The sequence below is a fragment of the Equus caballus genome, chromosome 22 (genome assembly GCF_041296265.1).
Source record: "Equus caballus isolate H_3958 breed thoroughbred chromosome 22, TB-T2T, whole genome shotgun sequence".
Taxonomy (NCBI): Eukaryota; Metazoa; Chordata; class Mammalia; order Perissodactyla; family Equidae; genus Equus; species Equus caballus.
Window position 1 is genome coordinate 4,240,975 of NC_091705.1, and position 72,089 is coordinate 4,313,063.

A 72,089-nucleotide genomic window follows, 5' to 3' on the forward strand; every position below is an offset into this window, starting at 1 on the left:
CTTGATGGTGTGTGAGCTACACATGTGCCTGCATCTGTCAAGTTGCTGGAAGTGAACACTTAACATATGTGCATTGCATTGTATGTAAACGACACCTCAATAAAAAAGCACTATTTTAAAAACAACAAAAGAGGAATGCGTATTAGGTTTTGCTATGCAAAAGCTAAAAAACATTCAAAATAAAAAGTAAAACTCTATATGGCTATTGTCATTTCTCCTACTTAGCAACTTAATGTTAGTAATTAAACATCAATAATTAAAATAATAACTGTGGAAAAAACCTTGTCGTTTTACACCCTCCGTCCGCCTTGTTTCTATAAGGTGTACAAGGCCAGTCTTGTCCTCTAAATTTTACAAGATTCAGAGATGGTGAGCCAGCTCCTCAGGACTTTCTGACCTGCTCCGTACTTCGCCCTCGTGTATTGATCTACACCAATTCCATGTGCCAGGTGTTGATTCCAGCAGCATCAGGCTGGGAGGGAGAATTAGTGGCCTTGCATATTGCAAGCACTTGGTTACCCCAAAAGGTTACCACCTTCAGTAAACTCTCGTCAAGAGTTATGACCTGGTCTCAGCTGAGCCCTGAGGATGTAGGGAGACATGTGTGCAATGCCTGGCCTGAAGGGGCACCTGGGCAAGCAGCGGCCCTGGACCCACAGGTTATCCGACCTCAGCAGCAGCATCCCTCCATGGCCTGCCCAGCTCACTCTGCAGGCAGATGTCCCAGTCTGACTCCAAGGGCCATATCTGAGCTCCTGCTCCCCCAGAGGGAAAGAGAACAGATGGGATCAAGTTACAGAAACATGTAGGCACCCCTTCAGATCCATGAGGCCTGTGACGTGACATTTGCACATAAATGTCATGCCAAAGGAGTGAAGAAGATAGTTCTTGCTCAAAGTACTGAAATTCTTTTCCGCTACATTACAAACACTGTTAGGTGTCCGGAGAAATAACCACCAAAAGGCACTGTGTAAATAAAGGCATTTGTATGGATCTCTGCTCCTCTGAAAACCCTTGTATTCACCCCTGTAGTTGTGCTACTCTCACCCTCTCAGCTCTCACCTTCCCTGCCAGCTGCTGGTTCCTGTTGCACACACCTGCAGCTTTGGCCTGAAGGCCTTCTTAGGCCACAGCAGCATGCCCCCTCCAAACACACACACACACACACACACACACACACACACACACAGCAGGCCAGAGTGATGGGCAATTAACACCCCCAAGAGCAGGCCCCACCAATGAATGATGGGAGTTGGTGGATAAATACCCCAAATCCTCTGGTTTAGTGAAACAACTCTGAGAAATGTTCTCCCAACATCCCAGAGCCCCTCAGCAGGACTGAGCTCCAGCTGCCCACAGTGGTCACCTATTCACTATCATACCTGAGTAGCTGGCTCCCCACCCTCCCCGCATCCCCTCCTCACTCTGCTGCTGATGCTCCCAGGCTCACTTCCCAAATCAATGACTGCGTGAAAAGCCTCATCTCAGAGGCTACCTCTCGGGAACACAAACTTAGACAGCCTTAAATTGTCAAAGTTCATTACAGTTCCAAAAAGCAACCTCTCTCAGTTCTAAACACAATATGGTACTTAATTCAATAAAGTTGTTAAAGAGAGAAAGCAGAGTGAAGGAAAAATGAGAGTAGGGTGGTTCAATGAAGTCCAAGGTGAAATCGGTTCCCAGTTTTTCTGTGCAAATGCTAATGGTGGACGGGCCACAGACTTGGAGCTAAGCTTTATAGGCAGACAAATGCTTCTATGACATTCCTGGTAGCCACGGTGTTTAAAAAAAAAATTTGCAGCTCAGAAGAAAAACACTTTTTTCTGCCAGGAACTCCTACAAGGAGTTTCTCTTGCTGTGGCCCATAAAAGGGTGTCTGTGTGAACAGTACACAGGATCTTCATCAACACACGCGAGCACGGCTGTGTCCCCCAGCAGTCCTCAGCAAAGCCAGATGAAACGCAGTGCGGGGCACGGGGGCCCAAAGCAAGGAGGTCTCAGCATGTGACTGTCTGATGATGGCCCAGTGTAGGGGTAGATTTTAGTCTATCGGGACTGATGGTTTTCAAACTGGGTTCCATTTGGCCACTTGGGGAGGCTGTGGTGTGTCCGACACTCAGAACCTTTTTTCCCAGCAGCTCTGCCTAAATCTGTTTTTATTTTAGGTTTGATAAAATGTCGCATTTGAAGAAAGAATTGCGTCAGTTAAAAAAGTGGCAACATGACAAATGAGAGGAAGGCCTCCTCACCCTTCCCAGCCCCGTTTTGGGTGAAGTTAGGCAGCACAGTCTGAGGTTATGCTTTCCGGCAGGCACCTGGAGAAACTGCCTCAGAACACAGAGAACCAGCTCTGGCCATTCCCCTGGGGCATGTTAGCCAGTGGCCTTAAACCAGAGCCCCACCTCAGGGACCTGCCAGAGAGTCTAGCTACCTCCAGCCACCTGGGTGCTGCTGTTTCCAACACGTACTAAGATTCCTGGATCTGTCCTTGGAGTCACCCGGAAACATGCTCGGAAGATGATTCCTTCTGAAAAGCCCCCAGTACTCTGAAGGACACCAGGGACAAACTTTATGAGAAGCCACGAGGCCAGCAGAACCCACCCCGGGTCACATGCCTGTACTGCTCAGTCACAATGCAGACAGAAACCTCTCCAGGCACCTGTGTCCCCTGGCACTCTGAGCTTCTTCTCATCCCCACATGTTGCTTCTCTTCTTCCACCCAAACTTCCCTGAGCCCCCTGGAACCTCCTTTCCAAGACAAACATCTCTTACTGCAGCCCCTTACCGAGGGTATCCTCCTGCCCTAGCTGGAACCTGGCTCTCCCTTGCAGGTGAACTTCTTCCTGGAGCCCTCCTGAGGGTCATCTGCTATGTCCCCATGTGCTTCCTCTATCTCAGAGCCAGGAGGTGAGAGCAGCCACCTCTTTGTTCACAGTGTCACTTCCAGGTCCTGACATTTCTCCCTTGCCCAAAACTGCTCCTTCCAGACTCACTCCACAAAACTGAAGCCCCTGGCAGTGCCTCACCTGTGTGCACTCAGCCTACAGCGGCAGTTTTCATACAGGCTGAAGCCTTCCTACCTCTTTTCCAAGGATGTTCTCTTATCAGTGGAGCATCTTGACCATATGCAGGACAGGTGCTGACAAGTAGCGGCCCCAGAGCAACTCAGAGGCAATAATGAGTGAGAGCTGGGGGCTCCTCGCCCCTCAATGAGCCCGTTCTGAGGTGTGTTGCACACAGTCTCAGGAGGTCTGCTGTGGGACTGAGCCCCAGTTGCCCTCAGAACAGCCCATTCATTAGTGAGCCCTTCACTGTCTCTCCTCCCTTCTCTCCCTGCTCCCTTCCTGAGCTCCAAGGATCATCTCCCAAATAAACCACCTGCACCCAGATCCTTGTTTCAAGGTCTGCTTCTGAGAATCCAAAAAAAGGCACAGCTCCCCACCATTCGCCTAGCCCTACACTGTTACTCTTGCTGTCACTCACCTCTCCCCCCCAAGAAGAACTTCATACTGAACCCTCTGTCCTTCCTTCTGCCCATCACTGGCCTCTTCTTGGAGGCGCTGCATCTCTGGGACCTCTCACCTTCAGGTCCTGGTTCACCCACCTCCAGTGACCTCCCTCTCCATCCCACCATGGCAACACTTTCCCTTGGCTTCACCCTGGATCTTGTCCTCCTTAGAACCACTAAAGTTTACATTCATACTTGCAATCTCACCAGAACCCTTTTTTCTTGCTTGGTTACAGCCACTTCACTTTTCTTCCTCCTCACTGAGATTTCAACTTCCTTAACCTCAGCAGGTCTTCCCCAGTCCCATAGAGACCACACAGTCTGGCCCTTCAACTCCACTCCTGTCGCTCCTGAACATCCCACCTATGGATCAAAGAAAAAATTGAAAGAGAAATCAAAAATATCTTGAGACAAACAAAAATGGAAACATAATGTACCAAAACGTATGGGATGCAGCAAAAGTAGTTCCAAGAGGGCAGTTCGTAGTGATAAATACATACATCAAGAAAAAAGATAGATCTCAAATAAACAATCTAACTTTACCCCTCAAAGAACTAGAAAAACAAGGACAAACTAAGCCCAAAGTTAGCAGAAGGAAGGAAATGAAGACTATGGCAGAAATAAATGAAATAAAGAACAGGAAAGCAATAGAAAAGAATAACAAAACTATAGTTGATTCTTTGAAATAGTACACAAAATTGATAATCCTTTAGCTAGACTAACCAAGAAAAAAGAGAGAAGATTTAAATAAATAAAATTATAAATGAAAGAGGACACATTACAACTGAAATACCACAGAAATACAAAGGATCATAAGAAACTATTATGAATGCCAATAAATTGGACAACCCAGAAGAAATGGATAAGTTCCTAGAAACATACAACCTGTCAAGACTGAATCATGAAGAAACAGAAAATCTGAATGGACCAATAAGTAGTAAGGAGATTGAATCAGTATTCAAAAACCTCCCAGGAAAGAAAAGCCCAGGACCAGATAGCTTCACTGGTGAGTTCTAACAAACATTTAAAGAAGAACTAATATCTATTCTTTTCAAACTCTTTTAAAAAACTGAAGAGAAAGGAACACTCTCAAACTCCATTTCTGTCAATCACATCAACTCCCTGGCCTCGCTTTCGTTGTAAGTACTCAGTAAAACTCCAACGCTAATCAATCCAACTTCTGCCATCTGGATCCAAACCCAGGATAACAGCCCTGTGGGCGAAGTCATACCACCTAGCAGGCTGGAATCACTATTTGTTTACAGCATCCAACCTCAATCCAGCCCTTGATACTGTCCAGGGATCTCCTTATCCTTCTTTACTTGACTCGCTTCCTTTAAATAGTTGACAAGTTCAGAAGTTCTCCTCTCTGCTCAAGCCTAAAACACCACCACCCACTCCTCCTCCTCAGGAGATAACAATTCCTTCAGGGAAAGAAAACCTTCTGATGCAAACCTGTCAACTTCTTTTCCCAATCCAAGTATGTCCGCAACATCCCCTCCCATCCCATGCATTTCACAAATATCTATTGAGTACCTGTTAGGAACCAGGTAATGTGCCAGTCACTGTGTTTCCCAGAGCTCCGTGTCCAGGCCAGCTCTCCCTCCTGACGGCCACAGCACCACCTACTGGACAGCTCCACCCAGATGGCCCACAGGCACCTCCACCTCGGCAGACACAAAGTGAACTGATTATCTTTCCATCCGAACTTGCTTCTATCTGCCCCAGGGCCAAAATCAGAAACTCAGGAGTCATCCTTGGCCTCATTCACCTTCGCTTTCCCAACCCACCCAGCCAACACCAAGTCCTGCCGATTGTACTTCCTAAAGAGTCTCGAATCCGTTCCCGTCTCCATCACGCACCACCTGTATCACCTCTTCAGTCTCCCAACTTGATCCCTTCCAATCCATCCCCCTCAGGCCACTTGGAATGATTTTTCTAAAACAAAGGAACCTGGTAAAGGGAGGGACTAGCAGAATTTCCTCTAAAATGCCCTGTGTGGGGAAAGGTGCGTACTGAAGCAGAAAAGAGGGAGACGGAGGATGAATTCCCTTCTGATCACCACACCGGGAAAGTGTGTCCCCAAGTTCTAAGCCACAAAGCAGAATTCTCCTGCAAGACTTTCAAAGCAGTCTCCACGCATTGCCCACTATCACCATAAAGCCTTATGAATAATTTGCTACTGAGTGTTCCGAAAGCATTCATTAAATGGCAGAGATGCGGCTATGGTATAATAAGGGGAAACACCATAGGCATTTAGACTAAGGTACACTGTAGTTCAAATCTCACGTGTGCACCTTATTTGCTGAGCCTGATTCCCCAGCTGAACGAAAACGCTCTCGCGCAGCATCAGATGAGACAATATGAGAGCAGTGCCTCACACAGACCTGCCATAAACTCTACATATCAATAAATACCGTTGCCCTTCCTCTGCCCTCTGTGACGCTGTTAAAACAACGTAGATTATATTGATAACCCATTTGACTGCTCTTCCATATGTTTTCCTATGGTTTTATTCACTCACAAAGTCCTTCAATAAAACCAAAGGATACAAATGCAACTGTTCGCATTTTAAAGGGGTATGTAGTATATGCTTGTACACATATCTGATCATATGAATATACATCTGGTTTCTTGATATTTCTGATATTCCAGATGTGACACATATGCTGCCACATACACACATACACATAAAAAATTTAACACATTCATATTCAAGTATCACAAAAGGAATATGTCACCATCTGGAACTAGGGAGTCAAATAATTTCCTAAACCCATGTGCCATGAATGTGTTATGGATGCATCGTCTGCCAAACAGTGGAAATGTGTGCTGAAGACACACATCGTTATATTTACAAACCAAGTGGCAAATATCTCCCAATTGGACTAGCAGGAATGTCAATGATATTCATAATTTAACGAGAGGGTCTATGTAGGGTCCTCATTTTTCTCCCATTTCCCCACCTGGACCAGCAGAAGACTGAAATACTGGTTCAAGGCTGGGCATGAGGTATGGTGGCACTGATCTAATGATGGTTAATTTTATGTCTCAGCCTCGTTAGGCCATGGCATCCAGTTGCTTGGTCAAACACCAGTCTGGATGCTGTGAAGATGTTTTTGGATGAGACTGGCATTTAATCAGTAGACTATGAGCAGATTACCCACCATAATGTGAATGGACCTAATCTAATCAGTTGAAGGCCTTAGAGAAGACTGGGTTCCCCCTAGAAAAGGAAGGAGTTTGCCTCTGTTCAGACTCCAGCCTGCCAGCCTCCGCTGCAAACTTCAGATGCTAGCCTCTACAATTGTATGAGCTGGTCTTTAAATAAATGTCTCTTCTCTCTCTCTCTTCATTTAAGTATATATATGATATATAGAGACATCTACATATTATATTATAGATAATGTCATTGAATATCTGAAGAATATATATGTATGTGTATATATGTATATGTATGTGTAAATATATGTATTTGTAAATACATAGAGAGAGGTTGGCGTTTGAAATGACTGTAGATAGACGGATAGATGGATAGATAGATAGGTAGATAGACAGACAGACAGATAGATAGACAGACAGACAGATAGATAGATAGATAGATAGACAGATATCCAAGGACACAACACCAGGGAAATCAAGCCACTGTTTCCCTTCATGCACATATTTCTCTTCTTTAGACTAAAACAATAGATGAACAAGCAGGGAATAGTGACTCTCTAAATTGACTCAGCCAAGTAGGAATATTCAAAATAAAACCACCCTCCTTCTCCACACTTTCTTTTAGAATCCCTCTTCCCTCCCAAAGATGTGTGGTCCTAGACCGGGAGACACGGGGAGGTTTGGTGTTTGCACTGAGCAGTGTTTAGGTTTGCTAAAGTGCAGCGAGGAGGAGCTGGAGGGGGGAGGGTGGAAGAGACAAGACTGAAGGAGGGACTTGGAGGCTGGAACAAGAGAGAAGGGTCATTTTGTGGAGTGTCTGGGATGCCAGCTCAGAAGGTACTGGGGAGTCACTGAAGGCCTGAGAGCAAGGGAGTAGCAGGAACCAAACGTGCATCCATACGTGGACTGAGCTGCTGTCAGAGAGAGCCCCAAGTGGGGAGACCAATTAGAAAACTGTTGCATTTCTATCAGGGCACTCAAGACCTGAAACCAGACTTGTGATGGTGAGAATGAAAATACGAGTGTGACAGGAGACTGGCAGAGGTCGGATCACTAGGAAGCTGATTGGATATGAAGGAAATGAGAAGGAAAGAGAAGGGAGAAGAGAAAGGTGACCGGAGGTACCCAGCCTGCGGTGAGGCAGCTTCCCGACAGAAACAGGGAGAGCGGTTGGAGGAATTGGTATGGGGAGGGCGGGAAGGAAGATAAAATCCCCACAGCTTCTAAATCTACAAATCCCCTACGATCCAGGAAATCTGCCTCTGGGGGGTACCCAGAAAAATTCCCACCCAAGTCTGTGGAGTGCTGTGTGCTCGGCTGTTCACTCCAGCACTGTTTGCAGAGTGGGATGGTGTAAACAGTTTCCCACCTAAGAGCTGGAGAGCTACAGTGGTGAACGACAGTCAGGACACCAGGAGGGGGTTAAAGCAGCAGACTGACGTGCAGAGGGAAGGAGGACAAATCTTAGAACCACAGTGCTGAGTGAATGAGAGCAAGAAGCACGGTGGCATCTGTATTACACATTTATGGAAAATAAAAGTACTCTGCAGGTTTAACAAGAAGACACGGATAAAAGGATAAACACCAAACATCTGAGGATCTTGCCTAGAGGGGAGGAGAGTTAAAAAGAAGTGGGAACAGGAGACAGGAGTGGCGCGCTCCAGGGACAGTCACGAGCAGCCCTCTGCACCTCTGTGGGTTTCCTGCCCCACATCCACCCTACTCCCCGCCTTAGCATTAGTTATATTTGCATCCACCAAAATTCACTTTTATATGTAGGCCAATAACTTTTTAAGTTGTTTTCATAGGCAATTGTGTTGTTTCTCCTTCCTTATAGCATGCCTCATCATTGAACCTTGTTGTTACATTCACTGACGGGCCTAGGATGAAGCCAAAAGTCATTGAATATCTGAAGAACATTCTCTTTCTTTCTAAACACACAAAAAGATTACAAAATATATGCCAAAATACTGCCCAAGGCTTTTGTTTGAGACAATCTGATAGAACCATGCTGTGCTTACAGGGGTCTTGTTATCCCTTTTGAAGAATGAACTCCCCATGCGTACGTCTAGCCTCTGCCTTCAGCTCTCACCCTGGACTATTCCTGAAGGCACCACCAACACTGTTCCTGGAGAACTGAGTCACACTGAAGGACATGGGGAGAAACCCCAAAAGTGAGGCTCAGGATGGTTGACTCTACACTTGTGTTTTGGTCTTTGACCCTGACATACTTTTAGCACCAAGATTCTTAGAAGAATGGCCTGTAATGCAACCCCCAGGTGCACGCACTTGCGCACACACGTTACCCATCAACCTCAGTTTCTAAGCGTCTCTCAATGAATGCCCGAAATCATCAGGTGGTATCCTCAGGATCACAGGGCAGCTTTCCTGTGATAACACTAATTGCTTCTGCAGTCACTCACACAGCACTGTGTCACCTGGTATAATACTCCACTAATCAATAATGTCCTAGTGTCCTCAGGTAAGGTCATGACCTTAGGGGAAGTTCATATTGTTTTATTAGAGGACCTGCCCATCCTCACTATCTCCAGCAATTCAAAAGCCTCCTTCTGAACTCATTTTCGCTTTTCATCCCCATCTCCATAGATGTATTAGCTAGGGTCCTGCTGCAATAATGCAATAATCTCATTTGTTTACTAGAGCAAACACTTACTCTACACACCACGTCTGCAGATCAGCTGCAGTTTAGCCAATCTCAACTGGACTCCAGGCTTTGTTTATGGTTCCAGACCACTCCACGTGTCTTGTTCCAGGGGAGAGGCTGAAGGAGCAATGGCTGCATGAGGCATGCATTTCTCACAGTGGAGGATGAAGCCCAAAAGGCCAAGCCAAACCATGCAAGCACATTTAAACCCTCTGGTTAGACATGGCTCTCCAATCTGCCCTTGTTTCACTGGACAAAGGAAGTTCCATGAGGGAACTTGTGTTAGCGGGTGGGGATGTCCCTTCTGCCTGCCTTAGTGGGAGGCACCGCTAAGTCTCCAGGCAAGGAGCTTGGGTGGAGAACCCTATTACAAAGAAGAAAGGAGAATCTGGAACAGTAATCAATCTACCACAAGGAGAGGTTGTTACTGAAACTTGGTTTTTTTGAGGGCTTTTTTTTTTTTGGACATTAGTTGCTATATCCTTCTCTGTGAGGACGCACAGGAGAAATTTCTCTGCAGTCTCAGGTCCTGGATGGTTATACTTCTGGTAAATGACTGCTTTCATTTTTCAGACCCTCTGCACTCTTTACATTGGTGCTAGGAATTTCCAGCCCACCTCTAGCAACTGTGCATGATGCAGGCTTTCCTCTGGACTCGCCTTAATGTTTCTGCCTTTATTTTCCCTTCAGCCTAATTTATCACTTTCTTATTCAGTTTGATCTCTGTATTTTTATAGGCCATTTCCTTTTCTTTTTTTATTTTTGTTGAATTTATAGTCATTTATGCATCCAACAAATATACTTTTAAAATTTCTTTCTGTGACTAAGTAATATAGGCACGTGTTTGGGAAACTTAATGCAAGAGGCATGCAGAGAATAAGTGAGTTTCTCTCTTACCCCTGTCTTCGCCCATACAATTCCCCACCCCAGAGGTAGTCACTGTACCATATTCAAATTGTGTGAACATGAGTCTTATCTGTTAGAATTCCAGAGAAACTTCTGGGACAAGGAAATCTACGCATTTTAAATTTTGAAAGGTATTGGCCAATTGCTTTCCCCAAAAGTGTATGCTAGTTTGCTCGCCAGTTAGCGTTGTATGAGAGCGGCTGCTTTCCCACAGCCGCACCAGCACTGTGTGTTATCACAGATTAACCACGACCTGTTTTCAAAGTTTTGATCTCTGCCCAGTTGATAAGTAAAAATCTTTTTAAAACATTAGTATGTCTTTTTCTGTTCATATCTTTTGGGAACATCTTTTTCTTATTGGTTTATAAGAGCTCTTTGTATATTAAAGAAATTAGAAAGATAGCATATCACTGTTGCAGTTTCAAAGCCTTTTTGAAATGGGATGAATAGATAGATACATGCATAGATAAATGAAATAAACAGATAATAACCACTTAAAATGCATACTTGGAAAAGCATTGACTAGTCCTTGGGTCCTAGCAAGAAATCGTGATTTTCTCAAGCTTCTGACCCCCTCCTCACTCCTCACTTTGAAGCCATACGTTTGGATTTTATGATTCCTCCCAGACAAGACAGAGCTCCTTATTCAGTAAGTGGAAATGGGGTTAGTGAGCTCTCCATGGGAGAAGCCCGCTGCTTAGACAGCTGTCTGGCATAATATACATTTCTGAGCATTTGTCAAATATCCTGGGTAAATGTTGCATTTTTCTAAATCAGAGCCTAAGTATACAGACCTCGCATTAAGCCAAACAGCATGCTTTCAGGTAATATACGTCTGCAATCAGTTTTGTGTTCTCCAGCAAGGCCAGCCTCAGTGTGCTACCAAGAGAAAGGAGAAAAGTTTGTGAATGTGGGCATGCAAACGCCAAGCTCACATCTGCCCGCAGTCACAGCTCCAGTCACATCCAAGTGTTGGTGTGGTCACGGCCAATTCACTTGAAAGCCAATGTGGTTCCAAGCTCACATTAGTAAGAAAACAAGGTTTCTGGTCCTTCGTAGTTTCAGTTTGGAGGGGTTTTGCTGCTATTGTTCAAAAAGAGCAAGTCTTGCACTGATTTGGCTTAAAGACCACAGCTGTCCTGAGGCTGGTCCTCCCCGTAGTGGTTTGCATTTGTGCGGGTTTAGAAATCTTCACGCCTCCTCTGTTCTTCCAAAAATCTAAATCATCCTTGATGCTTTAAAACGAAGCAATATCTGCAGAACTAAAAAAGAGCATTCTTGCAATTTTTCTGGTCTTTTTAACCATTTGCAAATAAGTTATGTTTGTTTAAAACAGAATGAAAGCATCTACAACTTCAAATATTTGTGCAAATTATGTATGGACTATTAACAGCATGAAACCCCACATGCAAATCAGTTTCAGTGGACTGAGTTTAGGGGGCTTGTTTCTGCTGTATAAACAACTGAGTGTTTCTGAAAAACTGTGCTAATGCCAAATAACCATATCTCCCACTTTCCAGCCATTCATTTTGCCTTACATTATTCCTTTATTTACTTATTTACACACATCTTCCTCAAGAAAAAATTTAAGGTTGGCGTTGTAGAATGTCCATAATCAGGATTAAAGGCTCTTGCTAGAGCATCACCCAACAAGGTTTCCTGGTTGCTTTTTAATTAATGAAATAATCTACTTCTTTTGTTCCTAGAACAATAAGAAATTATCTTAGTAAAGTAAAACTTAACAAATGTCAAATGGCACCTCACGGTATCTGAATGGAGTTCAGCCAACATGACGAGAGGAGAGACATCCTGAGCCATCTAGCCTGTCCTTAAGTGGGTGCAAGTGGCTCCCTCTTCCCGCAGGTGCGGCATCTACATGGAATTGGGGCTGGAAAAGCAATGTGTCATCCCCTTCATTTCGTTTTTTAATCAATAGAAAAACTGAAATTTCAGTTTCTACCTTCTTACCTCAAAGAGACATCAAGAAAATAACATAGAAAGTGTCTAAATGGTTTCAGATGGCTAGGAAACTATGAAAGCAAAATTACTGTCTCCTCTTTGCGATTCTGAAAAAAATCACTTAAATCATTTTTTTGGCAATGTTCTCAGTACTTTCAAAGTCAAATACAGAGCCATTCATAAAATTCATAAGATTAAATTCAAAAAATATAATTCATTCATGAAATCATATATATATATTAAATATATATATATTCAAAGGCAAACTCTCCTTTATATACCAATTATCTATTGGTAACAACAACATTTTTTCCCTTAACTAAGATTTAAAATTAGATTTTACCTGTTGGAAATTCAATGGCACGTGTAACAAGTTTACGGAAAGCCATTAATGTTGGTTGGTTTTGAAACAAATTCATTAACATTAAGTTAAACTCAGAAGTCGATTGCTATGGATAAGAAATAGCTGTTCTAGCATCGCTACTGCTCTGGGCATCTGACCATTAGAATTTGAGTTGAAAGGGGCTTTAGGCGTCATCCTGAACAACACTTTCCTGATGGTGAACCAGTCTATATTTGAAAATTCCATGTTTTAAAAAAAGAAATTAGGGCTAGCCAGTGGCGTTGTGGTTTAGTTTGCACACTCCCCTTCAGAGACTGGGTTCACCAGTTCAGATCCTGAGCAAGGACCTAGGCACCACTTATCAAGCCATGCTGTGGGAGGTGTCCCACATACAAAATAGAGGAAGACGGGGACAGATGTTAGCTCAGGGCCAAGCCTCCTCAGCAAAAAAAAAAAAAAGTTAACGTTCAGTTGTTAAAACCCTACATTCAGAAAGACCTTAGGGGCCGGCTCCGTGGCCGAGGGGTTAAGTTCTTGTGCTCCGCTGTGGCGGCCCAGGGTTTGGATCCTGGGTGCGGACATGGCACCACTCATCAGGCCACATTGAGGCAGGGTCCCACATCCCACAACTAGAAGGACCTGCAACTAAGATATACAACTGTGTACAGAGGGAGTTTGGGGAGATAAAGCAGAAAAAAGAAAAAAAGATTGGCAACAGTTGTTAGCCCAGGTGCCAATCTTTAAAAAAAGAAAAAAGAAAGACCTGAGACTCCAGTTACTGCAGCAGTGACCCACAGGTCAGATACCACAAATCACCTGCTGGTCTCCAAGTGTCCCAGAAAATCTAAGCAAGACTGGCCCCAGAGCCACTCCCTCCTCCCCTGACACCTCCACTCCCATTTCCTCTGCTCCCTCTCTCTCTGCTGCTGCCCGTTTGACCCCAGGCTCATGGTGTTTCTCCATGAATCTCTTCAGTATCGGATACTAGCCACACGCCTGTGACCACAGCCACTGTACAAGCTCTGGGGGTCGCTGACATACCCCCGCTGCCTGCTATTCCACCCCACCATTTGCTCAAGCCTGAACTTGGGGCTTTCCCTGGCTGTCTCCTCCTCCCTCAGCAACCTCCCCACATGCACATGCACTCACACCCTCATTCAATCCACGAGTCTCGATAGCTCCAAAATGTCCCCCAATTCCATCTTCCCTCCTCCCCACTGCGGCTGCTGGTGACTCAGCCACTGCGGTCCTATGCCTGCCTGTCGCCTGAATGTCCCTTCTGTGCCTCACTTTCAGTCCTGCCTTCCTTCCACCTGTTATACCTCCCCAGCAGCCAGAACCATCTCTTTACGACAAACGTCACTGTGCAGCAGTTCCACCTTCACCCTCCAACTGCCCCGTGCTGAAGATGTGAAACCCCAGCCCCTGTGCGGGGCCTCAAAGCCCTGCACAATCCAGGCCCCTCTGGCGTCTCCAGACCTGTGACTCCCTTTTGCAGCCCATCCCTCCACGGGGCAGTTGGTGGTCTCCGGAAGACCCTGAGCACTGTGCCTGAAGAGCCCTATGCCCGCTGGCTGCAGTGAGGCGCTGAAGGGAGACGAGAAATAAAACAGGCTGAATTGTCATCTGCTGGCTGCTGTGACGAAGCACCATGGGTGGCGTGGCTTTAAACAACCGAGGCTTCTGTTCTCTGGGTTCTCGCTCTCCCTGGTCAGTTCCAGATCCCCAGAGACCAGTTGCTTGTTGGAGTCTGTGGTGTACTGACCACGTGGACTCTGCTCCCATTTCTTCTCAGAAGACCTAGCCCCTGCATGCTGCCAGGCTGCCTGCAGCCTCGCTGTCTCCATGCCTCCCTGGGATGGCCAGCCCGGGTCTCCTTTCATAAATCCTATTCTACTTACGGATGGATCTGTAAGGTCCTTGTGAGGAATTTTGTTCTTTTGAATGTGAAGTTCTATAAATATTATCAATGATAAAGAAATCCTTGGATATGGTAAATAATAATAATAATAAATAAATAAACCGGGTGGCTTTAAACAACAGATAATTGTTTTCTCCATTCCGGAGGCTGGACGTCCGAGAGCAGGATGCCAGCACGGTCGGCTCCCGGTGAGGCCCTCGTCGTCACTTGCAGACAGCCAGTTTCTCCTCGTGTCCTCACAGGGCACAGAGAGCTCTGGTGTCTTCCTCTTCCTATAATGATGGGGCCTCCACTCTCAGGACCTCATCCAAACCTATCCTCCAAAATCCTCGTCTCCAAATGCTGTCGCTTTCGGGGGTAGGGTTTCAACACACGAATTTGGAGGGACACAATTCAGTCCATAGCAGCTGGGAAAGATGAAGCTAGAGGATCTTTTGCGCGTGGGAGATGTGAACAAAATCTGCATGAAGCAGTCTGGGTCGCTCTATCACTACTGCCCCCAGCTTCACTCCCCTGCAGCTTCTGAGTGATCTTTTCAAGCCAAAGTCAGAGAATGTCAGGCTTCTGCTTCCTCCATCACTCAGGTAAGAGTGAGGGTTCTCACAAGCCCCCGAGGCTAATGGGCCACCTCTGGCACTCTGGCCTCGCCTCCCTGCCCAGTGCCATCCCTGGCTCTCAGCTTGGTCTCTGGTTCTTCGGTTTTTCTGTTTCCTCTGACTGGGCCCCTCTGTCGCCAGCCGTCTGCATGGTTCTCTCTAGCCTTCCTTCCACCCCACTGGGTCTGGTCTCAAAGGCATTTTATCTGATGGGCTCCCCTGTCCACCATCTGAACAAAAACTCCGCTCCTAAATTTCTCCAATTTCCATCTGCTCTCCCTGCCTCACTTGCCTCCCTAACGTTTCTCACTCCTGACACAGTGTTCATTTAGTTATTTATTTGTTTGCTCTCTGTCTTTTCTCACCAAAAGGGAAGCTCCGTGAGAGTAGGATTTTATCCGTTTTGGTCACTGTGTGTCTGCTGCACTGGAGCACGACAGGCTTTCAACAGAGATTTGTCGATTCAGTGAATGAATTCCATTAACCAACTGAAAAACGGATGAAAGAAACTGGAAATTGAGTTCAGTCCTTTCCTCTGTTATTATTGAGATGGGAATTTTCAGTTATTAGGGATGCATCACTGAGGCAAATTCTCTATGTCAGGAAACTTCCCTCAGTGCCCAGAAGCCTGGAATCTGCCTGAATTCTCTTTGGCGGTAGTCCGTCCAGTCAGCCCTGGGTGTCATTTCCATGAGCTGAACTCCCTCTCGTGGGCGCCGGGCCTTGTCCATCCCCAGGGAACTGACTCTGCCAGCTGCTATTCTCTTGCTTGAGAAGGCGCATCAGAATCCAAGTGAGAATGACATTGTGACAGCAAGACATCACTGGGGTGACATGGATTTACTCTACTGATATAAAAGTAAATAATGTGAACCACATACTTTTATCTATTTACCAGCAAGGCTACGCATTAACAATACCGGTGTTTTGCAACGTTCCGGGTGAAACCACCACACCAGGTGAGACTAGGCGGTTATCATGAAGATACACGTTGTGGTTCTGCGACAACTTTCACTTTGTCTACACAGAGTCATTGTATGTGTCTACAAGGCACAAATCTCATGCAGATCCGGCAGGCAAATGTGTGGCAGGCAGACCTCGTGTTCCCCTCACCTCCAGCACCGTCGTGAGGAAGCACCGCCCACCTCGCAGCCTCAGCACCGCATTTCTCAGCCTCGGGGGCTTCCTGAGCCTTGTCCACCATAAGGCAGGCCAGACATGCCTTTTAGGAAGAGCCCTCAACTGTGACCAGCGGGACTTGGTGTGTAAATACCCCAGCTCCCTCACCCCAAGGCGTGTTCACCCTGTATTCCAGGGTTCTCCAGATGACTTAAGTTTGGGTGGCCCACAGGGACAAATGGATGGATGATACACCCATTATGGACTGCCTTCTCTTCCTGTCTTGTTTCTCCACACCCTAACAGTGTTCCTTGAGATCACTTCCCAAATTAATGTTTCGGTTCTGCTTCCGGGTGAACCCAAACCAAGACAGAGTAATAGAATTATTGGAACTTGGGAGAAATGGAGAGGCGAGCGATTCCCACCTTATTTTACAAGTGAGGAAAGTGAGGCTCAAGAAGTAACTGATTTCCCAAGAATGCAATAAGTGGTTGGGTTTACAAGCCAGGTTTCCAGATTCCAAGGTCAGGATTCTTTTCAGCACACCCTTTCTCTCCAGATTTAACCTGAGACTGAGGTGATCAAATATCTTCTTAGTATTTCGTATCCTGGAATCTGTCACCTTCTGATTAGAGTGTTATGATAACAAGTAAGTATTTTATATTCACAGAAACATATATTTAAAATAATTTCTATGCATTGATATATGTGAAATTCTTAGAAGTGATTTCATCATTATAACAAATGCCAATTTCACACTTTTCAGTAAACTCAACACACTTTTTTTTTGAGATTTAGGAGTAAATTCAAAACCTGAACTGAAGTACACAAAATAAAATAGAAAGAGTTTTAGAAGTATAAGCATATTTCTAGGTTGACAGGCTCCGGATTTATGGAAGAAAGGCACTAAGGGGGCCCCACACAAGCCTGGCCCCCAGCCCCTCCCGGGTGGAGAAGGAGCAGGCTGGAGGGGACTGCTGAAACTCTGATTCCAGAATCCCTGTCTCCAGCAGTCACGTGCAACACAAAACTCATTTCAGTCAGAGGCCTAAATAGTAATATTGCTGCCACCAGAAATGAGCTGTAGAGAGAGAACTCTTTGGTGGCCTGTCATCAATGGGAAGGCACTGCCAGCAGGCAGCTCCAGTGACTTTGGAGCGGTTGAAAACGCTTCCTTAGTGTTCTCATTTATGGTCGCTATATAGGCTGGGACGCTCTCTACTAATGGCTTCCTTCTGTGTGTGGCATTCTCTGTGACTTCAAAGGGTGACCACTGGGTGGAAGGAGAAGGTTAGGTTTAATCTCAGACACAGAGATTAAATGGAAAGTGGGACTTAAGAAAAGGTCAATGAAGTCTTTAAATAGAAAAGGGAAAGGGAAGGAAGGGAGGAACGTATTTCTTGTGAGCAGTGAAGTGACTGGGTACCTGCCTTGCTTCTAATGTGATTTTGATGCTAATGTTCCCACTTGATCCTTCATTCCTTGAGGGTCTCTGTTCAAGAAGAGAATATCAATGTGGGTAATCCCGAGACCCTCCAAAAACAAAGCAGCAATCTTCTCAAGCACAAGCCTATTTGGCTTTGAATTGCAGAGTATATTTTTTGTTTCTGTGTTAGCATTTCTTTTTTTAAATCATTAGTGATTTTTTTTTAGTATCTACTATTATCTAGACAATGTCAATTGCTTCAGGGGGTTAAAATTCTTATAAGACACAGTTCCTGCCCAAATGGAGATGGCAAAGAAACTAACACATGAGTTTGAAATCTGTTATGTGAGAGGGCACTGCTGAAGATGAGATTTTGGAGGTAACCCATTCCCCGAATAGGATGCTCCATTCTCCATAAGCCATGTGGTGGGAAGGGCTAAGACTTGGGGATCAAATTCTGATCTGAGCTGGAATTCTGACTCAGCTGTCAACTTGCTGTGAGCCCTTCCTCAAGTTACTAGGACCCACCGAGTCTCAATATTCTCATCTGTAAAAAGGGATTACCACCTACCTTTAAGAGATGTTTGGAAGAGTCAATCAAGGGACTCACAGACAAAGTGTCTACAGAACTTTGCCACATTCTTTTGAAATTATTTCTTTACACCTCAGTATATTCCACTAGATCGAAGCTTCCCAAGGACGGAAACCTCTTGTTTCTCTGTGTCTCCAATGCCTGGCCGAGTAAGTGCTCAAATGACATGCATGTTCTTACTGATCTCTCACTGCGCTCTAATGAAGATGCGTGAGGAAGCTGAAGCAGTAGCTTGCCAACAAGCCAAAGCCACCTGGATGATCGTGGCACCCAAGCCTGGACCCCAGCTCATAGGACCTGCAGTCAGGTGCCGTGTCCACAGCTGCAGAGTCGTCAGCAGTTGATTAGCCACTGAGCAACCTGGGGGTTGTCAATAACTGTCACTCTGGGAGGAAATCTTTATAAAGAAAGTCTGTGAAGAAAAACCAAGAAGTTTATATCTAAATCCATAATATCATTGCGTTGTTGGTACATCAAAGAGACACGGTGAGAGAGGAGAAACTGCCTTCAGCATGGAGTGAGAAGTCCAGCTGCCAGCCCTGCTCACGCCGTGTGGAATCTCTCTAGGTGTCTCCTGCTCTCCTGTCAGAATATTTGCTCCAGCTGATGCAGGAAGGGGCGTGAAGTTTGGATATGTTAGACTTGTTTTTAAATTCTTAAGTGCTATGCAAATGCAAGTCATTATTGTTTCCTTATAACTCTAAGGAATCCAAGAGTAATTTCTTCCAACAGGCTGTGTTTTCAGGTACATACAATTCCCAAATCCCCACCTTGGAAAATTCTCAATGTGCCATATTATCTTGTAGTCAACGAAATATAGTAGATTTGCATGCCATAAAAATGCCTAGTTAGGGGCCAGCCCAGTGGCGTAGTGGTTAAGTTCACGCACTCTGCTTTTGGCAGCCTGGGGTGCACAGGTTCAGATCCCCGGGCGAAGACCTACACATCACTCATCAAGCCATTCTATGTCAGTGTCCTACCTACAAAATAGAGGAAGATGGGCACAGATGTTAGCTCAGTGACAATCTTCATCAAGCAAAAAGAGGAAGCTTGGCAACAGATGTTAGGTCAGGGTCAATCTTCCTTACCAAAAAAAACGAAAAGAAAAAAATGACGAGTTGGGAGCCATCCTCATGGCATGGTGGTGAAGTTTGGCACACTCCACTTCAGCAGCCCAGGTTTGAAGGTTCAGATCCCAGGTGTGGACCCACACCACTCATCAGCCATGCTGTGGCTGCCATCCACATATAAAGTGGAGGAAGATTGGCACAGATGTTAGCTCAAGTCTAATCTTCCTCAGCAAAAAGCAAAATGCTAGCATGTTTTTATACCTTGGGATGGGAGACAGCAACAAGAGCCATAGAATTTCCTGAGGAAGTTTTTCAGAATCCACAAGCCTGAGTTGCACCTCAGGCTGCTTCAATTGTAATTCTTAATACATAACTTCAGCTGTAGGTCCCTTGGCTAGACTGAGAAATGCCAGTTGAGTTGCCAAGAAGGTAAGATAGACTTTGACCCTTTTGCACTGACATTGTTTGAGTTACCCTGAGTGATGAACTATAGTCTCTGCTCACAACTTTTGCCTCCTTCCCACCCTTGCCATGAGTCACTGTGGATGGACTTTACTTCCTCACCCAATTAATGTTGGGCCCGGCCATATGACGTGCTTGGCCAATGAAATGGGGCAGAAGTGACAATGTGCCAGTTCGGAGCCCGGACCTTAAGAAACATTACGTGCTCCTTCTCACCCTTCTTGAGCTTCTGCAACAACCACAAAAAGACTATGTCCTGGATCATCATTGATCCCAGGATGAGAGACAGATGTAAGAAACCTAAACCCTCTGGCAGCCTGAAGCCAGGCTCAAGTTATCCACAGTCCCACGATTAAGATAAAATTAGTAATTGTTATTTTTGTTGCTGAGATTTTGATAGCGTTTATTGCACAGCATTATTGCAGCTGGGATCTGACTCATACACCCTGCAGAGCTGAGAACTAGGTGAATCCGCTTGGTCTCTGATATAGTGATTCTTGTATCCTCAGCTCCACCAGGAATCTTATCAATTTATTTGACTTGATGTTTTCTAAGAACAAAAGGATTTTGCAGGAATACTGTCAGCATTTGAAGAGAAATTGTTCCATATCTCTCAGGTCTAAGAATCTACTGGTGAGTAGATGACAGTTTGGCCAACTTATAAGTGAATGTGAAAAAAAAGGGGAGAATTATTCTTTGTCACTATCCAGTCCTGGTTGAAAGACCTGGATATTTCTCCATTATGGCCCCTATAGCTCCAAGATTTGGGACTCAAGTATGCTTCACCTCCCCCCAACAAGACTTCATGGGAAATAAAGACATCAGGCTTATACTGTGTTTTTATAACTCTGTGTGAAACCCAAATCGTCTTAACAGCTTTTGGATAAACTGTCCCAGCGGCTGGATGTAAATCTAGACAATCTGGGCCAGAGAGAAATCTGGAAATGGGCCTGATGCCTCTTGCCTCTTCCACTTTGGTGTGGACTCAAGTGTGGTTTCTGAAAAGCTCTTCTCTTCTCTCACATATGCCATGAAAGCCTCTTTGGTCAGAGCCAGAATCACAAGTAAAGCTTTTGAGAGTTGAATGGATATCTTGGTGTGTTGTTTCTTTGGGGTCATACTTAGTGACCTGATTAAAGAAATTGCTTGCAGGCAGCTTTTTGGCAGAAAATGGCCTGGGGCAACAGAGAGAAGAGCTTTGGAAAAGACCATCTTTGAGGCTCAAGGGAGTTTGGCAAGATCATGTCCCAGCAGGAGCCTCATTGCTTCCGCAAAATACTTGGAGAACATACAATGTTGTTGGCTCCTGCAGATGTTTATATAGTGCTGACTTAAGATATAAATGCCTCCCCACTTTCCTAAATGATCCTATGTGATTTTATGACATGCTTGTTGCCATTTTCAATCTTCTTCCCACGTTTCAAAGTAAAGAAAGAGGAGATTAAGACTTTGCAGACATAAAAAATGAGAATAAAGCATACTTATTGAGCACTTACTAGATGTACCTGGACAATAAAAAATTGATCCATTCAGAACCAACTGTGTTTGTAGGATAAAGTGGAGATAATGTCAATTTCTTTATATAATTTTGATTATGGAATCATAATATGGTTTTCTCATAATTATCAGAAAATTTAATGTCATTGGGCTCTGCACCAAGGAAGTTCTACCCAGGCACCAAACAAAGTAACCTAACACCCCAGACCCTCCTCAAATTAGGATGACATCCTAATTCCAAGAAAGGAGTGGGATGTATGAGCCCAATTTGGGCCCAGAAATAGGCAACTGTGTTACAACCCAGGGGATGGCACACATCTCTCAAAGAGAGCTTCTATGTGGCGTCAAAACGGGAACAAAGAAAGGAAGGGCTTAGAATTTTCTCATAAATAAATACAAGCTTATGTTTGAAAATACTGAGGCAGCGGGCACTTCTGATAGCTCTGGTCTGATGGAAGTGGGACATCCACCTTGCCTGCCCCTGAACAGGTGACTGTCCCTGCAAGGGGGAAGGCAAAGATGCAGGAAAGGCAGAGGCTGCTCCCCAGGTGCCCCAAGCCAGGAGCAGAAAAGGGAGCAGAAATGTCATCTGGCTGGGGGAATAAAATAAATAATGTAAAACTCCAACAAATAACACAAAGTCAGATAGGACACACACAAAATGGCATAGAGGAAATGCTCCCATTTGCTTAAATTCAGGGAGGAAATGAGGAAGGAACATCAATGAACTCCAACTGGTGACCTTGGGGAAGGTATCACACAAAAAAGAGCAGTAAAGAGGGGTCTTGACCAGCATGAAGTCTTGCAATCATTGGAAATGGGGAAGAGAAGAGCTTTCCAGGCTCAGGGAGCTGCATACACAAAGGTCCAGAGGCATCAAAATGAAGATATCCCTCAAGAAATAAAGATTATATCAGTGTGCTAGGTTAAGGACATGTGGAGAAAACCCAGAAGTTGGTACTTTGTTCTGTAGACAACAGGGATGGAGATCTCATCAAGATGGCAGCATAGGCAGACTCTGAACTCACCTCCTCCCACAAACACAGCCAGGTCACAACTATTATTAGAAAAATTACCCTGGAGACAGAACTGAAAACTGGATAAAAAGAACCCCCACAACAAGGGACAGTCCTGACTGAGGAGGAAGAGGCAGAAATTCCTTCTGGAGAGAAAAAAGCCACCTTCACCAGCCATGGAGCTTCACAGCCAGTGAGGCAGGAGCCACCCTAAGGTACAAAGCCCTCCCTGAAGGAGTGGGGACACAAGTCGGGGCATGTCACCTCTGTAAGCATCCTTCAGACTCAGCACAACTGAGATGAATATCCTATTATCTGGCTTTGCTGGCTATTAACCGCAACAGGGGATACCCCCAGAAAAGCTATCAACATAAGCAGAATAAAGCCAGCTCTTAAAGGGCCCATCGCAAATTCACCCATCTCAGCGAGCAACCTAAAATCACCAGAAAGAAAGGTGCACAGTTCTTTGGTGAAAAATGACTCACCTGGTGGGCTCTGGGTATATCCTGGTAAGAGGTGAGGTCTCTCCAGAGACTGAGACATTGGTGGCAGCCATTGTTGAGACCTAGTACAGGCATGCTGACACAGACCGTGGCAGATGCCATTGGAGTTCTTCCCCCAGCCTGTTAGCCCAGGGGTCTGCCACAACCACTAGAGCACAGATTCGATCCAGTTCAGCCAGGGCAGGCAGCCGGCCCTAGGGATCAGCCCCACCCAACAGCAAACCCTCAGGCTACTTGTCAGCCTGCAATGACTGGGTGCCTTGATCCTCTACAGGCAGGCAAGTGTGTCCGCTTCTGTGGGGCAGGGCCTGTGTGAGGACCAGGTGAACTGTGGAGGACGTTGGTGGAGAGGTGGGGGCCTCTGCAGTGGGGCAATGGGGTACAATCCAGGGAGTTGGGAAGGGTGCACAAGCCAGGACTGTGTTGATGGTGTGTGTGGTCCTGCAGGGGGTGGGGCTTATCAGTGGCAGAAGACCTGTACTTCACAAACAGCCACAAAGGGGATTGGCTCCACCTTCCAAAGCATGAAACAATTGGGTGCTCCCATGCCTAGGGCCTGCCCCACACAGCTGCGATCCTAAGAGAGCTGACAACAGCCTTGCAGTCCTGAGGCCTACAACAACTGTAAGCCCCTGAGCCTAGCAACCAGCTACACTGGGTGTCTACTCATTTAACAGGAAAACTGCAACAGAAGTGTGCTGTTAGACCTTGTAGCCAACAGTGCTGGGGCTCCCCAAACCCAATTTACGAACAGCCAGCCAGGGAGGGAAAGACTAGACTCTGGATACCTTCAGTAAGAGCAACCCTGCCACAGCAGAAGAACACAAGCAGCCCATATTGAGGTCACTCCTGGATCATTTGGACTTGTGACAGGAGGGAAGCACACTGCTGTGCCTCAAAAGGAGTCTCTTACATAAGGTCACTTCTCCAAGGACAAGAGACATAGCTGACTCACTTAATACATAGATATGAGCACAGAGAAAGAGGCATAACGAGGAGGCAAAGGAATACATTCCAAACAAGGGAACAGGACAAAACCCCAGAAAAAGAACTAAATGAAACAGAAATAAGCAATCTACCTGAAAAGAGTTCAAACAAAAACTCATAAGGATGCTCACTGATATTGGGAGAAGACTGCATGAACACAGTGAAAACATCAACAAAGAATTGGAAAATATAAAAAAGAACCAATCAGAAATGAAGAATCCAATACTGGAAATGAAAAACTCACTAGAGGGACTCAATAGCAAAGTAGATGATGTAGGCAATAGGGAGCCACTGAAATGACCTGTATTTCAGGAAGGTGATGCTGGGAATGGTGTGAGATCAAGTGGAAAGGAGAGATATACTGGAAGCACATGGCCTGAGTCAGTGAGAGTCTGAAGGGAAAAAGAATTGAGAGACTTTGATAGATGCATCTGAGATTCTAGGACAGGCCGGCCACTGGGATGGGTCCAAAAGGAAGGACTGCTGACAGGGAAGGATAGAGATCTACTTATGCAGACCTTTATCTTCAGCAGCCCCCTCCTATGTGCTTCTCCCTGGTGGGAGGCAGCCCTGATTTAAGGGGCTCTGCAGAAACTCCTGGTCCTAACCCCACTTGCTCTCCTACTAAGGTTCATCGTGTCCAGGACATACACACTTGAAAAGCCCCAGGACCAACCTTCAAAACAGACTCCCCCATCCACCAGGAGTTGATTATGTCTCTGAGTTTCTTGAGTTTATAATGTTCTTGACCCCCTATTTTTCCTAATTAACGGTGACGTTGTCTTAAATGGAGCCTGACCTACAGCTTGAGCAGGATGAATGGGCTGTGGGTGAATCATGAGATTCTCTCAGAAATCCACCCTGACCCACCCATATGAAAGACAGATTGATGATCATGAGGCCTTTGCCTCCTCCTCAGAGCAAGAAGCCTGAAGTTATGTTTTCTGACCTGTGTTCGTCCACCTGCGGCAGTGGAGGCCAGCGAGGGCTTGGGCTGACAGGACAGCGCAGGGACGACACCAAATTCCACTCAAGGAATTGCTGGGGAGGATGACCCATCAGAGAAATATTGTACACAATTTCTCTCCCATCCAGAATGCACAATTACCATCCCCCGGAGGCCTGTGGCTGACTCTTGTGTGGACATTCCCAGATGTCCCGGTGAGAGCTCGAAGTAGGACCTCAGGGTAAACTTTGGTCCTTGGTAGCCTGCTTGAAGGAGTTTGCATGGCCAGAAAATATGAAGCAGCAGGGAGGAAAAGGGTAAGGACAAAGCCAGTGTGAGGTTGAAGGGTGCCAAAAGGATCACTGAGAATTCTGAGACAGCAGGAGCTACTGGACAGAGCAGGATGGCCTCCCAGGATCTTCCAATTAACGATAGTAGCAAAACCGGTGTTATAAAACTTGGTATTTCAAAGTGACTTCAAATTATCTGATTTTTAAAAAATAATTGGCATTTTCTAAACAGTCACAGGAAATAGGCTATTTAAATAAAACACACATAGAGCCTTGGTTTCAAATTTGTGCTTCTCCCCATTAGTAAATTAGTAGTCTCTAATTTATTGCATAGCCATCTCCATACTTGTTCTGGGACTATCGGTAGTGTTCAGCTGACTTAGGAGATAAATCGGTCTTTTTAAAAATCCCTTCATTCTTCACACGATACCAGGAAAATGTGTCATTTCCTCGTTTCTCAGTTGCATCCCCTATCGAAGGTGTTTCATTGGTGTAAGGCATATTCCAGCCCTCCTCTCATTCACTAAAACATGGACTGTGAAAGGAAGCAGGCTAGGAAGACAGCCTGCATGACGCAGAAAGGCTGCATTTCTTTTGGGGTTGGAAGTGCATGTGCTGAGATTTTAGTGCTAATGGCAACAAAAAATACAGTTTAGAAAGACAACATGATATTTTTTAAATCACACTGATTAACTCCCTTTTGTGTGTCGGTCACTTCAGGAGATTTTCTAACTCTGGCTCATGGAGAGAAGGAAACTAGACATGGGGGTAGTCTATTTTGCTGTATCTGTTTCTCATAAGCTGACATGTCACTAGTGTTCTCGTCACTGAACAAGAGAATATTCGATTTGAATTCTACTTTTCTACACTATGTGGACTATCATTATTGAATTCTAGAAATCTGTTTATAATTTGATCAGAGTATAGATTACACTGAGATGAGACCTGGAACTTCTTTAGTAACCGTAGTCAACAAATTGATTCTCATACTGATAGCTGATGTATGAAACAGAAGGCCAACAGCATAGGATAGGAGTCTCAGAAATAACGTCATTTGGGCTTTCGTTGTGAAAGAGGAGATGATTTTGAACTACGCAGACTGGCCTGTCTGGGTCACTATTGCTGTCAACCTATAACCTCTGAGCCAGGTAAATTCAATTTCCCCTGATCCATTTGTCTTCTGCAAAGGAACCCACAACTCAGATCTGGCCTTTAACGTTTTCCGACATGGCGACAGGAACAGCCCGTGCTTGCTCAGCCTCCTCACCACCTTCTTTCCTTTTTGTTTAATGTCAGATGTATTTTCTGGCTTCTTTCCCACTCTCTGCCTCTCCCTGTTTTCAGTGCTTAGTGTAACACACACACACAAACACACACTCAGACACACCTACTCACACAAACATACACTCATATGTATTCACGTGTGAGCACACACTCACACATGTTCACACACACACTCAGGGACACATTCACACACAGGCGCACCCTAACATACATTCACATACATACACTCATGCACAAACTCACACACATTCACACATACACTCACACACAAACACACGAACACACACTGGCAAATCCATAAACTGTGTCCCAATGAGAAGCGCACATTTATGTCTCTGAGACTCTGCGCTCTTCTGTGATTCCTGGGTTGCTCTTTTTGCCAACTTTGTCTACTTTCTGCTCCTCCTCCTTCACCTTAAAACCTTGTGAAATACCAGAATGTCTCTGCTACGTGGGCTGTAGCCAGAGGTTTCCACAAACCATGGACACCCTGCGTTCTGCTCCCCACCCAACTGTGCCCCTGAAAAATGTGAGCTGGGCTTTAGACACTGTTACATTTTCTACATTTGGATATTTACCCATATGTATAAAATCACCATATGGTGATTCATTAAAATAACAGATACAAATATATAATATAAAACAGAGATAAAATATGTAAATTACATAAATACATAAATTCCAAACCCACAGAGAGAGGGAAAAAATGTAACAAGAAAAATAAATCATGAAACTTTACTCCTTCTAATCAGTGGCAATAAAGGAGAAAAAAGCCTAGAAAAAGTAGGTCAAATAGGAATAAAAACATAGGATGAGAATAGACAAGTTCAAACATATCAATAATCATAACATACAAGAATGGCTGCAACTCACCAATCAAGTGGAACTTGTCTGATTGAAATAAAACAGAAAATAAAATCCAGCTCTACACTGTTTATCAGCTGTACAACTTCAGCTTAAGGACATCAAAAGTCTAAAAGAATGGATGGGAAAAAAATGCCAGGTAAATATTAATCAAAAATAAGCTGAACAAACTATGTTATGGTATTTGAGTACAAAAATCATTGAGAGGGACAGAGAAGCACAGAACATCATGATAAAACGTCCACGTCTTCAGAAACCTGTAACAATTCTAAACTTGAATGCACCTAACAAAGTAGCCTCAAAATTTATAAAACCAAAATGAGGCATTAACAAACATATTATAATAGTAGAAAATTTCAAATTACTGCTCTCAATTATTGATACAGCCACCAGAACAAAATAAATTATTAAAGATTTACCCATATCAACAGATTTGAAGAAGTCATACAGTTAACATGGTGATCATATTGGTATAAAATTAGAATAAGGAAAAGAAAGAGAAAAGATAAAGAGGAGAAAGAATATGAAAATAAAGAGAACTACTTGAAAATGTAAAGCACTGATGCGAACAGCTGCTGAAAAATCAAACTGTAAGTTGTACAGTCTTTAGCAATAAACCATAAAATATTTGATAACAAAGTGTATGGAATGAAGACTAAGGTGTACTCTGAGAAAAACTTACAGCAGGACTGCATTTGCCTAAAGTTTAACTCAAGAAGGTAGAAAAAGAATAAAGAGAAAAAGTTATTAAAATAGTAAACCAAATGAAGTAGAATTAATTTATTAGACCAAAAACTGCTTATCTGAGGACCAATAAAATAGGCAAAGTCTTGGAAAATCTGATTAAGAAGTTGGGAGAGAAGAAGCAAACAAGTAAGTTTAAGAATAAGAAAGGAAATATAGAATCGTAGAGGAGATTTTTTAGTTGTTAAAATTGGCTTAAGAAAAAGTGAAAAAGCTCAGTAGATAATAAACCTTGGAAGAAATTACAAAGGCAGTCAAAGCTTTATTCCTAACGGGAAAAAAAAGATAAGGCCCAAACAGATTTATGAGAAGATTCTATGGAATAATAAAGAAACAGATCCTAGAGTACGGGAGATGTTCAGGAGAACAGAAAGAAATGAAAAGTTACTTAATTCATTTTACTAGCTAAAATAAACAATTATATCCATATCAGGGAAAGACAACTCCAGAAAATAAAATAATAGACTCTTCTCTCATGTAAATATATAGGCAAAAATCTTAATTTAATAGCATCAAAACAAGTTCAACTATATGTATTTTTAAAATATATGTTATGTTGAAATAACAATTATATTAAGAATGCAGGATCAATTCAAAATTACAAAAGTCTATTTATGTTAATAATTGCATTAATATATTACATTAAAAAACAATATGATATTGAGATTTCAATAGAGATCATAAATGATTTGATAAAATTCAAAAACAATTTCTGATTTAAAAAAATGTTTAGCAAATTACACATCAAATAAAATATACTAACTTGTATTTACTAGTAATCCTCAACAACTTTCATGCTTAATGGTGAGCCATTAAAAGCACAAGGCCTATGAGAAGTATTGTCATCACAAAAAATATGAGAAAAAGAAATAAGACACTAGCAAAGAAAAGAAAAACTGTCATTTTCTGCACATGATATGACTTATCTAGAAAATCCAAAATTAAATAGCTAGCAGATTTTTATATTTACATGAGAGTTAAGGAAGTAGCTAAACATAAAGATCAGCATACACAAATCAGTTAAGTTCCTAACCACTAGAAAGAAAGAAAGAATAAAGGAAGGAAGGAAGGAAGAAAACTCAAAACCTACATGAAGAAAATTATAAAATTTTACTAAAGTCCATAAAAGGAAGACCTGAATAAATAGAGAAATTTACTGGGGTCTGAGAACGGCAGACTTACTGTGAAGCTAATGTGGTTTAAGTCTCAGGGCTCCCACTTAGAGGTAAAACCCCAAATCTCGGTGGGAAGCTTCCGTCGAAGGAGTCATTCAGGGACCCAAGCCGCTTCCATCTGTGGCCCCCTATATTCACAATATAGTGCTGCATAACAAATCACCCCAAAATTTAGTGGCTTAAAACAACATTAAACATTATCAGTTTCCATGGGGAAGAAATTTGAGAGCAGCTTTACTGGGTGGTTCTGCTCAGAGTCTCTCATGAGGTTGCAGTTAAAATGTCAGCCAGGGCTGCAGTCATCTGAACGCTGGGCTGGGCCTGGAGGATTTATTTATGAGATGGCTCACCAGCATGACTGAGGGTTTGTGCTGGTGGATGACTGGAGGTCTCAGTTCTCTGCCATGGGGACCTCTCCACAAGACTGCTTGAGTGTCCTCATGACATGGCAGCTGGCTCCCACCAGAGAAAGTGATCCAAGAGAGGGCAAGACAAAAGACGCCCAGCTTTTATGACCTAGTCTTGGAAGTCACACACTGCCATTTCTCTAACATCTTATTGGTGACACACATCCACTGTATTTAGTGTGGGAGAGGGTACAGACAAAGGTATGAATTCACACAAGGGTATGAATACCAGGAGGAGAAGATCACTGGAGGCCATCATGAAATTTGACTCCCCCATCCCCATCTTCAAAACATGACATCCAAGGTTGCTATAGAAATGGAAAAGAGCATGGAGGATTGCACAACAGGATTTCATGGGCGTGGACCAGAAGTAGCAAACATCATTCCTGTTCACACTCCTTTGGCCAGAACTCTGTCACATGAGCACACCTAACCCTAAGGGAGGATGAGAAATGATGTGCAGCTGTGTGACGAGGAAGAAGAAGGAAATGGGTTTGCTGATCAGCTAACAGTTTGGCTGCAGTTGCGTAATTCAATAATAATAATAACAATCAATAAAAGAGAGAGATTAGTTTCCTTGTTCAACTTCAAATTGAAAGAATCGCAGAAGCAATATTTAAGTCCAGATCTGCTTGGATCCTGCCTAAGATAGACATGGCTGCTTAATATGTTAAGGATTTTACAACAGAGTTGAGAACATAAACATGTCAACTTCCAATCATAATATAAAGTGGAACATACTAGCAGCTATAGTAGAAAGGTTAAGGAAACTCCCAGGGACAGGGATGACGGGAGAGGGGCCTTCCGGGCATAATGTACCTTTTGTCTTTGTTGATCAGGTAGGCCTTCATGGAAGGGAAGGCTTTTTATGCATCTTGGAGGAAAATGAGATAAAAGATACTCCACAATGAGGGAACAGGGTGAACAAGGACCTGGAAGCCTGAAATCACAGCTGCGAGAAGCCCAAGGAGATTGACACAGAAGGCAAGCAGGTGGGTAGTGAAGAGCGAGATTGGGTGGGTAGGCTAGAGTCAAACATGATGAGCCTTGAATGCCATGCTAACACACTTAAATTTCCTTCTCTTTCAGAGTTTCCAGAAGGAGGTCACCGTGCCCTGCCCTGTGATGCACAGATAACTCGGGCAGCTGTGTGAAGGATGGCCACAATGGAATCAATGGCTGGCAGAAAGGAGACCAGTTTAGGGAGCAGTAAGGACATGCAGCTGAGCAGCAGCATAGGCATCTGAGGAGAGGCTGGATCTGTGCAGCACTGTAGATACAGCCTCAAAGGCCTTCATGGGCAGTTGGCAATGACTCGCCAGCTTTGCTCCATGTCCACACAGGCAAAGATCTGTGGTTGCACCTGCTCCTGCACTGTTATGGGCTTGGTTTTTTCCAGGGACTTGTTCTCATAAGTCCCAGAGTTTTAAAAGAAGAGATTTTCTTGCTTTTTGTTTTTCAGATGAAACTGGAATGAAATTTCAAGGTTGAATTAATTCTTTCCCTCCCTCTAGTGAAAAGATTACTGACAACTTATGTGTAATGTTTCTAATTTGCATAACCACAAGGTGGCAGTTTTTCATCTGAGGTCATTCTTCCCCATGCATGATGATGATGCTGAGATATAACAACAAGAGCTACCATTCATCAGAAAACTTACCACGAGCCACACACGGGTGAAGCGTTTCATGTACGTTACCTCATTTAATTCTCACAGCTCAGCGAGGTGAAAATATCACTATTACCCTCACTTTACAGATAAGGAAGCTGAGATGTTAATAGCATTATTTTGTGCCAGACCTCACAATTAGGACTATTGGTGTCAACAGTGACAACACTTACGTCTCCTTCAATTCAGAAGTTTCTGATATCCCCTTTTTCTGTTGAATTCCACCTCTCTTGCAGTCACTGTGAATAAAAATAACAATTGGTGGGGCCGGCCCTGTGGCATAGTGGTTAAGTTCAGGGCATTCTGGGCCTCAACAGCCCAGGTTTCCAGGTTTGGATCCTGGGTGTGGACCTACACCACTCATCAGCCATGCTGTGGTGGCGACCCACATAAAAAATAGAGGAAGATTGGTACAGATATTAGCTCAGAGGGACTCTTCCTCACCAAAAACTAATAAATAACAATTGGTAAATACTTTTGCTCCCTCAGTCTACAGTATCATGTGGTGATTCAACAGACAGGGGCTCTGAAGAGAGACTAAAAGCTCAGATCCTACCCTCAGTTTTGTCACCTATCAAATGAGAATAATAACACATATCTCACAAGGGTGTGGCAAGGATTTAATTAAATAATGCTTGTAACATACTTAGTCCCAGGCTGGCACCTGGGGACCACTCAATACAGGTTGTCCCTTATTATGGGTTTGAGATTGGGTTCCAATATGGTGTTAAGCCCCTTCCATCCATCACCTCCTTTAATTCTCACACCAGCTCTGTAAGAAAACTGGGGCTCAGAGAAGCTCCATAGATGGTCAAGGTCACCAGCTGGTAGGCAGATTCAAACCAGATCTGACTGAACAAATAATGCTCCTCTGTCGCTTGGACAGATGTCACAGAGAGTCATGAAATGAATATAAAGTCAGTTCAGAAAAAAACTTGCTCACTAAGTATTTGGGGTCAGTGTACTTGCATAGCACTGTAGGCAACATTGTTTAAACAAGGAAAATAAAACATCTTTGTCCTTAAAGATCTTAAAGTTGAATAGGAATGTAAGTAATTATACCAGAAGGCAGAAAGAAATCACTCCTCTAACAGTGGTACCAGGAATTGCTGAGTGGGAGCAAGAGAGAGGCAGGGATACTGGTGGGCACGAGGGCAGGCTGCATGGCGAGGGGGTCATCTGAGCTAGACCCTGAAGGACGCCTTAGAAGTTTGAGAGAGACACTGGGGTAAAATCATTTCAGAGTAAGAGAACAGCTTGAGGGAAAAACAAAAAAAACAAACAAACAAAACTCTAGTCCTAGAGTTTGACGTGTGTTTCAGATGTGAAGTCTGGTGTGGTCAGAAAAAGTGGCCTGTTTCCCAGGAACACTAGTTCTTCACAATGTTACTAAGAGCTGCCATTCTGTAAAGGTGACAAAGAGACTCTGTGGTCAAATAAGTTAGGGAACACTGAGTTAAGCAAAATTAAACAGATTTCTTTATTTTGAGACTTCTCGGAGTCTAGAATGTGCTGATGCACCTTTTGAATATCCAAGAGTGAGCCAGAGAGGGCAGTGTTGTCCAGCTTCTTATCTTGAAACCCTTTTGCAGAGGAGCATCTCAATGTGTGCACACTTCTTGAGCACAAGGAAGACAGATGTACAGATAGGATAAGAAAAGAAATAGAACAAGGATGTGAAAAACCTCGAATGCCAGACTAAATTATTGAAGCTTTTATTTGTAGATAATGGAGGGTCATCAAAGGTTTTAGGGATGGGAATGAAATGACCAGATTCGTCATTTAGAAAGAGTATTCTGGTTGCAACATGAAGGAAGGACAAACGGGGTGTAGTGGGAGAGCGGAAGGAGTCACAAGACTATTGAAAAGTTGGAGTGAGAGGGAATGTGGATAAGAAGCAGGCAAGGGGCAGAGAAGACTCATCCAGGAGGAATTCAGGGCACAGGGTCAAGCAGTTTGGGTAAGGGGGGAAGATCGGGGAAAAGCGACAGCACATGGCTCAGAAGTGTAGAGCGTGTTCTTAATGTGAGGAAATAACGCTGAAGAAGGAAAAGATCTGGGGCATTGGGGTGGGGTGAAAAGGAAGATTACAGAGAGAAAATGAATTTGGTTCGGGGCATGCTGAGGTAGCCACAGGGCGTCTGGGTGCAGTTATAGTCAATTATTGTAAAGAGGGGTTTTTCAGAGGTGGGGCTAGCTATTTGAGAGTCGTCAGCCTAGCTCACAGATGATGGGTAAAGAGACAGAAGAAGAGGATGAAGTACTTCATCAAGTATCTGCAGAAAAGAGAAATTCCTAACAGTCTCTTGGCCAGCGTCCTATAGGCCCCCTTAAACCTCTGCTACCAGCCATTAAGGTTCCATTCCTCTTCAACCATCCTCCTGCTGATCACTGCCCAATTCCCCACTTCCATCTCTATCTTGCTTCTGCAGAAGCTGCCTTGGGACTCAGTTCTCCCAGCTGCTCTTGGCTGGCTCCTTCTACAGATGGGTCCACCAGTAATCTACTCATCTGATCAGCACAAGAGACCTTGCTCCTCAGGCTGAGCCCACAAAGCCAGCCCCGACAGGACCAGAGATAAAGGCCATTATCTTGATTTGGACTCCCCCAAAGCAGATCCTGAGACAAGGATTCATATGCATAGGCTATTTGGGAGGTGATCAGGAGAGTGGGGACGTGAGTCAGGGAACAGAAGCATCCAGTAAAGGGTTGTATATATGAAAAAGTTACTTCTGTGGTCAACTGGGCCTCACTCCCACTGGGGAACTAGAGGGAACTGTAGAGAATACACTCCTAGTTGTCCATCGTGAGGGGCAGCTGTACATTAACCCACCAATTCCCATCCATCATTGTCCAAGGGCTACTTCTTGATGCACTAACTCCCCAGAATTTACAGCTTGCATGTGTCCAGGCCAACATGCTCCTAAGTCTAGGAAAAGTTCAGGAAGAATTGCAGACTTCCCAGTAAGAAGACATCAGTACCTGAGGTTATTAGAGACAAGCTCTGCGGAGACAAGGGCGAGGCACCCAGGGCATCTGCTGCAGCCACTATAACCGAAGAAGCAGTCTGTCTAACTAGAGGTAGAATCTTTGGGAAGGGAGAAGAAGTTTCTCTCCTGGGAAACCGGCCAATACCATCCCAAAGGAGAAACCTGAGTCAAATGTGCTTATTTCATGCAGTTAGCAGTATATTTTAATGATCCTGAAAGTTCAGCAGTCGCCACCGGCACCAAATTTCCCTTGGCACTCTCCCTCATTTTCTATACACAGGTCAAGAACTCTCAGCCTTGAATGAAAGCATTATTGACCAAAATTGTTCCAAATGTCAAATACACATCCCAAAAATGAAAACCAATCAAACCAAAGCTTAGAGAAAGTATGCGTATGTCGGACTTACCCTATAAATTACTTTTAGCTTTGATTAAATTCCTTTCTCTCTAACAAGTTTCTGGACTATCAATTATTATAATGGACAGGGCTGCTGGACTTCTAAAGGAGGCTTAGTAATTGCATTCAAATGTATTCTTTCAAAACATGCTCAGGACCCGGCATTTGAATGCCAGCCTGGAGTAGCAAAAGACATGAGAAAGACTGAACCCAAAGAAATGGTTAGCCAGCTGGTCAACCAACAAGCCTGATTCATGACAGGGTATGCTTAATATTCAAATACACAACCTGAGTAAACTGAATTTCCATGGAAGTGATGTTTACCAAATTGACCACTGCACTTTTCTGAATTCTGGGAAATGAATATACAGCTGTAGAACCTTGTAACCCGTGTATCTCCAGCACCTTCGGGCTACCATTCCCTGTAGTGAAACAAATGGGCATGCAAAAAATTTGCAGCCACAGGCCTTGGAGGGAACAAGAAGAGTATCCATGTTGATTTTTTTCCAAGTCACAAATTTAAGTGAAAATAACTCAATGTTGCCTTTTCCCAATCTCAACAGGGTGCCGAAGTTTTTGGCTTGGCTTCTGGTATTTACTGCTCTCAGAAAATTTGTCTCCAGAGTAATATTTTTACAACGACAGATTCTTCAAAAAAAATAAATTTTGGATATCAGCTTGCCCTGAGGCAAAAAAAAAAATGATTTGTAGAACTAGCCCTAATAAAACTTGAGCCGCTTCACCTATAAAATGGTAATAATACCTGCTGTAAAGATCAAATGTACTCATCAATCCAAAGAGTAAATGCACTGAACCCAGGCCCCGGCGCAGGATGGGAGTTGAATAAATTTTCTTCACTTCTCTCAAGTCCCCTGAGGATCTATATGGCCAGAAGTAAGGCACATCTCTCTGAATCTGATGACTCCTGTATCAGTCAGGTTTACTCAGAGCTTGAGCCCCATGAGCGACATGGAATAAGGGATTTATTGCAGGGACTAGATCTTGTGCAATGTGGCAGCTGGTGGAAAAATCTAGAAAGATCATTGCTTCTACATCTGGTGGTAGATCTGAAGTCACTGAGGTTAGCAGGGTGGGCTATCTGGAAGAAAAGCTAGACGTGAAGAAGGAACCCACAAGAACCAACTGAAGCCCACATCCCTTCTCACCATCTCCAATCTTGATGACACAGGTGACCTTCAGAAGAAACTTGTGCCTTCCCCACAGAGCTGCACCTGTGCTGCCCAGGACCTGGAGAAGCTGAAGGAGGACATGAGTGGGAGCTGGAGGAGTCCACACCCACCAGGTGACACTTCACCCCTGTACACCGTGCAAGCGTTGCTACTTCCCTTCTCCCTTCTGGTCTCACACAACCAAAAGGTAGAACTATGCATGGAAGGCAGTTCTGGGAAACATAGCTTCATGTAAGCTACACTGACGGAGTAGAAAACCATCATCACTTCTCTGCATAATGGATTGTTGCGCCTGTCCCCAGAGGGCTGCTGGGAAGATTAAACCAGATAATGCACATCACAATCCCCTGCCCCATCATTCTCTATGCAATATTAGTCTGCACAGGGCTTTGCAACATACAGCTACCCCCTGCTTTACGACTTTAATTTATTCTTGAAAACCTGTCTGTAAGTGAAAAGACGTTAAATTCTTAAATGTTTTCTCTAACATTAATTGGGGGGAATATAATGCATTTCATCCCAATCCAAGCTAAAAAAAATCACAAATAGAAAAATATATCATTTGAACAACAAAAATAACTTTGCATAAATAATAACAATTCAAAAATTAATTTTATACATAAAATGTAAAGTAACAAAGATTTATTACTTTCATTCTCTTTCCTATTTTCTTCACCAATTTTTCAACTTTTGTGGAGTTAAAGTTATCTCACACACAAACTGCATTTAAAAATAAATGCATAGTGCAGAAAAACAGGGCAAAATGAAGGCTGAAGGTGAAAGCACTTCAAAGTGTATGTGAATGGCACATATGTCCAAGAGGCCTGATACTTGTTGAAGTTGCACATATTGTATGGACATACAATAGTGACAACTTCATCTCTCACTCAGCCTCAATGTGTTAAGCAAAACTTTGTGGGTTCACCAAATAGGGCACACAGTTCAAATTTATCCCATGTGATGGTCTTTGACTAGTGACTGTAGTCTTGAGTCCAACTATGAGTGTGTGTCTTTGCCTAAAACTGTAGTGTCAAAAAAGTACTTATTATAGTACATTTATTTAGTGAATCTTGGGGTAAAAAGCTCATTATTTTTTTTAAAGTGGAAAAAAAGCCTCTGGAAAGTGGTATAATTTTTCAAGCACTGTTATGGTGAAAAATTAACATCTGTACAGTAATTACGTGAGGGGAGTCTGTATAGGATCCTTCACCTACACACCTCATTCAATTCTCAAAACCACCGTCAAAGTAAGAATTTCATCTAGAAAAATGCACTGACTAGAAAAAGTCAATAAAGTATAATAAGTGTCTCAAATGCTATTTGGATTGCTAGAAATGTCTTCTGTACTTAGAAATCTGACCCTCAAGCAAAAGAGGTGGGGGAATGTGGCAGACCCTGACAGCTGCCTCCCCAATATCAGTTCTCCCCCTTTCCTTACTAAGAAGTAGCTGGTTTGGGTGGTACAACAATGTGCCTAGTTAAAAATACTCAGCCTTCCAGACTCCCTTGCAGCTATAGGTGGCCATGTGACCCAGTTCTGTCCAAGTAGAGTTAAGCAGAAATATGTCAATTGGACTTCCAGGGAAATACTGTTTTCCAGATAATTATGTTTGGATTCAGCTGAATTTTTACCGTTTCTCCTTTCTCTCCCCACCTGGAATGCAATCTTAATGCCCGAAGATGCAAGGTCTATCCTATGACACTGAAAGCAAAAGTCTCCAACTTAGGATGCAGAACACAAAGAGGGAAGGAGCCTGGGGTCTTTATACTAAGGAACCCTGCATTCGCCCTGAGCCGCCCACCTCCAGCCTTCCTACTAGTTGAGAAAGAAGAGCAGCTGTTATTTAAGTTTTCTGTTCCACGCAACGGAACGAAGTCCCAGTTATAACAGGAAACAGATTATTTGCATTTACAATTTGTATTACCAATGTTTCACATATTACAAACAGGGTTGGCTATTTTAAAAAGTAAACTGGCTCTGTAATAATGTGAAACAATGACTTGCTTTACCCAAAAATATCAATTTTAAGAAATATGCATAAAATAAGAAATATGTTAAACTTTAGTTAAGAATTGTTTCATTTCCACTGCCCAAAAAGAAATGTTTTGAAAATATTTCTTTTAACCTGAGTGAACATTTCAAGTTAGTGATAATAAAATATGATAATGGACCTCCAGTTCTGACGCGTCATGGTTATTGGATTTATTTGTTCATTCATTTATTGATCCATTATTTATTTGTACCTAGAATCTTCCAAAAAACAGCAATGAAAGATGGACATACAATAGTGACATTAAAATAGGGATTAAAATTAATAAAATATGTTTTGAAAGAGAAAGAATAATTATAATTGAACACTAATTCAATGCCTAAACATGAGATTTTGCTCTGAGCTTCTCATAAGTCAGAGCAAAGAAACAAACATTGAGTTACAGTGCTCCTGTTAGCTGACAGAAGGAAATACACCAGTTTGTCAAAAAAGACTGTTTGCCAGCAAAAAAAACCTCTGAGAGGACTCTATTATATAGAGCCGTAGACAAGGTAACTCCAATGACATAACAGTATCTTGCGTTTGTATAGCACTCTGCAAACAGCCAAGTCCTACAGTGCCCCTCTTTGAGCTCTATGCCTATGACCAGCTTTTTTACCTCCAAATGTTGCCCCCTGGTCTGCTTCTCCCTCATCAGAGAAGCCATACCTTCCCAGTTCTCAGAATAACTGGAGAAAAGTCAGGCATGTCTCTGTGCCTCTGGGCCTAGAAGACTACAGGGGAAGGCAAGAGGTGATGAGAGGGCAGGGAAGACATTTAAAAACTGTCGTGTCCCCACTGCTAACCCAGCTCTCCCTGATTTCATACCCACTTCTCATCGCGCATCGCTAGTAGGACTCTGCAGCACAGTTAACAGAATAAAAGTCAGTTTATCTCCAAAAGAACTCAAACTCTTGACGCCGTCAAGGTGAAACCTGGACAGACGGAAATCCCAAACCCCAAACCACGTAAGGACAATTACGTAATGCCCGGAAGACCCGGTGTAGACAATGGAGGCTCTGAGAGAGCTGTGTCCAGAGAATGGGCGCGCCAGGCTTCCAGGGCTCACTGGGCCAGTAGGAAACTGTCTTAGGAGATGAGCCTTTTGCTCGCAAAATCTAAAATTGCCACACAGTTTCATTTTTGCTTATTTATAAAATTATGTATTGAATTATATATGTAATATATAATAAATGTAGAGCTTAACAAATTTTTAAAAACTGAAGATCCCCATGGAACCAGCCCCCGGATCAAGAGTCAGGCTCTTCCAGTTTCCTTTTCAAGGAGTTAATTATAATCTGTCCTGGATCAAGAATTCTGATGAGACTGAAATTATGCAATGATTAAATTTTGTTCTTCAGAAATATTTATGCTGTTTTTATTTTCATCAAGTGTAAATTTAATCACATATACTCAAGTTATTCTGGATAGTTTTACATGAACTTGGTGCAAAAGAATTCTTAGAAGTCAAAATCAACTCATGAGAAGTGTAAATCATAATAAAATCCCCGCATTCAGACGGATAGACACATGATGGAGCAAGGACAGTGGAATGTTAATGGCAGAATCCAGGTGGAGGGCACAACAGAATCTACTGCAGAAGTCTTTCATCTTTTCTACATACTTGACAATTTTTGTAATAAAATTCTTGATTGTTTATTGTAATAATATTTGAGATTTAGTCTCTCCCTTGGAAAAAAAATACTTGGATAAAAGTTTTTTTTTAATGATCAGCTAGGTTTTAAATATGCAGATTTTATAATAATATTGCATAGAAATACTTTTAAAATGCAAATTATTACCATTACTAACAAAATCCAGTGTTTATTGTGAATCATTTCCAGATCACATCCCTTGTGCCAGACTTTCACTGCCCCGCCGAAGGACGTTATAACGAGGTCATCCACCTCAAGCATCGAAGATTGACTCAGAAGACCCCAGCACACCTGCACTGGGCCCTTCCATCAAAAGAGCATTTGATGCTCGATGGCACTGACCCACTGCAGCCAGTGGTCAGAAGGTCACATTCCAGTGGCCAAGGAGGCTTGATCGAAAGATAAAGCAATCAGTTGTGGCCAAAGCACCAGCCCCTTCAAGAGCAAACCTGGACATCAGCTGCCCCCATGGTAAGCAGTTTCTGTGACAAAGGAAATCCAGAGTATTTGTGTCCAAAGAGAAAGATTTGCACAACAGATGGGTGAAAAACATTCTCCATTTTAGTGTGGTTCTAATCCTGCACTTCTTTAAAATGTCTACGACAAATAAGCAACAGGGAAAACACATCTATTTAAGGGCTGTTCATTCGTGCACCTGCTCTGGACTGCTAATGGTCCAAAAGGAGGTGCTGCTCTGTGGGGAGCTGGATCAGAGCATCTTGTAGCATCCCAACTTCCTCCTAGCAGCTGCCTCTCTCTGGGGGTACCCATTTGTTATATCAAATGAGGAAAATAAGTTTTAAAAAACCAAGAAATTCAAAGCAAAAACACAAAAAGTGTGCAACACACAGCAGTCCTGCTGGCTAAACAAGACCTAAACACACACCTCAGACATCCACAGGCCTCTAGCATGCCCCAAGACTGTTGTGCACAAAGCCCGGAGCCAGAGCCTGTGTTGGAGGATGCATGCACCCAGATGACCACAACCCTGGGGCCTGTCAGGAACATCAAACAAGGAGGTGATACTTGCAGCCACGAAATGATTGAGTGCCCGGTATGTGCTAAGTATTTGCAGATGTCTCGTTTATTTCTCACAACAAACCTTTGTGGAAAGTACTGTTAACCCATGTTAGAGATGACGACACTGAGGTTTGAGTGACAAGAACTCATATTAGTAGCTGGACAAACCAGAATTCAAACCCAGCTTTGCTTGACTCCAAAACTCATACCCCTTTAAACTATGTGCCAGAGGGTTCCAGGGTGTGAGGTCATTCACTCCCTGTAACTTCCTCCTTACAACGCAAAAGCTAAATATAGTTAAAGGTGTTCAGGGTTAAAAACAAAACCTCATGGCACTCAGTTCAGCTAGGACAAAATGTTGTTTCAAAGTTAATTTTCTTTCTTTTCTACTAGAACAGATTTCAAAATTAATTTTTCCCATTCCATCAAATTTCAGTCATTTGCTTACCACCTTTACAACTTAGTTCGTTAAAATGTGTCTTTAAGTTCTGCTTGCTTTTTTTACTTAAACATGTTTTAAATGGAGACTTGACATCACTACCATAGGTAGAAAATCAGTATCACCATAAATAGAAGGCAAATTTGACAATTGATACACAACTTTGAAAAGCAATATAAAAATATCCATCCTTGTTTATGGCAACTTTATTCACCAATTGCCAAAACTTGGAAGCAACCATGATATCATTCAGTAGGGAAAGATAATCTGTGGTACTTCCGGACAATGGAGTGTTACTCGGCAACGAAAAGAAATGAGCTATCAAGCCATGAAAAGACACGGAAGAACCTTAAATGCACATTACTAAGTGAAAGAAGGCAATCTGAAAAGGCTACATACTGTATAATTGTAACTCTATGACATTCTGGAAAGGGCAAAACTGTGGAGACAGTAAAAAGATTAGTGGTTGCCAGTGGAGGCAGGAGAGGGAGGGATGAATAGACGGGGCAGAAAAGGTTCTGAGGGCAGCAAAACTACTCTGCATGCTGCCGTAATGGTGGATACACGTCATTACACATTTGTCCAAACCCATAGAAGGTACACCGCCAAGTGTGAACCCTGATGTTAACCGTGGCTTCTGAGTGATGTGGATTCTGATTCAGTGGCGACCACTGTACCACTCTGGTGGTGGATGTTGATGGTGGGGGAGGCTGTGCATACTTCGGGGTAGAGGGTTAATGGGAAATCTCTGTACCTTCTGCTGAATTTTTCTGTGAACCTAAAACTGCTCTAAAAAAATAAAGTCTATAAAATATACGTATTATATATATATGTCTATTATAAGTAAAATAAATAAAAATGCATGTGTGTGTGTGTATTTCTACCCATGCTCCAGCTAAAATCATTATATAAGGATGCATAAAAATTAATAATAGAGAAATAATGCCTCCCTGACTAATAGAAAGCCCCCTGAACGTGGTGAGAAGCAGGCTTGGGCAAGAAACTTTTCTCACCTGTTGCTCAAGAGATGATCATCTGAACAAGTAACAAGTGCACATGCCACCAAAAACAGTCTACTGCTGTTGTGTCTTAGGAGACTGAGGATTCTATGACAAAACTGTTCGACTGAAAGACGGATTGTACCACACCTGATTAAAAACAAATCATCAGCTTTGACTCCTTGATGCAGCCAGTCAAAGCCAGCCAGATCCAGGCAAAGAAGGTGAGTTTGGACTGTGATGACCCCTGGCATTCCCTTTCAGTGCCCCACGAGATTCTCACCCTCCATCACTACTTCCGCCACCCCCCTTCTTCATTCAGTACCCCAAAGCCTTGTGTAAAGTTAGCTGTCACCTAATCCCTGTCAAAGAGTAGGTGATGAGCCTTAAGGCTGATACTATGCAGTAGTAGATCCATCTCAGAGGGAGATCTGGGACACCCCATGCCCTCCAGACCCAGCAGAAGTCCACGTCTAATGTTGGATGTTCATGCGCCTCGAGGAGCAAGTGATGGGATATTTTAGGCCAGTGGAATGTCCCCAGGTCTCATCGACACATCGACAGCTACCTTTTTATGAGGTGAGCTTTATACTTTACACACAACCACTCATTGCCTTTACTTTAAAAGTTTTAAAAGTCAAGCTCTAATTAATCACCAAGAAATTTTCTTCTTTGCCATTACTGAAAAAAACTACAAAAGAAAGTCCCATATTTTAAGACCATAAAACATGCAGTGGATAATCCACAGCCTAAATTTGTTAAGGTAGAAAAAATTGTATCTGTGTGTTTGTGTGTGTGTTTGTGTTCTCTTTAGTACCTCCTGCCTAGAGGTAGCACTATGTTGGTCCCTCTATTTTAGCATTTCTCACGTGATAAGGAGTCTCTCTTCTTGAGCTTGAGAGAGACCAGAATCACTTCTTATTCAGATCCCCAGTGCCGCGCCTGATCATAACATTCCATAGGTAAATTAATGAATGAACAAATGTGCCATCTATCTTGGAATCCATTCTCAAATGAACGCAATGCTGTCTGCTCATTTCATTCCTGCTTTTGAATCCTAAAATTAGGATACTAAAGGAACAAGTCCTGAAGGCTTTGAATCACTTTCCTGTAAACTTGTAAACAAAGGTGTGTGTGTATACGCACACAGAGCGCTCTGAGAGCTGGTAAGGACCGCACCTCAGGGTTTCTTTTCTTTTGCAGGGAAAGAGTGGCCCTGAGCTAACACCTGCTGCCAATCTTCCTCTTTTTTTTTCTTGCCCAAAGTCCCAGTGCATGGTTGTATATACTAGTTATAAGTCCTTTTAGTTCTTCTATGTGAGCAACCACCATAGCATGGCAACTGACAGATGGGTGGTGTGGTTCTAAACCTGGGAACCGAACCCAGGTCACCAAAGCAGTGAGAGGGCCAAACTGTAACCACTAGACCATCAACGCTGGCTCAACAAAGGTATATTTAGATTCTCAACTGTGGCCTGCAGTCAACTGACCAGGTGGGCTTCTGATGCTGTCATTTTTCTGAGCTGTAGGTCCTTGGACTTCTTACCCTCCCTGTGCCAGTTTTCCATCTGCAGCTTGGGACGGCCTTGTAGAAATAAATTCTACAATGTGGAGTACGAGAAACAGTCCTGGAACCCAGGGGATGGATTGACTTGCTGCTATTTCACTGTCAAACCCCAGCCTAGTCACTTTACCCCTCAGGACCTCAGATTCTGAGCCTAGATGTTTAGAGCATTTAAAAGATGGCTTTATCTCGGAAATTGCTGAGATGGATTCCTCGTAGCAAGTATTGCAAAGTCCTGTTCCTTCTCTTTTTACAATATCTCTCACATTCTTGAAGTCACCCCTCTAGTTCAAATCTTCATTACTCAACTAGTTTGGGTTCCCCCAAAAGCCGACCCTGGCACAAGAATTTGGATGCAAGTCTCTAATTTGAGAGGTAATCCCAGGAAGCACTGACAGAGACGGGAGAAGTGAGATAGCCAGTCAATAAAGAATGTGTGAATGAAAGAGTTGCTGCTGTGGGCAATAGGTGTTCCAGCCCACAGGAGCGCTCTGAGAGCTGGTAAGGACCGCACCTCAGGGTTGCCCTATTCAGGAGTGAGAAACTGGGGAATTTATTGGCCAACTCCCTTTCCCCATTGGTTGAGAGTTTCTCCTGGGACATTAACTCTCTGCCACTTCCAACCTGCCCCAGGCTCAGGCTGAGCATGCTCCTGCAGCCAGAGAACACCCTTAGGTGGAGAGAGGTAGGAAGTTATCCATGTTTAGGGAGCTGTGTGGGAAGGGCAACACAGTGTCTGCTACAATGACCTTCTTCCTGGACTACTATGGGACTGTCTGCCCATCTCCAGTCTATCCTTAGCAAGGTCCATCCTACACACTGCTGCATTCCATGACACCAAGGGACCAAGGCCTTCCCATAGTGCACTGCAGGAAGCACACTCCAATGAATGTGGTCAGTGAATGGATGAATGAATAAACGAATGAATGAATGAAAACTACTATGTTTATTCTGTCCAAAGCAACACTATAAAGACAACAACTGTATTTATTATCTATTGCTGCATAACAAAGTGCCCCAAAACTTAGTGTCTTAAAACAACAAACATTATCTCACAGGGTTTATGAGGGTCAGGAATCCGAGAGCAGCTTAACTGGGTGGTTCTGGCTCAGGGTCTTTCATGTGCATGCTGTCAGGCTGTCAGCTGCAGCTGCCATCATCTGAAGGTTTAACTGGGCTGGACGATCTGCATCCAGGATGGCTCCCTCTCATGGCTGTTGTCAGATGCCCTCAGTTCCTTGCTGACTGTTAGCAGGAAGACTCAGGTTTTCGGCACATGGGCCTCTCCATAGGGCTGCTTGAATATCCTCATGACAGGACATCTGACCTCTCCCTGAGCAACTGATGCAAGAGAGAGCAAGAGGGAATCCACAGCGCCTTTTATGTCCTAGTCTTGAAAGTTACACACCATCGCTCCCACCTTACTCTATTCTTTGTAAGTGACTTACCAAGTCCAGTCCAGTCCACACTCAAGGAGAGAGGAATCAACTCCATCTTTTGAAAGGAATATAAAAGTATTTGTGGATATACCTTAAAACACCGTAACAACCATGTTTGTCTTCAACCCCCTTCAAGCCTATCACATAAAACACATCACTATCAGCCTGGATTCAAATCCCCAGCCCTATCATTCCAAATGTTTTCCCTTCTCTTTCATACTCTCTCATAGAACTCAAATGATCCACCTCGTGGTCCTCACATGTGCATGGCGCCTCCCCTTCTCCAAGCCTTTCTTAGCACTGTTATATTTTGTTTTCCTTTTTCTCCCCAAAGCCCCACAGTACATAGCTGTGTATTCTTAGTTGTGGGTCCTTCTAGTTGTGGCGTGTGGGACCCCGCCTCAGCATGGCTTGATGAGCGGTGACATGTCCTCACCCAGGATTCAAACTGCGAAACCCTGGGCCACCGAAGCAGAGCACACGAACTTAACCACTTGGCTACAGGGCCAGGCCCCTATTAGCACTGTTATTTGAACAGGAATATTCTACAGACATTTCGGCATAGTCACATCCCACCCATCCATCAACTGAGCTCAAACTTTGCCTTCTCCAGGATGCCTCCCCCATGCCCCCACTGAAATCCTAAAGCACTTATACACTCTACGGCACTACTCACTTTTCTTTTTACTTCAGATTGTATTAATGTCCATGTCCAATCTTTCCTGATTAGACTGTAAGTTCCTTGAAGTAAGACCCAGGCACACCGCAATATATTCAAGAGTGTGTCTCCAGATAATCTACTCTTTACTGCGTGACTAGACCAGGAGCCAGGAAATGTTTTCTGTAAGGGGCCAGATAGCAAATATTTTAGGCTTTGCAAGCTATTTGGTCTCTGTCACAACTACTCCACTCTGCTGTATAGTGCCAACGCAGCCACAGACAATCTGTAAACATATGGGTGTGGCTGTCTTCCAATCAAACCTTATTCACAACACAGGCAGGCAGCCAGATTTGGTCCCTGGGCCATGGTTTGCCAACCCCTGCACTGATATCACATAGGTACCATCAAAATTCTAAGATTCAGATACAGTGATTGCCATAACTACTTTTACATAAATTTCTTTAAATTTTTCCTGCTGTGGAATTGTATATATCTTTTGCTGTTTCTACAAGCTGGGTGCATTTCCTTTATAATAAGAAAAAGGATATTTTAACTCTACAAATCTCTCATGGTTTTAGAAATCATTTTAAGGGAATACAGGCTGAATGAGGAATACACATGTAATTATATATTAATCATTTTATTACCATTCTTCTAATACAAAAGTTTCTATTTTATACTTTTCTAACTCATGTGAAAAGCAGCTCATTTTATTCCGACTTACAGCAAGATGTCAGTTCTATCAGGGATAAACAGAAATTTTCCATTCAAAGTTGTGTTTTAGATCATTGTTCTAAAAAATGGTCTTAATTTCATGTTTGACTCATATATTTAAATTAGCTTCTTGTATAAGAAGAGATGCATGAATGGTAATAATTCAAGAATCAGTGACCCATAATCATATACATGAATATAATGTGATTATTTAGAGAAGGAAGTTGAGCTCAATAAGCATATAGTAAAAAAAGAAATAACTGTCAAGTTTCACTGAGACAGCAAGAGGATGCGAAGGGACATAAGTTTGAAAAGTCAAATCATGGGGTTTCATGAGGAAATAACATCGCTCAACAAAACAACTCTTAACAAACTCAACTCACCTTTACAACAGTGGACACGACGCTGGAAAACTACCCTGGTGATAAATGAAACTCGCCGTTTTCAGGGAAATGTCAGGATGCAAACTATGTTCTTGTTTGAACAAAGCTAAAAGAGAGGCCACTGTGTGTACATGACAGTGACAAATGGCTTCCAAAGAAAATAGGGCAATGTCTGCCCGTTCCTGCCACCGGCAAACCTGTTTTGCCGGCTGTCAAACCTTTGGCCTCCTTTCTATCTGTCTCAAGTGATCATGGGAAATGATCGTGAATTACTTACAGTCTTGAAATTTACATAGACCTCTTCATTTCAACCATCTCACATCACCTTAAGTTCTATATACAAGAGGAGAATGTTCTACCCGAAATGTAATTAATAAACAAATGATGAAGATATTCAAACCAGCTTTTGACCATCTTCTCTGACTTTGCTGGTGACAACTCTTCCCTGGTAGTCTGTGGGACCTTGAGGAAAGCATATTTAAGCCTCAGTACCTCGAAGTCACCAGAATAAAAGGAAGAAAAAAGATGCTTATCTCACAAGTGAGAGGATACATACTTAGGTCAAATTCAGTGACCGTTTACTGCAAAAGATGGTCCAAATTTGCTGAGTTAGTTAGACCTGTAAAATGATGTAAGAATCTGGAAAGCCTTTTATAATACCGTTCAAAGATCTCTATTCTAATTATGGGACATTATTTATAAGTAACAAAGTTTACTAAAATGTTATTTTAAGAATACGTGCGGGGCCAGCCCGGTGGCTCAGCGGTTAAGTGCGCACGTTCTGCTTAGGCAGCCTGGGCTTTGCCAGTTCAGATCCCAGGTGCAGACATGCTGTGGTAGTCCTCCCACATATAAAGTAGAGGGAGATGGGCATGACGTTAGCTCAGGGCCAGTCTTCCTCAGCAAAAATAGGAGGATTGGAGGCTGTTAGCTCAGGGCTAATCTTACACAAAAAAATAAATAAATAAAATAAAAGAATATGTGCCCAGGGGACCAGCCTGGCAGCAGAGTGATTAAGTTTGAGGGCTCAACTTTGGTGGCCTGGGGTTTGTGGGTTTGGATCCCAGGCATGAACCTACACACCGCTCATCAAGCCATGCTGTAGCAGCATCCCACATATAAAACAGAGGAAAATTGGCACAGATGTTAGCTCTGCGACAATCTTCCTCAAGCAAAAAGAAGAAGATTAGTAACAGATGTTAGCTCAGGGCCAATCTTCCTCACCAAAAACAAAAACAAAAAAAAACAGGAATATGACTGTCCCATCAACAAGAGAATACAAACAGTATGATCCCTTTATGTGAAGTTGAAGAACAGGAAAACTAACACACAGTGATAGAAGTCAGGATGGGAGTTAATTTGGGGTGGAGCTGGGGATAGACTGGAAAGGGCATGGGAGAACCACATGGACTCTTGATCTTGGTGTAGTTACACAGATCTATATGTTTACAAAAATTCATCAAGCTGTTCACTTAAGACGTGTGCTATATGCAATTTACTGTATAGAAGCTAATCCTCAATTTTAAAAATCTCTAAAATAAAAAATTAAGAGACTGTAAATAACTCTGAAATAAAATATAGTCACTGTAGAAAAGATCCAATGGGGACACCAGCAAACCAATAAGTGGGAAATACAAACTTGGGAATATAAGTGGAGAACAGACAAAGAGAGAATGAAAACAGAAGAAAGAAAAAAGAGGAGTAGAAGCAGGAAGAAAAGTACCAATTTTGAGGGAAAAACAAGAAAGGAACTAGCTAGGTGCTTGACCTGTACAGAATCCTATATGATTTACAGTATCTTCACATCTATCTTTTAATCTCCTATTTTCTTACCAGGAAGAATAAATTGGCAAGAAGAGGTAGAAATTTTGGAACCAAAAGAAGTGAGCTAGAGGCAAGTGACCCTATAATCACATATCAAAAATGCTAAAAAAGCACAAAAATCCAATGTGTGGTAATGGTGCAAAAATACACAGGCAAGCTGAGTCAGTAAAGTAGAAAACCCAGACACAAGCATTGTTTAATTTTTTTTTTTTTAAAGATTTTATTTTTTCCTTTTTCTCCCCAAAGCCCCCCGGTACATAGTTGTATATTCTTTGTTGTGAGTCCTTCTAGTTGTGGCATGTGGGACGCTGCCTCAGCGTGGTTTGACGAGCAGTGTCATGTCTGCACCCAGGATTCGAACCAACGAAACACTCGGCCGCCTGCAGCGGAGCGCGCGAACTTAACCGCTCGGCCACGGGGCCAGCCCCTAAGCATTGTTTAATTTAATATGTTATGAGAGTTTCAGTATATTATAAAATTTAATTTATTATGAATGAGGATGGGGAAAAATATTCAATACAACTGGTTAAATCCTGGATATCCTTCCTAATGGGGAACCAGACACATTCCCTGAGGGACCAAAAGGCCCAGAAGTCTTAGATCTGATTACTAAGAAAGACTAGAATTTGCTGAAAAGCCGAAATAAATATGACTATGAACACAGAGTTAACCAAGGGCATGTTAGAAGAAGTACAAATGTTTGTGTTGTTGTCAGAAGCCCGTAGTGAAATATCCACAGGTCTCCTCTCTCCGGGGGTCAGAGGTTACCCAAGGGAGACGTGCTTGTTACTGTCCTTTTCTATTTGTGGCAAAATCATCCTCTTCTCAATCCCTCTTGATGGAGATGGTGTCCCCTCAGGTCCTACAGATTACACACCACAATGTGGTTTCCTGTGCCCCACCCTTCAGCTTTTGATGGTGGTACCCAGTGAGATCAAGATGAGCAGGAGGAGAAGCATCTGCTCACACAGGGGACTTCACAACCCTCATGCAGACAAGCTCTAAAGCCATTTGGTGGACATGCTCAAACAGAATGCCCCCTAAAGAAATAACCTAAGACTAGACAAATATTTATGTTCAAGAATATTTACTGCAAAGTGATTTCTAAGAATAGCAAAATTTGGAAACCACCTACATGTCCACCCAAAGGGAACTGATGAAACTGCAGTACAACCATATCATGGAACGTTACACAAACAGGAAAAGCTATGCATCTGAAGAACGCACTAAGCACTTGACACACATTATTTCATCTAATCCTCATAAAACCCTATGAGATGTGTACTGTTATCATTCATATTTTGCAAAGAAGGAAACTTAGGTTCAATGTGGTCATTGGCAGGAGGCCTCAGCGTCTCACCACATAGACTCCTCCATAGGGCTGCTTGAGTCAGGACAGGGCAGCTGGCTTCCCCCCATAGCATATGATCCAAGAGGAGCAAGGCAGGAGTCGCAATGTCCTTTATGACCTAACTTCAGAAGTCACATGCTGTCCCTTCCACAGCCTCCCGTTGGTGACACATTTCAGTGTGGGAGGGGACTGCGGGCTGAAAGGATCAGTGGGCCCTCTTGAAGGCCGGCCACCAGAGGGATCTTCAGGAAGGGGAAGCTGCCCCGGGGGCTTCCTGGAGTTTCACTGGGGAACAAAAGACCAAGCCAATATTTTTAATATTTTCTGTTGCTGAATACTTTCTGTCAGATTTTTGATTGCTGAATCTCTCCAAGCCATTCTGGGAGACATTTCTTCAGAGACTGAAGAACAAATTCTTTCCCTGCTTGAGGATGTTGGGGACCTGGTGGTGTTGAGGACCCGACAAGCACATCGTTTGTGTGTAAGGCTTGGAGACACGATGGCAAGCTGGTTGTGCCCTCAGGTAACAGAAGCTCCTACAAAAGGGCACCTCTTCAGCCCATTGCCCCCTTTCCTCCTGCAGGCTTTAAATTCCTCCCCTTTTCCACATATCACTTTCCCGCTCAGCATAGGTTGCATTTGTAGGTAAACTGCTCATGCCTTCATTCAGCAAACAGAATTGAGTACTTGTTACCCGCCGGGCCTCCCTGCCAACTGCTAGGGACTCAGTGCTGACAGACAGACACACACGCTCAGGAGAAGAGGTAGCAGGTGACACATGTGGGCAGAGTTCCAAAATCTCTTGGTCCCACCGATGTAGAATTCACGCAACCATCTACAATTTAAGTTAGAGGAATGCAGTACGGTTTTCCAACAGTAAGTAATTACCATCAGCATGACTGCAGCCATGTGTCCTGGGATAAGGTAAGTAATGTTCCAAGTCTCTGCTCTGAATGAGGCTGTTTGACAAGGATTCAGTCTGGCATAGAGCGCTCAAGTTCCTCTTCTGAAAATCCAGAGATCTCACTTCCCGAGGACTCAGACACAGGAACTGATGGGAAAACAAGGTGGCCTTGGGAGATACCAGAGAATCAGCCCCCGGGGTTCCAAGAGGAACTATTTTGAGGTCTCCCATAATATAATTTTGGTTGAATAGTAACCTGAAGCCCACTACATTTTGTGACCAAGACCGGAAAAAGGATATGAGGAATGTGGGGAAAATATCTATTTTATTTCTATTTCAGGTAGCACCTTTCTCCAAGGAGCTCGGAGGGCTGCTTGAACACCAGTCGACATTATATATGGTGCTTCTGTTCACACATGTTCACTTGGATTATTCAGTCCCGCTTCCGCTGTGGTTTCTTTTTTCTTTCTTTCCCTTATTGCTATTCACAGTTGCAATGTTCTGGTATATCCATTTACTTAAGTGACTTGAGACTTATGTTTTAAGAATCTAGAATACCAAGATGACATGCTTAAAAATAGCATCGTTTTTTACGATGGCAACATGGTGATTCAGCCTTTTATATACTACATGTTCAATAAATGCATCAGCACACTAAGAAATATTAACAGCATGTCCTGCTTTTGTCAAAGTGCCAGTAAATACACATCCAGCCACTGGGAGCAAAAATGCTTGAAAGCGTAGGGACAGATGTTCTTCCTGTGAGGGATTAGGTTCAAGGTGATTCTCCCCAGAGGATGGCACGTGACTCAATGGGGCTCAAAATAATGGCTTTAGTAGGCGATTTGGCAGTAGTCAGCTGGGAGGAAGTAGCTTGGATCTGAGGCCGGGATGGACTTCCTGGGCCTGCCCTGAACTAGGGAAACGCACACCTTCAGGGCTCCTCTGTGCAGCTCCGGGCAGGGCGGCTGGGTCTCCCTGCACAGGCCTTCAGAAGAGTGAAGGAAGAGCTTGTGTTGGCTGCTAAGGCCTGGGAGCAAGGGCGTCCTGGCACATTTTCCTGATTCATGAGAGAGGCAACATAAGAGAGGAGAAGCCGGGGCCTGGGTGTTGTTGTTTTGTTTTGTTTTTGCTATTCAGGTCCAGTAACCCCATCTTGGGCAGTGCAGACCTAAAAAAATCAACAAGCTGTCACCAGTCACATTGGCTCCTTCCTTGGGGAAAGAGAGAGCAAGAGAGAGGCTAGAAGTTTCCATTCCAACATTGCTCCCCAATGAAAAGCATAGACGAAACGTGAGGAGGGAAATAAGTGCCCATTTTACATGCATTTGTTAGAAGATGGAGTCGTTGAAGAGACTGTTTTAATTATGGACATTGCTAGCATTCCTCATTCTTGAGGATGTAGATGGAAGGAATTTGGGCAAGAACTTCACCACAGCCTCCATCTTGACAATCACCACCAGTCAGCCACTATCACTTTTGGAGGAGAAATGAGGAAAATAACCATTACCATGTCATCCCAGGCTATTTGGGGGCCACTAAAAAGTAGTCTTACGGTTTTACTTCCTCCACAAAATAGCAGAGTGGCTTCTCCCTTCATTCCACTGGCTGCCTGTCCTTCCACACCCAGCCCTGAGGAAGCATTCTCTACTCAGCCTCCAACTAAGGTCAAACTTGAAGCCACGTTGGTGATGTCTGTTGGCTCATTTCCTACAGAAGGGAAAATGGTAACTGAGGAGTTTTGTGGCTTGTACTTTCTGGTGTTATGAATAAAGCACTTATGTGCTCAGTTCCTTTTAGGCCAAGCCAATTGTCTTTCAGGCCCAAGGTACAATTTGCCTCACTGCATACATGTCCCAAAAGCAATAAAGTTCCTTGCCCTGTTTTCTAAATCAACTGACCACTCAAGAGCAATATCACCTGGAAAGCTTTCCTACTACATGAACCTCTTCAGATCCAGGTGGGCATGGTCATATGTACGGCTGCAAGTCTTAGACTGTGTCCATGAATGAGTGATGAATGTGACTGTCTCCATCAGAAGTGTGGCATCAGCCAAGCCCAGGATGAGACCAGAGGCCAAGGTGAACAAACAAGCCAGCTGACCCCTGCGGGCAAAGCAGCCATCACTCAGCGCGCTCCTCCTCTCCCCTTCTAATGTGTACAACCACTCTCTGTGTTGCCTTTGCTAAGGTGTCAGTCCTTAGATGTGTTTGCTACAGAGAGCTGTGGAGTCTAGAAATGAGAACTAGACAAAGATCTGGTCCAGATTCTGGTTCTGCACTTAACTAGACATGTCACCTTGGGAAAATCATACCTCCTCTCTTAGTCTCAGAGTCATGATCTGCAAGATGATGATAAGTGAGAATTTTTCCTAACAATTTTGTACGTGCTTCTAGCTATGGTGGACTAGCTTATAATAAACCAAACCTCCCATATAAAACAACTAAAAAAGGTTTCATAGAATATTATAAATACCTGTTTGGAGGCAGCAGAGAGTTGAGGAGGCAGCAAGAATTTGAGGGGCCATGATCCAAGACAGAAGAAAAACAGCGGAGTCTACATTTGGTCTAGCCTTTCTCCTTGAGAGATTTCTGGATTCCAAAGCAGCAGCCTAAGGGCCTGGAAACTGAGTGGCCAAAAAAACAAAAAACAACCCAGCAGAGAGAGATAGCCAGAAGTCTGAGATATGCTAGGCGGAGTTTTAAGTGGTCTCACAAAGTTAGGGAGAGGGAATAAAAACTAGAACGCAGATCCTACCAAAGAAGAGATGCTCGGGACAAATCCACAGGCTTTGGACAGAACAGGTGCAGGGACAGACCCCGGGAGTAAGGGAAAACCAGAAACAGTCCAGCCCGGACAAAGGCTGGGCTCAGCCACCGACTGGTCTAGGACAACTGCCCCTTCTTTAGCAAATGCATGAAGCACAAATAAAGTCTATGGAGAGGAAGATAAGACTGTCCAGAGCCTCAAATTATCTCTAACATACATCAAATATAAAGTCTGCATTTAAAAAGAATTAGCACACCAAACTACAAGACAACACGACAGTACACAAGGTTAAAAGAAGAGCCCACAGAGAACCCAGGCCACAGAGCAGCAGAAGGGCTTCAAAACAATCGTGATAAATATATTCTATAAAAGAGAAGAGCGAGAATTTCAGCAGATAATTAAAATCAATTTAAGAAAGAATTAAATGCAGATACTCTACTGCAAAATGAATAAACTAAAAAGAAATGCTAAATAAATGGGTTCAAAAGCAGGTAAGAATTGGTGAAGTGAAAGAAAGATGGGAAGAAATTAACTAAACTGAGACACAGAGAAGAAAAAGATGGAAAATACAGAGAGTAACGTAAGAGAAATATGGGACCCAGGGAAGAAGTGTAACATATCATATAATTGGAATCTCAGAAGTAGTGGAAAGAGAAAACATGGCAGAAGCATTACTTAAAGAAATAATGACCAGAAACTTTCCAAAAGTGATGTAAGACATCAAATCTTAGATTTAGGAAGGGCTATGCCCCAAAGCAGAAAAACATACGAAGAAACCCACATGTAGGCCTATCACAGCACTGTTAAACAGAGCAAACGGGGAAAAGATCAGCAAAGAGACAGAACATTCAAATGAGATAATCCACAAACTTGACTTATTGGGCATATCCAGAACATTTTGGAATATACATTCTTTGTGAGCCCCTGCAGAAAATCAGAAATGCAAAAGTAAACGTGGGTCATAAAACCAGTCTCCACGAGCTTCACAGGTTTTAAACCAGAGTGCATGTTTTCTCATGAGAATAGAATTAAGCTAGAAATCAGTATAAAAAATATAATTAACAAAATCCCCTAATGTTTGCAAGTTAAGGAATACATTCCTAAATTCTCTATGGACCAAAGAAGAAATAACAACAGAAATTAGAAATTATATAGAACTAAATAGTAATAAAAATATAACATATCAAAAGTTGGGGAATCAGCTAAAGTCATACTTAGAGGAAAAGGTATGGCCTTAAATGAACATTTTAGAAAAAAAAGAAAGGTAAAATTAACGAGCACCTCTGTAAGTTAGGAAAAGAAGAGAAAATTAAACACAAAGAAAGCACAAAGATGGGAATAATAAAGATGATGCCAGAAACTGATGAAACAGAAAACCAACAAACCAACACGAAACTCCAGAAAGCCAAAAGTTGTTTCTAGACAGGAAGAAAGGAGGGGAGGAGGACATAGATTACCAATATCAGGAATGAAAAAGAAAACATCACTGCAGCTCTCAGAACATTTAAGAAAAAATGAGAAGATGTTATAAACAGCTAATTTGAAAACAATTTACTAATGTGATGCAAGAAGAAAATAAAAACCTGAAGAGTTTTATAACAATTAAAGAAAATATTAAATAAATTGAGTATATAAGAACAAAATTCCCTTAGGGAACATACAGACCCAAATGGCTTCACAGGTGACATCCACCAAATACTGACTAAAGAGATAATATGAATCTTACACAAAGTCTTCCAGTACACAGAAAAAGAGGAGCAACTCCTAAATAATTTTATGATATCTGAAAATGCTATTACAAAGAAGGAGATTTGCAGGCCAATGTCACTTGTAAATATTGGTGTAAAATTTTTAACAAAATATTAGAAAATCAAATCAAGTTATATATAAAGAGAGTAATATATCCTGACCAGCTTGAGTGTATTTCTGAAATGCAATGTTGATTAACATTTAAAAATTAATAAATATAATTCACATTGTTATAATAAAGAGAAATAATATGACTATATAATAGGTGCAGAAAAAGCATTTGCAAAAATTCAATACTCTTATAATAGAAAACAAAAATTGTTAGCAAATTAGAAATATAATGAAACTTGCTTAACATAATTTTAGAAAAGGTATATATGAAAATCTAGAACAAACATTATACATAATGGTGAAATACTGAACATTTTCACCTGAGACCAGATGCCCGCTATTAAATATTATTCTAAAACACAATAAAGCAGACAAAGAAATGTAGAGAATAAAGACAGAAAAGGAAGAATAAAACATCATTATTCACAGACTACATGAACACATACATATAAAATATACAAAAATCTACTTATAAACTGTTGAAATTATTAAGTGAATTTTAGCTAAATCAATGGATGCAAAGTCAATATACAGCAGTAAACATCTATAAAATGAAATTTTAAACAGATACTACTGATACAATAGACACCACTAACAGGATCAAATTCTTAGAAATAAGCCTAACAAAAATGTGCAAGATTGCTACACATAAAATCACAGAACAGTACTGAGAAAAATTTAGAAAACCTAAATAAATGGAGGGATATACCATATTTGGGGATTAGAAGACTAAACATCATAATGACATCAATTATCAGCAATTCACTCTATGGATCCAATGCATTCCCAATCAACCTCCCAACAGGATTTTGTGTGTGAAAAATTTGGAATTTAAATGTAAATGGAGAGGAAAAAAATAGCCAAGACAATCTTAAAGGAAACGTTGAAAGATTTACAACACCAGATAGCAACAGTTTCTGGGCCTCCTTTTTCCAAAGATACTTCAAGAGAAATTATCCAATCTAAAGAGCAGAAAGAGAAAAGATTGAAGCAAAACGAACAGAGTATCAGAAACCTTTGGGACATCATCAAACAGTCTAACACACGTGTAACTGGAGCACAGGAGGAGAAGAGTGAGAATGAGGCAAAAAAATTTTTGAAGAAATAATGGCCAAAATATTCCTAAATGTGATGAAAAATACGAATTCTTAGATCCAAGAAATTCATCAAGCCCCAAACTGAAGAAAATACAAGAAAGCACACCTACATACATTACAGGTAAACTGCTAAAAGTTAAAGATAAAGAGAAAATCTTAAAAGCAGGAAGGGGAGAGGGGAAGACACATTACATGAAAGAAGAAAAATACAAATGACAGCTGATTTCATATCATAAACAATAGGGGTCGAAGGACAATAGAACAACATATTTAAAGTGCTTGGGGGAGGGGGCACAGGGAGACTCTTAACCCAGCGTTCAATACCCTGTGAAAATGCCCTTCAAAAATGAGGGTAAACTAAAGATGTGTTCAGAAAAAACCGAAACTTAAAAAACGTATCTCCAGCAAACCAGCACTATAAGAGATATTAAAGAATGTTCCGCAAGCTGAAGGAAATTGATATCAGATAGAAACTTGAATCTACAGGAAAGAATGTAGAGCATGAGAAATAGTAAAGGAATAGGCAAATACAAAATAATATGGAGGATTTTTCATCTCATAATTTCTGTAAAACACAACTGACTATACAAAGAAAAATAGAACATTGTAAGGTGAGGTTTATAATGTATGTAGAGGTAACCATATTAAAATGGCACAATGACATGGAAGCAGGTTAAAGGAATTTCACTGTCATAAGGTTCTTACACTTGCAGAGTGGGAAGTGAGATGCATCAGGCCAGATGTGAAGTACAAAGTGGGAACTGGTACAATGCTGTCTTTAAGCAAACTCTGTTCATGGAATGATGCATATTGTTAGCCATAGAGTAACCACTAAAAAATTAAATAAAGAGGGTATATGTAGGAAACAGAGGAAATATAAACAATTCTTACAACTCAATAAGAAAACAAACAATCCAATTAAAATGAGACCAAAAAACTTGCACACACACTTTACAAAAGAAAATATACAAATATCCAACAAGAACATAAAAGGTATTTGACATCATTAGTCACCAGGAAAATACAAATCAAACCACAGTGAGATACCACTACACAACCACTAGAATAGATAAGAGGAAAATTACTTAGTGTAGGGTGAAGATACGAAGTAACTAGAATGATCACTCTTTGCTAGTGGAGATAGTATGTTGAAGCAACAATTTTGGAAAAGAGTTTGGTAGTTCCTTATAAATATACCCACACTCTATGATCCAGAAATCCCACTTCTATGTACTTATCAAATAGAAATGAAAAAATATCAATGAAAACACTTTAAAAATATTCACAATAACTTTATACATAACAGCCCCAAAGTAGAAAGTACTCAAATGTTCATCAGTATTGGAACAGATATATAGTGATATATTCAGACAATGGAATATTATACAGTAATTAAAATAAATACTGACTGAGAGAAGCCAGACACAAAACAATCCATAATGAATTATTCCATTAATATAAATCTCTTTATCAGGGAAAACTAATATTTGGTGTTGGAAATCATGAAAGGGCTTAGCATTGAGGAAATGTGGCATGTAGACTGAGAAGGAGCATAAGCAGGTTTCTGAGCACTGATAACATTCTACTTCTTGAGCTCAGGAGAAGCCACGTGAATGTGTTCAGTATGTGAAGATTCATTGAGCTGTAAAATTCTTTATCTACTTTTCCGTATATTTTTTACTTTGATAAAATAGTTTATTTAAAAAATACACATGGCACCCACCAGAATAATCACTGTTTCAGGCAAGAATCATCAGCGGATGCTAAACTGACTGGGGTGACAGCATAATGAGGAACAGCACATTTGTATAGTCTTAAAGTGTCTCCTCACAAGATATTTATTAATTGCAAAGGGAAAAATAGTAACTTTGCAGTAGAGAAAACTGATAGACACCGCCGTACCAAGTGATCAAAGTTAACTTGTGTATGAGTTTGCTAGGGCTGCCATAACAGAGTACCACAGACAGAGTGGCTTAAATACCAGAAATTTATCTTCTCTTAGTTCTTGAGGCTGGAAGTCCACGATCAAGGTGTCGAGAGTGGGTTCCTTCCGAGGGTCATGAAGGAAGGATCTGTTCTTCCACCCTCCCTCCTTGGCTTGTAGATGGCCATCCTCTCCCCATGTCTTCACATCGTCTTCCTCCCATATGTGCCTGTGTCCGAATTTCCTCTTCTTATAAGGCCAGTCATATTGAATTAGGGAGCACCCTAATGACTTCATTTTAACTGAATCATCTCTGTAAAGACTCTATATCCAAACACAGTCACATTCCGAGATACTGGGAATTAGGACTTTAAATTATGAATTTGGGGTGGAGGGGACACAATTCATCCCATAATAGCATGTACCAATAACAGGACAACTGGACGGCATGTGCCTTGTGATACAATAAATGTAAATGGACATAACATCACTTTTGTTACATTCTTGCCAAAAATCCACGACCTGAATCTCATCACGACAAGACATCAGACAAACTCAAATTGAAGGACGTTCTACAAAATAACTGACCTGTACTCAAAAGTCTCAAAGCTATGAAAGACAAAGGAACTATTCTAGATTATAGGAAGCTAAACAGATAAATGAGTAAATATATCGTGTGATGCTAGATTGACTCCTGAGCCAGATAAAGGGAATAACTGGAAAAATTTAAATATGGTCCATCAGTTAAATAATAGTGTAATGTTAATTTCCTGATTTTAGTAATTGTACTGTGGTTACAGAAGAAAATGTCCTTGTTTTTAGGAAATACACACTGAAGTATTTGGACAAAACTCAGAGGAATCTCAGTGAAGAGTTCACAGAAATTCCTGGAATCATTTTAAAAATTGTTTTAGAAGTCTAGAATTCTTTCAAAATGAAAAAGTGAGCAAAAGAAAACAAGCAGAAGAATAGAAACTCTCAATTGGAAAATACAGAGATGTTTGTAAAAACCCCGACACCCAGCAAAGTGCCTGAGAAAACCTAAGGTGCTCATTCATGTATTTGCAAATGAACAGAAATGAATGACGCAATAAGCTGAAACCAAAGGGAAAATGGGCCTGAACTTGTACAACCTGGGAATCAGATTAACCCACACGGTGGCCCCTTAAAATGGGGAGTGGAGAACTTCCCCAGAGATCTTCATCTTGGGTTCCCCCACTGTTAGCACAGCTCGGGCTCAAATTCTGGTTAAAAGTAAACTTAAAGAGCATGAACACTTATTAAAATGTTGCTGGTGCCATGTAGATTTAACTTACATAAAACCAAAGTCTTAGTACAAAGATAAGCTTCCTATGATACAGCTGTCCCTTCCTTCACCTCTGAAAACACTGTTACTGTCAAACAGGCCCCAAAATGTAGATAACTGACAAAAACGTCCCCTTCCAAGATGATTATTTCAGCACTGTGTAGATCCAAGTTATGGGCGTTGCCCAACTTGGACTCAACTCAGGAAACTTCCACCTGGATCATTTATTACTTATTCATGCAGCAATTATTGAGCACCAGTATGTACCAAGGACAGTGCTACAAGCTGCATGAATTTCAGAAACATGAATAAGGCATAGTACTTGTCTTTGAGGAGCTCACCTCTACTCACGATGTTGAGAATAAATGTTTTCCCTTCTCTTTTAAAATTATTATTAAAAATAGGAATTATTTGGGACTAAAATCTTGAGTACCGTATTAGTTTCCTAGGGCTGTTCTAAAAAATTACCATGAACCAGGTGGCTTAAAACAAGAGAAATTTATTCCCTCATAGTTCTGAAACCTACAAGTCCAAAATAAATGTGTGGGCAGGACCAGGTTCCCTCTGAGAGGCTAGGTATAACCCTTCCTTGCCTCTTCCTGGTTTCTGAGAGTGGCCATCAATCTGTGGTATTCCTTGGCTTGTCGCTGCATCACTCCAATCTCTATCTCTGTTGTCACATAGCAACCTCCTTGTGTGTGTCTGTCTCCACATGGCACTTTCCTCTTACAAGAACACCAGTCATATTGGATTGAGGCCCACCCTAATGATTTCATCTTGACGTGATAACCTCTGCAAAGACCCTATTTCCAAATTAGATCACATTCGCAAGTACCAAGGGTTAAGATTTCAATGTAGTATCTTTTTGAGTGACAAAATTCAGCCCATCACATGCAAGTTTCAGTAAACAAATTTGGTCATTTCCTCTGGGAACTTAAATCTTCCTGATAGAAAGACAACATTGGTGTGTTTTAGACTTGTTTTCCATGATATAAATGAGATGCTCCACAATTTGAAGAGTATCTTTCTGGAGCCGGGGAGAAAGTTTAAATATAGTAATTGCTCAGTTATACAGACTGAAAGGGACTGTTCAAAAGGGGTGCCAGGCAGAGTCTCAATGGCTCCCAGACCCGCTATCACGTAAGTCCTAATATCTATGGTTTAGGCTAGAAAAGGAGGATGCTGGAATGAGAGAAAACGAGAAAAGAGATTGAGTAGCTGCTAAGGTAGATGCTGCCCAGTCCCCACCACCACTCACCATTGCCTCATTACCTGCTACACACACTAGGCTCCCGCAGAAAGAGTTCCTTGGAAAAAGAAAGTTCTCCAACTTAAATCATTTGAAAATCATGCCTTAGAGTGCTTGGAAATTTTCAACACAGCTACATTTCACTCCTGCTTGTTACAATTTCTTCTCTCTGTCTTCTTAATAAAATTAAGGTTGTCAATTTATTTTCTACTTTAAATTATATTTTCCATTCCATTGGGGTTTTTCTGCTCCTGTCCTAATAAAATGCTATTGTCCTAGGTCCCAACTGATGGTAAAAATGTTGAAGAAGACTAGAACATTTTGCCTCAATTTTTCTAACAAAAATTCTAAAATGTTTTTCTTTTAAAAAATCAACAATTCCCTTTTAAAAATTCAAATTCCAATATTATTTAAAATGCTATTACTATTGATGTATGAAATTTTCTGGATTCATTTTTTTTCTCCTTCTGCATGTTTTCTCAATAAACTTCAGCCTTCTAAGATAATTTCCTGCTTCACAGAAGAAAAATTGTATTAATAAAGGAGTTATTTTTCTACATTCTTCTTGCCATACCACTCTATATATCTTTGTTCTTATCTCACTTTTTTTATATCCTCCCTACTTTACTCTTTTAGTATTCTTTTCGACTATATTTATGCTCTTGAGTTTTTAATTTCTTTTCTATTCTAAACTTTCTTTATTCCTAATGTCATAGTCCCATTTTTAAATATTTTATATTTAAGTGATTTGACTTGGGCATTTTTTTTAATTCTTCTTTAAAGAATACACCATCTTTAGTAGAAACAAAAAGTATACTTTGTCTTATTAAATGAACATGATCTTTATTAGAAAATTTTCAAAATACAGATAAAGAATTAAAAAAAAAAAAAACTATCACTTTGGACAGCATTTTCAATAGTTTGGTATGTACTTCCAGACCTTTGCTTAGCATACGTAAATAGCCATTTTATAAAAATGTAAGCCTACTATAAACTGATGTTTGTGGGGAAGCCTAGCAAAGCTGCAAGAAATCCAAGGGGGAGCTCTATAACTGGGATCAGCGAACATGGCCTTTGTTTGGTCCTAGGGTGCACCGTGGCGGGGACTCAGCGGCTCCCCAGCGCACGGATGGAAGCATCTGCGAGCACCCTTTGGGCCTGGACCTTGAGCTTGCAGTCGGCCGCAACCACTGAACTCCAGACTTGCCCTTGAGAAGGAAGTTCAGGGAGACACTAGGGAGTCACATCTATCCCTAAGCATCCTCACCTTGTAGATTCGCTGGTCTCGCCATCGGCATCTGATGGTGTGGAATGTGCTGGAACGCAGGACCCACCACGTAGCTCCTGGGAGTGCCGCAAGCGCATTCCACGCAGCCTCTAGGAGGTGCCCTTAGCCGCAGAAAACTTCCTGTCACCCTTTCCCAGCGTGGCCCACCTCAGGGAGGTAAAGCCCTACGCTCTCACCGAGGGTGGGGCAGCCCTGGAGCCCATTCCATCTCCCGAGCTCCCGCCAGGCGTCAGGGCCGGTTCTCCCGCAGCCGCTCCTGCTCCCCTCCGTCCCTTTCGCAGGACGCATCCCAGAGCACTCCCTGACGGGCACCTCTCCCGCTGATCGCCATCTGAGTCGGCTTCCTGAGGACCCCACCGCCCACCTCGTAAGGTTGGACTCCAGAAACGCAGTGCCCATCTCTCCTCCCTCCGCCAGCCACCCGTGCCCTGCCCCGGACCCCTCCACGTTTTACAAGAATCTTGGTATATATATCCCGTGAATAAAGGAAAACGGTCCCTGGTTCTGTTTTGCCTTCTTCCAGGCTACTGAAGCGCGGTTTTGTTTCGCTTGCTTCCCGCGGAGTTCCCCTTACCGTTTGTGGCTCTTCTGTAAATCCTGTTCTTTTCGGCGGCCCGCTTTCCAAGGCAGTGGTCACCTTCCCCTCCTGACTGGTATTTTCCCACACGTGTCCTTTGTGTTCGAACTCGTACTTTTAAATAAGCTGACATTTTCGTTTGTATGTAGTCAAATCTCTCAGTCTTTTCCTTTGTGATTTGTGTTTTTAATAACAAATAGGAAAGCCCTTCCTCACCCCAGCATTATATAAATATTTACCAGAGGCAAAAAATATAACTGTCTCAACGAATATAAAATTGTCTGTATAAATTAGGAAAACTCTGTTATAGTCTTATTCTGTCAGTGTTTTAAAAAAATATTATTTTGTCAAGGTAGAAAGTAAAAGCCAAGCACTGTGACATCCAGAAAAGTCTGTGCCGCCCTCCCGCAGGCTCTGAGTCACAGTCATTTACAGAGGCCAGGCAAACGTCCTGGTCAGCCTCCCCTAGGACTGTCTCAGTCTTGACTGCCTTTTAAAATGTCTTTTGTGGGACTGTGATCGGCTCTATCATTTCAAGGCCGAGTACAAAAACAAAATGTGGGGTCCCTTGTTCAAAAGTCATTAGGAATTTCAAGAGGGCAACAATAAAGCATGAAACCAGGCCTGGGGGCTGTCTAATAAGCACAGGATCCTGTGTGGCATGTCCAAAGGCCAAGGAGGAGCCCTGCCCAGGGCATGCAGACCAATCTTCCAGATGAACTCTCTGACTGGGCAGATCAGAAACCTTTCCCCTGCTTTCCACTTCATGAGTTGCTAAAGGGATGTGGCTGAGTTCTTTTTGACTGAATCAACTGCATATAATGGGACAGGGAAAAAATATGAGATCACCAGGCTGAAGGTTCTGCAAACAAACTGGGGGTAATATCTAAAGGGAAAACCTGGAGTCTCTTACCTCTGACGATCCCAAAGACATACCTCCAAAATTAATAATTGCCAATAATGATCATGCTTCAGGCCCTGGGCTAAGGGGCTTTACAGGAAGGTTTGTTGTAGCTCTCACGGCAACCCCACAGAGCAGGCCCTGTACAGATCCCTTTTACAGATGAGGAACCTGAGGTTTGGGGAGAGATGGAGTAAAGTCCTGAATCAATAGGGCCTGTCAGCAGTGAACAGGGGCTCAAATTCACATCTGAATTCAGAGCCTTCCTCTTGGCCTCCATTGTGTTCTGGCATCGTGATCACAGGCCCTGCCTTCTACAGACACAAGTGAAGTCCGCATTTGGGGAGGTTCACCTGGTGATCCTGCACTTCACACGCCCTTAAAATGGACCTCGTGCTTGTGAAAGACCCGGGGCTCCTGCCTACATCTGAACTTGCATGATCACGGCTCAGGGCTGAGGGAGGTGAAGCTGCCCTGCTTTCAGCTAAAGACCAATTTTTTTCCCCTCCTCTGTAGAAACGGCAGGTGGTTTTTCTAGTTCTTAGCTGAATGCCAAGCCTCAATTAAAAAAAAAAATTCTTGCATGGAACATTAAGGATTTGACAAATGAATCTCAAAGACTAAGCGTTCAGGTTCCATGTACACGACCAGCATTTCAGGTGCTTACTTAAACCTTGCCTTCACTCAATAGTGTTTAAAAGCTGGCAGTTTGGGGATTTTGCATTAGATTAGCCCTCTGCTTTTGATCCACCAGAAATAAAGCTCAAATGACCTGTTCGCAGCACTGTGTATTACTTATCTGCTCTCGCAGCTGCCTCCAGACCCTGGGCAAAGTCTGAAAGCAAGAACTGAACTGTCGACATGATTGAAGCCAAAATCAGGAGTGTGTGTGTGTATAAATTACATATAATATACATATTATACTATATGTATTCATATAAAACCTCCTCAGTATTCCAGTTTACTTTCCACATATGGATATCAAAATAAAACATGAAACATCCATACCTTTTCATATTTCCCATTTTTCCTCCAGGATGCAGACAACAGAATAGAAGTTTTAAAAAGACATTTATTCATTCATCTCACTCATATCTATTTCTGTAACAATCCAGACATGCCCCCCCACTTCCATATCTAACATTAGTTTAACATGGTGATCATCAATGCTCTTAATGAGAACCCTGAAATAAGAGGCTGCAGTGACTTCCAAGTCATTAAAGATAGCATTGTAATATAATATTGTAAACACTATGTTTTGTTATGATTATTTAGAAGTTGATAATCCTTTTAATATCTATTGTGTATCTTTTTAATGGTGTCTACGGTGGTAGATTGCAAAACTTGACCATAAATTCCTCCCATCTAGGTATACATGCCCCTTTGTGATGTGACTTTGCTGTTCTCCCAGAACGAAGTGGAGACTATTTTATCATCTCTGGAATCTGGGTTGGCCCTGTGACTTGCTTCCACCAATAGAATGTTTTGAAAGTGATGTCATCCAATTTTCAAAACTAAACCTTAAGAGATCTTGCAGCTTCCACTTTCTCCCTCTTGGACTGCTGCCCTGGGACTGCTAGGTAAGGAAGTTGGTCTAACTTACTGGATGAGAAGAGGCCATGCAGAGCAGACCGAAGGAGCCCCAGTCAACAGTTAGCACCAACTGCCAGCCATGCGAGCAAGGTCACGTTGGACCTTCCAGCCCAGCCAACTTCCAGCTAAATGCAGCTGCATAAGTGAGCCCAGAGGCAACTAGCAAAGGAACCACCCAGCCAAGCCACAGGATCACGAGAAATAATAAATTGCTGTTGTTTTAAGCCACTATATTTTGGAATGGTTCCTGACACAGCAATAGCTAGCTGATACATCTACAGTAATGCTGTAAATGTCATGTACAGATGATACCTTTGCATTGCTGTGGACTCAACCTCAAATGTAGGGACTCTCCAAAGGTTACGTTATACAGACGTCAGAAACAGGTAAGACATCGAGGGCAGAGACTCTCCACTTGGGGGCAGGGAGAGGAGAGGATGAAACCACTGAGGGGCTTATCAGAATCTCCTGGTTTCGCAGGGATTAAGCACGGGCTGTGAGGCCAAAGTGTATGGACTCAAGTTCTGGACCTGCCATTATGAGTCGGGTAACCTCAGGCAAATATGTTACCTCTGCTCCTCAACTTCTTCATCTGCTGATGGGATAAAAATAGGATCTCACCTGGGGCTGGCCCCGTGGCCGAGTGGTTAAGTTCGCGCACTCCGCTGCAGGCGGCCCAGTGTTTCGTTGGTTCGAATCCTGGGCGCGGACATGGCACTGCTCATCAGACCACGCTGAGGCAGCGTCTCACATGCCACAACTAGAAGGACCCACAACGAAGAATATACAACTATGTACCGGGGGGCTTTGGGGAGAAAAAGGAAAAAATAAAAAAAATCTTTAAAAAAAAAAAATAGGACCTCCCCTGAGGTCTGTGAGGATTGAACTAGAAAATATTCACGAAGTATTTTGAAACGTTACTAGCACCTGGTTAGAGCATAATGAATTTTAGACTTTATTATTGAGGGTAGATGAAGCCCGTGAGCTTTGTAAGGGCAAATTTAATCATCTAACAGCCTGTGTTTGTGCAGCCTGTTTTCCTGCACACCGGCTTTAAAAACTGTGGCCTCTACATTAGGTGTCATCAATGGTGTCTTTCTATCTCTGCTAGGAAACCTTGGAACAAACAAGGGACTCTACCTTTCCACATATACCAGAGTGTCCCATAAAAACAAAATACGGCTCTTTCAAGCTTAGAACTTTTTCTCCTAATACAACCTCTTTTTTCTAAACCATAATACTTATTTTGAAATGAGAATACTTGACATGTATGAGGGAATGGGAATTTTATTTTTATCCAAAGAATCATGAGTTCAAAGATTCCATAGCGATAAAAACAGATGGAAATTAACTAGACCACTTATTATTTTCAGGTATATTAAACTCTCAGAAGAAATCTTTTACTGGACCAATACCTACCACTGTTACAGCAACTGATAACATCACAGCCAAAAGTGGAGCTTGCAAGAAAAAAAAAAAAAACTATGCTAATTTGTTTTCATTTAACTAAATGGAATGAAATTCTTGCAGCCAAAATTTCTTCTGACGCTAAGCCTAGAACCAACAGAATAATTCTCTAAGGCTATGTTATCACAACAATTAAAAATAAAACATTGGCTACATTCTTGATTGAACTGTACATCTTTTTAATGATTCCGAGCACAACTCAGACATACACATCATTTTAAATTCTTGACAGATCCATTCCATGGGAGCACAGGGATCCGAACATTGCTCTCCCTGCACTTTTTTCCTCTCTCAGGCTCCTTCTGCTTCAGTGTAAATATTATCATGAAGCCTCAGCTGTTTGATTTGACTATGGTGTTGTCCAAACTTAAAAGACAGTGATAGTGTGCTGAGCATAGCAACCTGGAGGTTTGTCCAGGAAGAAATGGGTCTGGCCATAAACTGTAGAATGTGCTTAAAAATAGAAATTCAAATTGCAAGTGCCACTTTGGAGCTTCTTTCAAAAAAGCCGTCTTTTGGGGCCGGCTCTGTGGCCAAAGGGTTAAGTTCGCGTGCTCCACTGCAGCGGCCCAGGGCTCGGATCCTGGGCTCAGACATGGCACCACTCGTCAGGCCACATTGAGGCGGTGTCCCACATCCCACAACTAGAAGGACCTGCAACTGAGATATACAACTGTGTACAGAGGGGGTTTGGGGAGATAAAGCAGGAAAAAAAAAAAATGGAAGATTGGCAACAGTTGTTAGCCCAGGTGCCAAACTTTAAAAAAAAAAAAAGAAAAAGCCGTCTTTTGGGGACAATATTAATCATTATCCCATGGTTCAAATGACATCATAGAATGGAGGAGTCTGCTCAGTTTTGAATATGTCAGGCACGTCTGATTATTTTTAAAGTCTAAATGAGAACTAAAAGCACATTGTAACCAGCACATTTTCTTTTAATTTTTAAATTCATGCATATTATAAGAGAAATGAAATCCATATGCTTATAAAAATTCATTTACACTTTGCACTTCACAATGTGTGACAGAGTCTTTTCATAAATCTTTTAATGTCTTCGTTCACTTTTGAAAGCATCCGGTTTGTGAGAATTAACTCCAAACAACTTTCAGTCAGAACCCAGCTGCCATATTCAGTTGATATGCCCCTATCACCCACGACTGATAAGGCTGCGAACATTTGGAATAAACCCCTGGACACCCTCTGGAGCAAAGAAGCATTGTTAAGTAAAAAGATCTAGATGGATACGTATGAATGCTACTAAAACACTAAATTCTACAGCTACCTTTTAAGTGTTATTTTGTCAGACAAATTTGATGTGTATTTTCTTAAGGCTTTGAGGATTTGTGAATTTCCTCTAATTAAAACTCCACAATACATGAAGATCTCACCTACATTTCAAACTCTGAAATGGACACTAAGGGGGACAGGTCATTTCCTCTCCTAACAGCCCTAAAAGTCTCAGGATCTTCCAAGGGGGAAGACTTTCAACGTGACTCTTCCTGAAGATACAGAGTTGAAGGCTTCTGTGCTATGGCTTTGTGTCCCCAGTGACCTGTCTTCATGGCAGCCAGCTAGCGGGATGGTGTTAGGAAGGGGATGGCCTTGTCTTAACAAAATTCGTTTACTCAGCGAAGAGCAGGAAGACACAGCCAAAGCCCATCATGGCTGTTTATACTCAGCGTACTAAAGCCAGCAGCAGATGCAACAGGCTTTTTAGCCCCCTTGAAGTGAACAGAGTAGGACAAGGTCTCTGTACACCAGTTTCCAGTCTGTTGACTTGACAGGAAACAGGGTCACATGACATTGATCTAAGTGGACTTGCCACACAAAATCCACTTCAGTGCAGTGACGATGGCTACTGGGCCAGTCATTCATTCTCACAGCTCTAGCCATACAATCATCAAGTACTCTTAAGGCCTTGGTGACTGTCCCAGGGCTATCAGATTTGATCTACAGCTGAGAGTGGCGGCTCCCTCTGATCCTGTTGAAAGTTTCAGTAAATTCAGAGACTAGCATTAGCAGTCTTCATGGTCTCTGTATCTTTCACAAATCTGATAAACAGAAAATATGGTCTGCAGGGCTGTGACATGATGGAATTCACCATAAAATGTTGATGGGGAATGCACAAAGAAAAGGAAGAAAATAATAATGATAGCAACACTAATAATGATGCATCATGACCCAAAGCAAGTCTCTACTCTTTACATATTATCAAACTTAATCCTCAAAATTGCCCAGGGAGGGAGATATTAGTCCCATTTAACAGACAAGGAAACCAAGGCTGATAAGTTTTGTCTAAACTTGCCCAAAGCAACACAGCTGCTAAGTGGCAAAACTGAGATTTGAACCCAGGCAGCTCTGCCAACTTTTAGCACCACATATCCCATCTCTTTCAGACCACTTCCCACAGGGGCTCTTCCACAGCTGGTAGCTGGAGTTTAATATCTATAAAAGTCCAGGTTAAAGAAAGTAAGAGAAGCTCCCTTTCTTGTTAAGCTAAGGAAAAATTCTCTTTACCCGACCTGTAAGAGATCCTTCTTGGATTTTATCCTAAAATAAATAGAAAAGTGGGGAAATAGTCATTTTCTTTGCTGTTTGCTGCCTGTCTGTATTTGCCCTTACTTTAAATGTAAATTGTGCCTTTAAATGATTAAGAATTTCAAAAAGATCACTAATAAAGGACATGTTGCTTAAAATTGGGGAGACTCAAGCCCAAATTAATCAAAAATATCAAAGCTGCACAAATACAGATAAAATTTTCTTCATTTCCTAAAAACATCAGTTTCAATTAGGTTCCTATTTAAATCTCCTATTTACTTGTTCTATATTCAAAGAATTGGATACATGTATATATTAGAGTCAAAGTTAGCAGTGAAACTTATTTTTAAGGTGCTCTTGACTTCTGAGCTAACTTACTTGATAATTCCCATGTGGAAGACCCCAGAAAATCCATTTTTCACCATGTGCCCAGCCCATCCTCTTTGTTCCAGAATCAAAGCATCTGATTATCAATTACGATAATAATAACAACAACAACAAAAGCACTCCTCTTGTAAACAGATGTTGTTCAAAACTGGACAGGTTACCACTCTACCAGAATGATGAATTTTTTTGTATGTCAAGCGTTATCTTTGTTTTGCCTTTATCTCCATGGAGCAATGTGTGCTCCCCCTGGTGGCCAGAATGACACCTTTAGCTTCTTAGATCAAGCTAATCATACTACAACTCATTTGCCAAAGGGGCGTTTTATTTTTTCATGTTTCACAAGTTTTAGGTTCCAATTCAACGTTTTTCAAAAAATCAATTTCCCTCAATTCATTCCAATAAATTTCTCATTTTTCATCCAAGAGACCTGTTGTTAAAACCATCCAGTTAAAGAATTTTTGTTTTGTTGTTTGTCGTTTTGGGTAGAATAAAATCTTATAAAGCTAAAACACATCCACCAGTGACTGGGATAACTCCCAAAAGTGAAAATTGTGTGAGCAATATAAGCCACTGGAGATAATCCATCGAGTGAAGATATCTCACCAGAGAAAAAGGAAATAAAGTGCTACACGATGGAAATGTAATTTAGTAGCTGAGTGTACACTTGATCAGCTTATTTCATCCTTAAGAAAAAAACAGAGAGAGTGGAGGCGACCCAGGTGGTTAAATTTTAATGCAGTTGAAATTCCATCACCCATGAAAACTGTAATTGGGATTCCTCTTTCGGATTTGGCCAGCCCAGAAACAGATGTGTGTCCCAACGAGGATCACAGACCACTTTTCCCGGAGAAGAGCTCTTTAGAATGACACAGAGGTTTGAACCAGTTTCAACTCCAAAGAAGAGACTAGACTAAAGTGAATATAATTGTTCCAAGTGTTTAGAATTCCCAAGCTAGATTGTGACTAAATGTGTGGTTCTCGTTTTAATACCTTGAAAAAGAAGACAGTGCATTTCCTCCTTGCCCTGCCCTTTAAAAAAGAATCCAAAAACAGGAGAATTTTTTTTAAGTTGAAATCCAATAGTTTGGCCAGAAATATCTCAGCCACAGGACATTTATTCCGTGAGTGAGGCTATAATTCAGATAGCGAGGTCAAGGTGAAAACCAACTAGCTTTTTGTGCATAGATCCCACCCATTAAAAGAAGAGAATCAAATGTTTCTCATTACATAGCCTGACCAGATGCACAATCCTTTCAACTGAGCTCCTCGGGCACATTTTGGCAAGATTCTAAATTCATATCATCCAGCATAACATGGAGCAGGTAGAGTTTCTTTTGAAAAGAAACCCAGGCCAATGAAATTCTAGCTAGGGAAGCCGACGCCAGGAAACCTACAGAGTGCTTTAACCCGGACCACCGATCAATTGAATAAACCCCATCCTCTTTAACAGGAGTCAAGAAACACACAAAGGGAAACACAGCTGTCAATGAGCAGGATTCATCCATCAGGAGGTTAATTCCATGTGGATTTCAAGTGAATCTGGGAGAGGGAAAAAGAATGCTTGTGCCAATACTAGACATTGACAATATTTCTTCAAACAGGGTTCTTGCCCACCCCTTTGCCTCCACGTCTCTTTCCTGACCTACAGTGACTGACTCTCCTCATGCCCCAGGCCTCTTCCGGCTTTGAATGCCCTTCGGTGATCCGTAGAACAAGTAAGGATGTCTTCAGGAAAGACAAAGTTCTGTGTCTCTTGTCCCTCTGCCTCCTTCCCTTTGGTTTGCTTTCCTTTCCCCTTGCCAAATAGCAGCCACCTTTCCTGGAGAAGTTATTACAATACTTTATAAGCACTTCATCCAATAACAAATGCAACAAAATCCTGTCTTTATTCATTTAAAGCACAAAACTTGCCCTCTTTACAAATACTCTGTTTTTAATAAACCCTTGTTGATATGCATCCACTCAAGAGAAAAAAGTGAACATGGTGGAGCCGAAGCTGCTGGAATGCAAAGATCAGATCTCCAGACCACGTCTGTGGGTATCTAACACAACTCTTGGTAAGCACTTTTAAATAGCACATATACAGAAACTGAGATATTTTGCTGTCTGCATTTTCTTTCCTAGAAGGATTTCATAAAAGATAGTAATAGTGTTCACCTTTACAGATAAGAAGAAACTTTCACTTTCATTTCAATGTTTCTGTACGGCTAGAATTTTCTAATGATGTACATATATTACTCTCATTCTTTCAAAAAATCAAAGGGCTATTTCAATGATTATATGTCATTTTTGTTTATTTTCTTCTTAGAACTTCTTTATATTTTAAAAAAATTATTCTTAAATTTTAAAAAAATGATAAAAGGCAAGTGCTAGAGCAAAGACAAATAGCCTTTAGAGAGTGATTCTTTCTCAAATTATTCTACCCCACTTGTTACTATGTAATTTTATCATGAGTCCCCAGTA